Source organism: Dama dama, chromosome 9, assembly GCF_033118175.1.
Source record: "Dama dama isolate Ldn47 chromosome 9, ASM3311817v1, whole genome shotgun sequence".
In the NCBI taxonomy this organism is placed as follows: Eukaryota; Metazoa; Chordata; class Mammalia; order Artiodactyla; family Cervidae; genus Dama; species Dama dama.
Window position 1 is genome coordinate 46,611,403 of NC_083689.1, and position 65,824 is coordinate 46,677,226.

The following is a 65,824-nucleotide window of genomic DNA, read 5'->3' on the forward strand; positions in this document are numbered from 1 at the left end:
GTCCAACTCGCACATCCGTACATGACTACTGGAAAAACCATAGCTGTGATTATGCAGATCTTTGTCTCTGCTTTTTAATTCGAGGTCCAGTTTTGTCATGGCGGCGGGGCTCTTTTATTCTTCGGAGACAGAGTTCTGACCTCCGGACAGCAGACGGCGCGCGTCCTCTGTCGGGAAAGCGGAAGCGCCTGCGCGCGCAGGCCGGGGGCGGGGCATTGAGACCCCGTGATAACTGCGCTGGCGCAGAACGAAAGATCCTTTCTGAAGAACCGGCAAGATGGTGAGTGTTACATCCTCCTTGTATGTTCCGGGTTCATCCGGTGCCATCCGAGCTCTGGCCCGCAGCGGAGGCCGAGGTCAAGCCGCGAGGCTGCGGGCCTCTCCTGCAGGCCTCTGGAACCGCCGGATATGGGGGTGCGGGGCGGGCTTGCTGGTTGTCAGGATGACTCGGGGCAGGGAAGGCCTGTCTCTGCCCGTTTGTCTCAGCCGAGCCCACGTAGCCCGGTGCGTGCTCACGGGCTCCCATACCAGGAGCGCCGCGCGGTTTTCCGCGGGAGCCGCGGGCCTGTTGACCTTGCCGTGGGGACTGGGGGTGGATCTTGGGGCCCCGCTCACCCCCGGCCCGGCCCGCGCAGGCGGAAGTGGAACAGAAGAAGAAGCGGACCTTCCGCAAGTTCACCTACCGCGGCGTAGACCTCGACCAGCTGCTGGACATGTCCTAGTAAGTGGCGGCAGGACAGGGGGTTGGCGGCTTCAGGGGTCCCCATGGTGGGCTGGGGCTGCAGCCTGACCTGCGGCCGTGTACCGTGTGTAGGCGAGAGGGCGGGGCTGCGTGCGGATAAAAATGAGTCCTTGAGGATCGAACTGAACAGGTTTCCACGAGTCCCTTTTGGACGTCTTGGCGTCCACTCGGACATATAAAAGCCGCTCTAGCCCGCGAGCCTTACAAGATAGGCTAGCCGCGACTGGGATTTGGCACGTGGGCGGGATTTGGCGACCCTTGCTCTAAGGTTTGGCCAGAGCTGGAAACTTCTAGGCAGGGTGGGTGCGAAGCCCGAGCCCCGGATGGGAAGGGAAGCTTGTGACGCAGGGACGCCCTTTCTCCTAGAGGTGTGCGCGGTCTGGGGCGGAGGGGCCGGTTTCGTAGGGGGCACAACATAGGGTCCTCATCGGCCGGGGGCTTCTCAGGGTGGCCCCACGGCTGGGTTCTTGAGGCTAGCAGAACAGAGCATGTCGCGCGAGTTTGCAACTCGCCGAGTCACCTGTTTCCCGGCTCGGCTTCCTCGTTTGTAGATAGCGGAGCGGGGATTCTAAAACTGGAGGGCTTCTCCCGCGCAAACGTTCGAAGCGGGTGTTGTGGGCCCCGCCCGGCCGGGGCACGTTGCTCTCGCAGCTCCTCGTCAAGCAGGAGTGTTCCTGGTGGGCTCTGAGGCTGGGCCGGGGCTTAGACCGCCCGCTCTGTGCCCTCGCCCGCAGTGAGCAACTGATGCAGCTATACAGTGCGCGCCAGCGACGGCGGCTGAACCGCGGCCTGCGGAGGAAGCAGCACTCGCTGCTGAAGCGGCTGCGCAAGGCCAAGAAAGATGCGCCGCCCATGGAGAAGCCCGAGGTCGTGAAGACGCACCTGCGCGACATGATCATTCTGCCCGAGATGGTGGGCAGCATGGTGGGCGTCTACAACGGCAAGACCTTCAACCAGGTGGAAATCAAGGTGCGTGTGGGCTGCGCTGGGCCCGGGGGTGGGGCCCCGCCACCGACCCTCTGCTGACTATCCCGCACCCTTCCTCTGCAGCCTGAGATGATTGGCCACTACCTGGGCGAGTTCTCCATCACCTACAAGCCCGTGAAACACGGCCGGCCCGGTATCGGGGCTACCCATTCCTCCCGCTTCATCCCCCTCAAGTAACCTGCTGGCCAATAAAAGCAGAGATTTCTCTAGTCCTGAGTGCGACCTGTTTTTACTTCCCATGGGTGCTGTGACCCATCAAGGCTCCCAGGAATAGCGCTGGGCATGATCACAAAATCTGGAAGCTAAGGTGAAAAACGGCCCAGAGCCAGGCAGCATGTGACCTGAGCTTTCCTGGTGTAGACACAGCCAGTCTCAGATAGGTTGAGGCTAGGGATCAGGTGTACTGGGTTCTGTGACAAGTCCTGGGATGTCCAGGGATCTGTGCTGCCTTCCCTATGCTCCAGCCACTCCTGGACTGAAGGCAGCATTTCCCCTTCTGGAGCCCCTCTTCCCGAGTTCCTCCAGTGGGCCCACCTGTGGACAGTGACCTGACCTCCCTCCCCCATGCTCCAACTTCTCCCACCTTGCCCACAGTTCCTCAGTGCCCTGGGCACTCAACCATGCTGCCCATGTCTGTCCCTCTTCTTGACTTCCTTGCACTCCTGATCAGCTTCTAAAGATCTTCCAAAGTAACTCCAGGGCCCAGCCCGTGCATTGAGGCTTCCTGGGGTGTTGTGTGGGTGGGATCACCCCCATCTACCGTGTTCCCTAAAGTGTTCTTGTCAGGTGTTACTTCCTTCACGATGGCAAAGAAGACAGGTGCATTGGTGAATAGACAGGGTGGGTAACTGTCCAGGCAGCAGTGAGGCCCTAAGGGGTCTGTAACTGGCAGGATGAGGGAGAACATGGACAGGACTCCCATGTTCAAGCCAGAGCTGGTGGAAGGTGGACACAGCAGGGGTGTGTCCTGCAGATGTTGAGGTGGCCTTGAGACATCCAGGTCTGCTTGGGTTTGGTATGTGAGGGATGGCCAGAGTCTGGGTGTGGAGATGGAGCACAAAGGTGCCTCCCTCTCCCCTCAGTGGCCGCTGCTCTGCGCTCATTTATCTCAGTTTTAACATAATTTGTTCTTACTGTCTGGGGGTGCGGTTGGCACAGCACTGTGGGATCCTAGTTCCCCAACCAGGGATCTAACCTGCTCTCCCTGCAGTGGGAATGTATACTCAACCAGAGGACTGCCACGGAAGCGTCCATACTGTTAATATCCTGATCTGGAGTTTAGTTGAACAGAAAGCACGGGTCACTTAACAACCTATTGTGGAGAAGGCCGGAGATAGTGTGACAGCACTGAGACTAGTGTCTGCAGTTTGTCTAGTAGTGTCCCTGATTCACAGGGTGTTCCTATAACTAGGGAAAGGGGCAACCTGGAAGGAACAAGGCTGATAAAAGTAAGCAATGTCCAAATGCTGCAGGACCTCCAGTCCATGCCCCCATCCCACCCAAGCTCCCGTTGGCTGAGTGGGGACCAGTGGGCCTGACCTACACCTGGCAGGAGGGAAGGGTGAGGGGAACGAACACCTGGGTGGTGGTGGTGAAGAGCAGTGAGGGGCTGCCCGCTGGTTCATGGGGTAGAACACTCTGGACGGCCCCCTGCACCCAATCAGGCTTCAAAGGGACCAACTAGAAACTTGGGCCCATCATGTGAGGCTTGGGTGTCAGGTGAGATCACTAGCTGTCTGCTTCATGGACCTCTGTCAGCGATACAGCCTGGAAGATCTGGGCCATACAGGCCAAGTTCACTTCAGACCAGCAACTGCCTGCCTGGCCCCACGACTCGAGAGGGAGGGCAGGAGTGGGTGAGCATTTGCTGTACCCTCGATTGTCTGTTTTGGGGGTTTACATAATTCAGAAAAACACATGTGCTGAAGTAAGCATGTTTTTCACATTGAATTCAAAGCGTATATAGAGGGGTAAGTAAGTAAGTGTTAGTCATTTAGTTGTGCCCAACTCTTTGCAACCCCATGGACTGCAATCCACCAGACTCCTCTGTCCATGAGATTTTCCAGGCAAGGATACTGGAGTGGATTGCCATTTCCTTCTCCAGGGGCTCTTCCCAACCCAGGGATTGAACCTGGGTCACCTGCACTGCAGGCAGATTTTTTTTACTGACAGCTACAAGGGAAGCCCCATATAGAGGGGTACACCTCAGAGCAAATTTGCCCCTTTTTGGAGAGAAGTTTTTTGACCCTGAGCTTGAAAAGCTCTACAAGTGCAGTTCTGGAGCCTCCAGGCCCCTGCAGATGCAAAATGTGGGTACCAGGACTGTGAGCCCCTCCACCCTGCTGGGTAGAGAGGCCCTGGTAGAAGTGATGGGTGTGGTGTCGGGGTGGGCAAGCATTGCCATCTGGCTTTGTAAATAACCACGTATGATTAGGGGACAATGCAGATTAGTACCGCAAGGGGAACACCTTTTCCTACGCAGCCAGTGATGCGCGCAGCAGCAGCCAGGTGGCGCCCTATTCCGGGAGAACTGGAGGTCCAGGGGGCGGGGCAGGACTCGGATGGCCTCTCTCCGGTCCGCTGGCTCAGGCCAGGCCACGCTCCTGCTTTGTCCTGTCTCCTGAACGTATCCTATTGGTTCCGCCCCCCGTACCCCAACCCTGCGCGCCATCTGCACCATCTCAGAGGCAGTTCCGTCGCTCGACCCTCGGTTCCTTGTTGGTCAGAGTCCGCTGCCTTCAGAACCGCTTCCCCAGTGCCCCACTCCTACTACCCTGGCCGTCAACCTAAATGCATGTCATCCTCCTGGAACTTCCCCAGGTTCCAGAAGAATGCCTAGGGTCCGCCGTGGTCCATGAAGTCCCTCCTCCCCGCCGCTCCTCATCCTCTTCCGACTAGCTCCCCTCTCCCAGCCTTCCCGCGGGCTCCGCTCTCCGCCCGACGCCCTTCCTGCAGAATCCCAGCACCTGCTTAATGAGGCCAGCCCTCAGCATCCCGGCCACAGCAGCGCCCTCTACTTCCAGGAGTACAGTAGGACATATTGTTCTCTACTTCCCAAGACTTAGCAGAGCTCGCGATAACGTCCCCTCCACCACCCTCACCATCCTCCCTTCTCCACCATCTTTCCCCAACTCCCACTTATCCGGGACCCCCGCAGTCTCCTGCGTCTCCCAGCGCCACTCACGGCCGTTTTCCCTGAAGACACCAGAGGGCGCCTATGAGCAGCGGGCGGGGCGCGTCCCTGCTCTGACCACTGCCCTGGGGGCTTGCGCGGCCTCACCCGCCCCTCCCCCTCCTCTCCCTCACCTCCAGCTTCCTCTGTTCGTTCTGGTTGTTCCTCCTGCCCTTCACATCTCCATTCAAGTGCACTTTCCAGCAGCCCCTCAGCTCCCGGGCTCTTTCCTCCTCGGCACCCTCCTCTACCCAACATGTTGTCTTGCTGACTGTCGGCCCCTCTCCACCCGATGTCAGCTTCCCACAGACAGGGGTTTTCACTGTTTTGTTCCATGCACAGGGCCTAGCACACAGTAGGTGCTTAATAAGTATTTGGTAAATTACTGAAACCTTGTTTACTAGTGGTGTCGTCCCACCAGTTCCCCCACCCGCGCCCCGCCCCGGCCCGGCCCGTGCCCAGCGCCCAACTCAGAGCTCGCAGCCAGTGTTTGCTGAATGACTAATGAACCGAACGCGCCGCCCGGCCTCTGCGGGGACACCTTCCAAGCGAAGGGCGGCACCACCCCCATGCCTACGAGATCTCCATCCTCCGTGGGACCCCTCCTACCGCGGCACTTCCCAACACCAACTTCCTCCGCAGCTCCCGTGAGAGCCCCTCCCGGCCTCTAGGGTTCCCCAAGCCCGTCGGACCCCTGCCCCTCCCCCCTCCTCCGCTCACGCTGGTCCCGCCCCCACCTCCCTCTCTCCGGATCTCACACCACCCCTCCCAAGTCCTCAGCCCTCGAGACCCCAGCCGCCCTCGCGGGTCCTCCAGGCCTCCCCTCTTTAGCCCCCTCGGCTTTAGAAACCCCGCCTGCCTGGATGTGTGACCCTGCCCCGCCCCTTGCTCCGCGCAGGCGCAGACGCCCTGGTCCTCTCCTCCCACCCCACCCCCAGCAGTCTAGGGGCGGGGCGCGGGCTGGTGGAGGTGGCCACAGCTCCATGGGGCTCCTGGGGCTGCTGAGCCTGCTGCACTCGGCCTTCTTCCGGGACCAGGTAGGCCGCGGGGGTCCAGGTCTAGTGGGTGGGGTCTGGCCGTGGGTGCGGCTGGGGCGCGTAGAGCCGCAGCCGGGGATGCAGTGAGGACGGCGAGGACTGTGGTCCGTGGCATCATGAGGCGTCGGGGCACGCGCAGTGAATCTCCGCGAGTCTGGGGTCTTGCGCGATCGCTGTGGAGACCGTTGCCAGGGAAACCGCCTCAGGTCGTTCTCAGGGCTGGGAGCCGCTCCCCCGCGCCGCAGTCAACCTCCCCCCACTCCCGGGTTTGCGCAAGCGCGGTCACCTCGTGCCCAGCGTAAAGCCTCCAAGAAAGACTTCCTCCAGACCCCTCCTCATTGAGCGGACCAGGCAGGAGACTGGTGGGAGAGGAAGGCTGCGGCTGGGGCGCGCTGTGCTGAAGCTCGACAAGCACAGGCGGCTGGAGGGACGTGCCACGCCCTGCGCCTTTCCAGGCCTCAGTTTCCCCCTCTAGACGCCGAGCATATGACTAACATCGCCCATGCTGATGTTAATACTAATGTCCATCCCACCGGGGCCGAGAGCTTTGCTACCTCTGACATTCGAATCCTGGGGCTTTAACATCCCCTCCTTAGGAGGAAACTGAGGCTGGGGGATGCAGCGGGGAGCCCCCAAGGTCATGCCTAGAGTTGGGCTGGAGCCTGAGCGTGGAGCGGATACGCCAGCACATGACACAGCCAGGAGGCCGGCGGGAGCTATCCACGGTGCTGACGGGCAGCGCGCCCGGCCCCTCCACTCCCGGGAAACTGAGGCCCAGAACCGCTGTCAGGAGACCGGGATTCAGGGACGCGGCCTGGCCCGGCAGGCTCCACCCCTCTCCCACCTCCAGTGGCATTTTCTCCTCACCTGTCAGGGCCCTGTTCAGTCACCCAACCTGAGCCCATCTCTGTGGTCTCATGACCATCTGGTGTCTTCCTGTTCCCACGCGCCTATCATCCAGCTCTGAGTCGGGGGCCACTTCTGGTTCCGTCTCCAGCTCCTGACACAGCTGAGGCTCAGCGGGGGAGGGCAGAGAATCAAGGCGGCAGAGATGCTCGAGGTCAGGCTCAGAAGACCCAAGAGTGAACCTGACTGTGTGCCGGACCAAGTGCTGAGGTGGGGGTGGGGAGAAGACAGCCCTGTGCACTAGGGGGTGCAGATGATAGCAGGGATGGAGACTGGGAGGGGACCCCCCGCTAGACCTGGGCACTGCTTCTCAGCACCTCCCAAGACTGAGCCTGGGGTTCTGGGAGCCTCTGAGGGTTACGAAGGCTCTTGTGGTTCTAGAATTTCCAGTGATGCCACATTCTGGCTGTGTCTCAGAGATTTACAGGGTCAAGTCTTGGATGATGTCAGCGACATGATGTTCCAGAGGCTTGGGGACAGGGCATTTTGCCTTGGGGGTCTCAGCCCTCAATACTTCAGCCACCTGATGCAAAGAGCTGACTCACTGGAAAAGACCTTGATGCTTTGGAAATTTGAAGGCAAAATGAAAAGGGGGAGGCAGAGGATGAGATGGTTGGATGGCATCACTGACTCAATGGATATGAGTTTGAATAAACTCCAGGAGACAGTGAAGGACAGGGAAGTCTGGCGTGCTGCATGCAGTCCATGGGGTCGCAAAGAGACAGACATGACTTAGTAACTGAACAACAACAATCCAGCCCTCATGTGCTCTAGCCTTCCAGGTCAAAGACACACCCAGAGTGGTGAGAAATCTCACCCACTCTCGCCCAGGGAGGATCTAGTGGGACTCCTGCATGAATTTAGGCAACATGCTTCCTGCCCTGAGCCTCAGTTTGCCCCTGTGTATGAGGATAGGACTGGTCATTGGACCCTCCAAGTCCCTGCCAGCTCTAATGTTCTGGCTGAGGACACTGCCATCTGAAACTGGGTGGGGGAGCTAAGACTTCATCCCATGGGGGTGGGGGCAGTGATTCTCCAACCCACCTCCCAGTGAACCAAGTGGGAAACTGAAGTCAGAGAGAGATGTGCCCAAGGTTGTAGAGGGGAGTCAAGGTGGAGCTGAAGCTGAGGTCCTGGGCTCTGCCTTCTCCCCACCCCCACTCAGCCCCAGGACTCCTCCATGGGGACTGCCCCTGCTCTAAAGGCCTCATCATTTTCCTGATCCAACACTACCACCCTCTGTCATCTGTGGCCCCACCAGATGCCTGTATGCCTTGAGTGGGCTCTGATCTTTCCTGGCTCCAAGCATCAGACCTGCTGTTCCCTCAGCCTGGAAAGCTTTTCCCTTCCTTAATCCCATGCCCAATTCTGATTCATCCTGAAGGGGCCCAGCACCCATGTCCTCTTCTCAGTGCAGCCTCCCCAGCCTCTGGAAGGACTTCTGCCTGCTGCACCCCTCTTCTGAGCCCTGCAGGCTGGGGACACCAATGTCCAGCTCTAGAGGCTCTGGGACAGTCAAGGTCTGCATCCTCTCAGGGCCCTCAGCATTGTCATCCCAGGATGGGGCACACGGGGCCTCCTGCAACTCACCCAACAGGAAACAATGTGGTCCTTGTGGCCTTGGCTGCCCCTCCTGTCCTGGCCTTCCTCGCACCAGCCCTTGCAAGGGCTGCAGCCACCATCCCATTTTACAGAGAGAGAAATGGGAGGGTCTCCAGGTGAATGACTGTTTGCTCTGGTCCCCCAGCCAGGAGAAGATGGAGGCAGGTCTCGAAGCTGTGTTTTGTGGCCCTGGTGCCTCCTTCATACCTTTGGGCACCAGACAGCCTTAGCCGCAGCTACAGATTCAGCTTCTGGGTATTAAACCCTCAAGTGGCCTCCAGGGACTTATTGAGGATCTGATACAGCTGGGGATGGGTACTCTGGGGACCCCAGACCTACCCCTCCTCTGGCTTCCCTTATGCAAGGCTGAATTGTGGATTCCACCTGGGACAGAGTCAGAGAGATTCAGAGAAAGTCAGGGACAGAGGAATGTGGGGAGGGACATGGAGTCACGGAGGTGCTGACACACTCTGCTAAGGAAGCAGGGAGAAATACAGGGTCCCAGGTGCTCCCCAGCGTGCCTGCCCACCCTCCAACTCACCTCCCTATGCTAGTCAGGACCCTCGAGGCCCTCCAGCTGTGTCCCCAGTCCTGGCCTGCCCTGACCCATTGGAACAAGGCCAGGCTGGATCCGTGGGGAAGGGCTTCCTGCCCCACCGCCCCTGGGGCTGCCCTCCCTCCACCCTGAGATTCTGATGTAACACCCAGGACTGGATGCTTTACTCTCAGATTCTTCAGATTCAGCTACTGCAGGTTCTAAGAGGCCATTTCACCCCGAAATGGAGTAGAGGACAAGAGGTCATGATCATTGGGGCGCTCCCTTTCCTTAGGGGGGTTCACCCACACACATACACACCCTCCCTGAACCCTATCGAAGGCCCGACGCCCCGCAGCCAGAGGCGGTCTCCGCCCCGGGCCGCCATTGGCTGTTGCCATGGCACCAGCCCATCTTCCCGCGCCGCCATTGGCCGCCGCGCCTGCATCCATCCCGCATCTTCCCCCGCTCGCGGTGGTCTCGTCCAGCGCCCTGAGCGGCGGCGCCGCCTGGCGAGGCCCAGACCGGGCTTTGTCCGCCCCGGAGCCCCCTGTCAGAGCCGCCGAAATCCCGGAGCCCTGGAACCTGGGCCCCGTGGCCGCCCCAGCCCTAAAAGACTGGGAGCTTGGGCGGGGCCGGCGTAGCAGCGCGGAGGGAGGAAGACCCAAGCCCTCCGCACCGCACCGCAGCCAGCCCAACCCAATGAAATAAAGTAAGCGGGCGCCTTCCTTGGGTGGAGGGCAGGGAGGGCAGCCTCCGCCTCGCCAGGAGTCTCCATCCTTTTCTCTCTGCCTTGCCTGTAAATACACAATGTGGAGACTCCATTTCTTCAGGGTGGAGCCAGAGGAGAAACTGTGTCCCAGGGAGCTAGGCGTCTGCGTCTCTGCAGCTGGTCCCATGCAAACACCCACTCACAGGTTTCAACACCCAGGCCTCCCAGAGTCTGCGGGCTGGCCAATGTGCCTAGGGGGATGCTGCTGCCTCTCTCTGAGTGTCAGTTGAATCAGAGGAAATGCGGCCTCTCGCTGCTCATTCAGACAAACCCCTAGCTGTATGTGCTTTCCTGTTGGTGATGGAGATGTCTGATGCAGTCCCTCGAGGCAGCCTAGGATGAAGGGCAGGCAGGAGGGCTTCCAGGAGGAGGCTGCACTGTGAGGGATGGCAGGAGTCAGGAGAGGTGTTCTGGTCAGGAGAACTGCATGTGTCAAGGCCTGGGGTGGGGGGAAAAAGAGCTGCCAGGGGCAGTGACGTGGGGCCTCTGTGAAGGAGTCACAGCTTATGCTGAAGGCCCCAGGGAGCCCTGGAGGCATTGGCACAGGACAGAAATGGGGTCCAGCTTGTGATTTTCCAAGTTCCCTCTGACTGTGTGTGAAAAGTGGATCGTGGGAGGCCAGGAAGGGGCTGGCGAGGATGCCCTGAGAGGGTCCCCCCAGGGCAGAGCTTGGGGTGGGTGATGGGAGTGTGGGGTTAGAGACCCAGGTTGGAATGAGAGGGGGGAGCCCGGCAGGTAGCCCAGCTGCCAAGTTCAGCCTGATGGGGACATAGCAGTAACTACTGGGTGTGAGGGGAGTGAAAGGTCTGAAGTTCCACTGGGCCATTCCAGAAGAGCCCGTGAGGGCAGCCTTGGGAAGGGGCTGCAGACGGGTTCTGGGTTTGGGGAATGGGAGGGTTATGCCCAGGACTACTGCTCCCCCTGGGTGGGCACGTGTGGTGGCCTCCACCAGGACACAGGGCCCCCGCTGGACCCCAGGGGTCTCACCGAAACTCCAGTCCTTCCTGATGCCCAGCTGGGACTCCTGGCTGAGTCATAAGCAGGATCATTACTGTGGTGGGAGGGGAAGCTGTGGTCTTCAGGCACCAGTCTCCCCCACCTGACACGCTGTCTCACATAGGACTGTCTTGTCTGCCTGTCACTTGTGGTTTGCTCCAGCCATCCCACCTGGCCCTCTAGTCTCCCACAAGACAGGCCTGGCAGATTGAGTTCTCCCCATTTGTCAGATGTGCAAACTGAGGCTTGCAGAGAGGGCAGGGCTGGTATACCTCCAGCACTACCTGGACTTGTGAGCACTTGCAGGGCAGTGTCTGAGTTCCATGCATGCCTGGTGCATCCCCCACCCCCCGGCTCAGCTTCTCTTTCTGGGAACAATCTAATGGTGGTCGCTGAGACTCAGGACTGTGACAAGGTGTCAGATGACAGAGCCAGGCATGCAGTAGATCCTCCGAGTGATTAGAAAGGACTGACTCCATGTCCTGCCTGGGGCCAAGCCCCCGCACCCCTACTCCAGGCTCAGCTGTGCCCTTGGGATCCATAGGGTGAGTGGGGGGCTCCTTGGTGGGGGAGAGAGAGGAGAATGAGTGAAAAAGTGAATGAATGGATGCGGCCAGGTGGTGGAGGGGGAGGGGAGGAGGCAGGTGTGCCCCCCCCCCTGCTGTGGGCAGGGGTGGCTGACTGATTGACTTGGGAGGGGGCTCCTAGGGAGGAGGTGGCGGAGGAGATGAGCTGCCATTGGTGTGCCTCAGACAAAGGCGGAGGGAGGGGGCATGGGCTGATGGGAAGGGAACAAAGAGGGAAGGGGGGCTGGTGGTGGGATTGCACCGTCAGGAGGGCGAAGACGAGGGAGGAGGCACTGGCCAGCTGGATAGACGGAGGAGGTTGGGCCGAGTAAGGAAGGACAGCCAGACACACAAAGAAGCAAGCGGCGGTGGCCATGTGCTGGGGATGGGGCTGGAGGTCCTGGGGGCGACAGGGGCTAGCAGAGGGCTGACCAGAGGGGCACCGGGCCGAGCAGGTAGGTACTTTGGATCCAACCGCTGCTTGAATGGGTGTTGGGGCTGCAGGTGTCCAGGTTCCAGACCCCTAGGTGATCCTCGCGGCTCTGGGTCTGTCTGTCCAACTGTACAGTTGCCAGGGCTCCACCATCAGCTTGTCCACCACTTTCTTAGAACCTTCATGGCATTCTTATTGTCCATCATCTGGGCCAGCTGGCAGTCTGTCCACTCAGCCTCTGGGCACCTGTGCTTATTCAGGAGAGGGTCTTGGTTTATCATCTGTCTGTCTGTCTATCTCTGGCTGTGTGTCTAAGCCTGGTGGCATTGGGCTGGAGAGCCCACCTGCAAGTTTAAATTATCAGGTTGGGGACTACCTTGGTGGTCCAGGGGTTGAGACATAGCCTTGAATGCAGGGGGTGTGGGTTCAATCCCTGGTTGGGAAACTAAAGTCCCACATGTCATGGATTTGGCCAAAATTAATAATAATAATAAAATTAAATTGTCAGGCCATATGTCTGTCTAGCTGACTGTCCGTTTGTGTGTCCAGAAGCCCCCACAGTGAGGGCCAGCATCTGTCTGTGTGTCTTGTCTATTGGTCACTTTGGCTGTCTGTCTGAAAACCTGTCCAATGGCTCTGTCCCTCTGTCTCCTGTTGTCCCTGCCTGCCTGTGTCTGTCACCCCATCTGCCAGGTGGTCTGTCCCCCAGACTCCCTGGGCTAGCACCATTCTGCCTGCAACATCCAGCCACCCTGCCTGAGACCCACCCAGGGCTGGGTGGGAGGGCCAGAACCTAGGTCAGGGGCTGCCTCCTCCCCAGACCCTTGGATGATCCCTGTCTCCCACGGCCCCAGGCACTGCAGGAGCTGAAGATGACGAGCTCCGTGGCGCCCTATGAGCAGTTGGTGCGGCAGGTGGAGGCCTTGAAGGCCGAGAACAGTCACCTGAGGCAGGAGCTTCGGGATAATTCAAGTCACCTGTCCAAGCTGGAGACAGAGACGTCAGGAATGAAGGTGTGAGGGGGAGGCGAGGCGAGGCAGAGGACACAGCCTGTGGCACAGGGACAAACACAAGGGATGGGTGGGCAGGACGAGGGCATCTAACAGATGGCCAGACCCGGAGCTCCCAGGCATCACCGACCGCTATCTTTCCTGCCTCCATCTTCAGGCAGTCCTGCAGCATTTACAGGGCAAGCTGGAGCAGGAGGCCCGTGTGTTGGTGTCCTCCGGGCAGACTGAGGTGCTGGAACAGCTGAAAGGTGAGGCACTGACCTGGGACTTCCTCTGCATACTGCGGGGAGGGGAGGCAGGGAGAGGTGCTTATCTTCACCTCTCTCTCCATGCCCACTCAGCCCTGCAGATGGACATCACCAGCCTGTATAACCTCAAGTTCCAGCCCCCAGCTCTGGCCCCCGAACCCACTGCCCGGACCCCCGAGGGAAGCCCAGTGCATAGCTCTGGGCCCTCCAAAGAGAGCTTTGGGGAGCTGAGCCGGGCCACCATTCGGCTCCTGGAGGAACTGGACCGGGAACGGTGAGATGGGGGGATCTCTACCCACCTTGTGAGCCCTCCTGCCCCCACCCCACCCCACCCACTGCCCCCAGGGGGCTGGTACCTCAGCCCCCTTCCCTGGCCCAACTGACCTCAACTGGAGGACAAAGAGGAGGGGGGTGTTCCTGCTGAGGGGAAGACTCCTGGGAGACGTCCCCAGGGGTCCCGGACACACAGGCATTGCCAGGGACAGGGCTGTGTCCGGTGCCAGGGCTCAGAGTCAGGCCTGGAGCCAGGGGGACTCAAGGCAATCTTTGTGGAGAAAAGGCTGCTGCCCAAGAAACCTGGGCCTGAGGCCAGAAGAAGGCAGGGTCTGGGTGCCTAGCTCAGCTGGGTCGTGTAGGGTCAGGTAGAACAGCTCTGGAGCAGGCTGGAGTTAACTCTATGCTTTGCTGTCTGACCTCAAGCAGGAACCCTAGCCCCTGCCAGCCTCAGACTTCTGCCCTGTAGAATGGGAATGCCCTGTAGAATGGTGTCTCCGCACCAGACATGAAGAAGTCTGAGCCTCAAGTTTACCCTGTGTAGGCTAGAAAGCCATTATCCAGTATTGCAGAGGTGTTAACCTCTTCAGAGCCTCTCTCCGAGGATCACAGTTTACAAATGAGTTGCCTTTTTTACTTTCAATTAATTTCTGCACCCCATCCCCACCCCAGTCCCGGGAGTGCTATGGGCGCTGAGACTGCCACACTGCCTCTTAAACATGGCACCCAAGAAGTGTTCATTAAAATCAGGGTAGACAGCTCCCGGCCTGTGAGCCCGCGCCCACCGACCTGCCCTCCCCCAGGTGTTTCCTGTTGAATGAGATTGAGAAGGAGGAAAAGGAGAAGCTCTGGTATTACTCGCAGTTGCAAGGGCTATCTAAGCGCTTGGATGAACTCCCGCACGTGGAGACGGTGAGCTCCCCGGGCGGCCCAGGGGTCCACAGGGCCCCGCCTACGGCGGGGGGCGTGGAGCGGAGGTGGAGGCCCCTCCCCTTCCCGGGAGCCCCCTCACGGGGCCCGTCCGCCCCTCCCAGCAGTTCTCGATGCAGATGGATCTGATCCGGCAGCAGCTGGAATTCGAGGCTCAGCACATCCGCTCGCTGATGGAGGAGCGCTTCGGCACCTCGGACGAGATGGTGCAGCGGGCGCAGGTACGGCGCGGGCGGGCCAGTGCACCAGTGGGCGAATCAGAGCGCAGACCTTGTGGGAGGAGTCTGGGTTAGCGCGGGGTTATATACCTGTGGGCGAATCAGAGCGCAGAGGCTCCTGTGGGTGGGGCCTGTCGCAGGGGGCAAAGCCACAGCTAGAGCGGGTTTAGGCCGGACCCAGCACAGAGGGCAGAGTCCCCGGGCGATGGGGACGGAGCCGACAGTGCGAGGAACCGAGTCTGAACAAGACTTGGGCGTTGCCAGTCAAATTGCGGGACCAAGTCAGAAAGTTGAGTGTGTCTGGAGGGTAGCCAGGGGTCTAAGTTTTGGGCGGGTCAAGAGTCCGGGGTTAAGGGTTGGACCTTGGGTGGGGCCAGGAAGTGAGTGGAGTCAAGTAACTGGGTGTTTAGAGTGGGAGGGCCACATCGAGGAAGAAGCCCAGGGTCAGAGCCCAGGGGCTTTGACAGTGGGTGTGGCCGATTTGAGCTGAGGGCGGGGCCATATTGGGACGTGCGCGGAGTCGGGATTTCCACAGCGTGCATTTTCCCCCACTCAGATCCGTGCTTCCCGCCTGGAGCAGATCGACAAGGAACTGCTGTCCGCGCAGGACCGGGTGCAGCAGACTGAGCCCCAGGTACCAGGGCGGCGGAGCTAGGGCCCTAGTAGGTGATGACAGCCAAGACAGTAAGGGAACCCCCAGGGCCCTGCCCCCACTACGTTGTCATGGCAGCCTGAGAGCTTTGCATGGTGCCCCTGGGCGGAAACCACAGGCCTGGCGCTCTCCCACAGGCCTTGCTGGCAGTGAAGTCGATGCCCATGGACGAGGACGCCGAAAATGAGGTCCCCACGCACCCTGAGGATGGTGCCCCTCAGCCGGGCAACAGTAAGGTGAGGGGAGTCCAGGTCGGGGGATGCTCACAGGCGGGGTGGAGGGATGGCGGCAGCTTGGTTGGGATACACTGTGAAGTGGGTCCTGCACCCCTACTGCATTTGAAGGCCCTTCCTCCCCAGACCGCCATAAAGCTTATCCAGGTGTGGGATGGTCACCCTGAGTTGGAGTGCTTGGTGAGGCTGGGTTGTAGTCTGGAGCCTGGCGTTGGTGTGGCTACCTGTCCTATATATTTGGAGGGCATGCTAGCTTAGGAGTACCCGTGATGCCGGTGGGATGGGCCTTTGGCCCTCACGGACTGGGGGCGTCTCTGCAGTAGGGTGTATGTGTGTGTTCTCTGGGAGGATGCAGGGTGAGAGAGGGCTAGCATGATGGGACTCCCTTGTTTAGGGGGAGTCACCAGGGGCTGGGGGACTGTCCCTGGCTGGGGAGTGCAGGCTCCCCACCCTGACATCTCCTGCCCCTCGCAGGTGGAGGTGGTCTTCTGGCTCCTGTCCATGCTGGCAACGCGGGACCAGGAGGACACGGCGCGGACGCTGCTCGCCATGTCCAGCTCACCCGAAAGCTGCGTGGCCATGCGCCGCTCAGGCTGTCTGCCGCTGCTGCTGCAGATCCTGCATGGCACCGAGGCCGGGGCTGGGGGTCGCAACGGGACCCCCGGGGCTCCGGGAGCCAAGGATGCGCGCATGCGCGCCAATGCAGCGCTGCACAATATCGTCTTCTCTCAGCCCGACCAGGGGCTGGCACGCAAGGAGATGCGCGTGTTACACGTGCTGGAGCAGATCCGCGCCTACTGCGAGACCTGCTGGGACTGGCTGCAGGCCCGGGATGGCGGGCCTGAGGGCGGCGGTGCCGGTGCTGGTGAGTGCGCATCCTGGGCTCCCCGCGGGGCAGGGCAGGGCAGCACCCTGGGGTGTCAGGGGCCTCTGGCTTCTCCTGGGCACCTGCTTTGTGCCTGGCGCTGGCTGAGGTCTCATGGGAACCTGTGAAGATAGACTGGTGAAGGGACAACCACGAACAACCCAGGCCGCGGGGTAGATGTTCAAGAAACCATGGATTGTAGGCAACCCTCCAAACGTGAGTGCAGAGTTTGAGATTCCTAGCTTTTGTGGCTGATTGCAAAGTTAATTTCCGATGCTGAGCACCAGACTGGGTGAGGCAGGTCGCTCCTTGTTCACTTTAGAGGTTCTGTGAAGGAGGCCCCTCTACTCCGGGAGTGACTCCCACAAGCCCAGCGCACAGCACTTTGAAAAACTGGGGTTTTGGCAGGCCTGCAGAGTGCAGACCGTAGGGAGGGGCGGGGACGCACCAGGTAACATCTCCGGGAGTGGGAGGGCTCTGACCATGGTCCTTGTGCCTACAGCGCCGGTGCCCATCGAGCCGCAGATCTGTCAGGCCACCTGCGCCGTCATGAAGCTGTCCTTCGACGAGGAATATCGCCGTGCCATGAATGAGCTGGGTGAGTGTCCCTCATCAACCCTTGCCCCTGATCTGGTCCAAGGTCTCCAGGCCTCCTCCAGCGCAGGGCAGGCTCTGGGCCCTAGTGGTCCTGGGACTCAGGCAATGGGGGTAGGGCTGGGAAAGTCAGGAGCTGAGGTGAATCTAACCTACCAGTGGTCAGGGCAGGGTGACCCTGTGAAATTTTAGGTTTGGGAATATTACATCTTTTTCCTAACGAAGGTCCGTTGAAATGTTGGAAACAGAAATACCAAGGGCGCAAATTACATTCATCTGCTTCGTTTTACTCTAATACAAAATGAGGCACATACCTCTCACCTGGCAGGTGATCGGAGCACTCAGAAGTTCCCTAAGGTCTCACATGGTACGACAATGTGGGGTGAGGGGCGGGGTGGGGGGCATCTGGAGCAGTGGCCACTTTACAAGAGGGCACAGCTCTTGAGGCTTTCCTCTCTTGGCTGTTCCACAGACCCCTGGGGGTTACCAAGTCCCCTCCAGGAGGCCTGAAAGGTCACTTATTTGATGAAGTTAAGATATGATTTACCTTCTCCCCTCTTGTGGGCATGGTGTGTGAAGTGCAATTTAACAGGCACTGGTACTCTGAGGACCCTTGGGCTGTGCGTTCTGGGCTTATAAGATTTCTCCATTTTAATTTATAGTATGGTAAATATTTGTTATTGGAGTATAGTTGATTTATAATGTGTTGGTTTCAGGTGTAAATTGATTCAGTTATATATATTCTTTTTTAATTCTTTTCCATTATGGCTTATCACAGGATATTGAATATAGTTCTCTGTGCCATAGAGTAGGACCTTGTTGTGTATCCATCCTGCACATAATAGCTTACCTCTGCCAACCGCAGCCTCCCACTCCATCCTTCCCCTTTGGCAACCACAAGTCTGTTCTCTGTGTCTGTGAGTCTGTTTGGCAGATAGATTCATTTGTCATATTTTAGATTCCACATTAAGTAACATCATATGGCTTTTGTCTTTGTCTTTCACAGAAAATCTCTAGTTGCATCCATGTTGCTGCAAATGGCAATATTTTGTTCTTTTTTGTGGCTGAGTAATATTCCACTATATATATATAAATATATAGGCTCCTAGGAGTGGATTTTTAAGATTAAGAAGCAAAAAGGCTTTGGATACCCCCCTCAACTTTGAATTATGTATCTCAACATTTTTTTCATTCTGCTATGCACATTACACACACACAGGGTCCCTTTGGAAGCTTGTGGGTTTGTGTTGCTGAGCCCCTTCCCCAGGATGGCCCCCACTGGTGTGTTCATGAGCAAAAGCACTTCACAGTCCTGAGAAGGATCCCGTTGCTGAGCAAGGGGAAGGGCCGTGTGTGTCTGGGTTCCTGTACCTTTTGACCGTCACCGTCCACATTCGTGAGAACCCTGTGTCCTAGTGAACAGAGGGTTGTGTGTGGGGGCCATCAGCAATGGCTCCTGAGCATATGCCATCCGGTCCGTCCTGGGGACGTGGCAGGGCGCAGCCTCCCGCCCTGCCCTCAGTGATTCGCTGTCTAATGGTTTTGAGACTTCTTGTTTGGGAAGTTGGGGGGCTTCCCTGAGGAAGTGACTCTTCAACAGAAGGGGACGCAGGAAACTGGGTGGACAGTGGGGAAGAGCACCCGGGCAGAGGGAATAGCACATGCAAAGGCTCTGTAGTTGGACCACGTGTGACTGGAGACTGACAGTGGAAAGGAGGCAGGCACAGAGGCACAGGGCACCGAGGGGAAAGGCAAGCCTGCCAGCAGGCTATCTGGAGGAGGTGTCCTCAGAGTCGGGTTTCAAAAGTAGGCTTGAGGAGAGCAGACTGGGGGTGGAAGAGAAGGGAGGGTGTATAGCAGAGTGACCTGTGAGGCGGGATGGCTGGGGGCACCTGACCACCCTTGCGCTGCCGGGACCCCCACAGGTGGGCTGCAGGCAGTGGCGGAGTTACTGCAGGTTGACCATGAGATGCACAAGATGACCCGGGACCCTCTCAACCTGGCCCTGCGCCGATACGCCGGCATGACCCTCACCAACCTCACCTTCGGGGACGTCGCCAACAAGGTGCCTGGGTGGGCGGGTCGGCCTCACCAGGCCCAGAGTAGCGCTGAGCTGTGGGACAGGTGGGGAGACTGAGGCCCAGCTTCTCCCTCAACCAGGCCACTGTCCTCTTGGCCACTCTGCCCTGTGGGCTAGGGGGCCTCTGCGCTGTGGATGGAGGGCTGCGGGGGAGACCAGTGTTTGCACCTGCCTGAGCCTCAGGCTCATTTGGGCAATGAAGTGACTGCTCCCCTCCCTCCATGGTGGTGAAGATGGGGGTGGGGTTCAAGCTCCAGCACATTGCAAGTGCTTGGTTAACACTCGCCCCACCTGTCCCCCCCGACATGGCATGACTTCCCTGTGCCCACCACAGGCTGCACTGTGTGCCCGCCGGGGCTGCATGGAGGCCATTGTCGCCCAGCTGGCATCAGAGAGTGAGGAGCTGCACCAGGTATCAGGAGGCTGTGGGAACACTGGCGGGGGGGGGGGGGGAGGTGGAGGGCATCCCCTGCGCTTTGCTGTGTGCCAGCTGCTGCAGGCCTTTAGGGTGGGAGCCTGGCCCAGGCCCACCCTGCCTGCCCTGCCCCGCCCCCAGGTCGTGTCTAGCATCCTGCGCAACCTGTCCTGGAGGGCTGACATCAACAGCAAGAAGGTGCTGAGGGAGGTGGGCAGCATGACTGCCCTGATGCAGTGCGTCCTGCGAGCCACTAAGGTGGGTGTCGAGTGGGGCGGCTGGGAGGCGGGGCAGCCAGGGTGGGCAGGAGGCACTGGTGGCGAGTTCTCCACCTGGGGGGAAACCAAGTCAGACAACCCACTGCTTGGCAACAGGCCCACACCTGGGGCTCCCAACATTGCCGCTCAGAGAACCTGTCATAGCTGACTCCATTACTTGTTAGTTAAATTTGAAAACGCATCTGGGTATCTCACGTGGGTGCCTCTGGGGGAGAGGGCCTGGTGAGTGGGCTGTGTTGTCCCCACTACATTGTTGACCCCCTGCTGCTCCTGCCCTGCACCCAGGAGTCCACCCTGAAGAGCGTGCTTAGCGCCCTGTGGAACCTCTCGGCGCACAGCACGGAGAACAAGGCAGCCATCTGCCAGGTGGATGGTGCCCTGGGCTTCCTGGTGAGCACACTGACCTACAAGTGCCAGAGCAACTCGCTAGCCATCATCGAGAGCGGTGGCGGCATCCTGCGCAATGTGTCCAGCCTCATCGCCACCCGTGAGGACTACAGGTCAGCTGGGGGCGGGGAGAGGGGGTGGGAGGGGTCCCCGTTGGGAGGGGGGAAGGAGGTGTGGGGGAAGGGAGTGGGGAATGCTGGGGTCAGAGGAAGGAGATGTGGGGGGCACTGGGGCAGGGCTTGAGGAAAGAAGGGGGGGGAAGGAGGGGGGTGCTGGGGGGTGGAGGAAGGTGTAAGGGGTGCTGGAGCGCTGGGGGTAAAGAGGTGGGGGGAGGGAGTGGGGGCACTGGAGTGGGGCTGGCAGCTCCCCCTCTGCAGTAAACTCCCCCTCTGCAGTAAACTCCCCCGGGAGCCTTACCTTCTCCTGCCAATGAGTCATCTAGATGACCCCCTAGGTGCTATTTTTAGTATAAATATATCCCCAATACTACATGGGATATACTTGTACTACATCTTAAACTAGCTTTGTAAAAATAAACATAATATTCAAGTAATATTAATAATACTTGTTCTTTATTAAAATGTTATTCACTATGTAATAAGTAACTTACTAGGTAACATTAACAACAAGCTTCAATACTTCAACAACAATACTTCACTATGTGAACAGACATAACTTTTAAAAGTATATCCCAAACTCTGCATGTGATATACTTGTACTAAATTTTAAATTAACTCAGTAAAAAATACATAATTTTCTAAATAACATTAATAATACTTGCTCTTTATTAAAATATTCATTAATATTAAGTAAAACAATACCTATTCTTCATTAACATATTTATTTCCTACTATAACATTGCATACTTATATTGAATTTTAAATGAATTTATTAAAATAAAAATGCACCACTTTCTAAATAATAGTAATAAAAACTTGTTCTTTATTAATTTCACTTATTAATATTACTAATAAGTAATGCTTCTGATATATGAAAGTATATAACTTTTAAAAAGTATACATCTAAGTATATCCCAAATATTGCATGGGATATACCTGTGCTGAAGATTTTATCAGTTAAAACATTAAGAAACAATACTTAGATTTCTGTTTCCTTTTAATACTATCTTTGTGTGTGTGTGCTTAGTCACTTAATTTTGTCTGACTATCTGAGACCCCATGGACAGGGGAGCCTGGTGGGCTACAGTCCATGGGCTTCTCTGTCCATGGGATTTCCCAGGTAAGAATACTGGAGGGCATTGCCATTTCTTTGTCCAGGGTCTCAATCCAGAGGTTGAATCCACCTCTCCCATATTGGCAGGTGGATTCTTTACCACTAGCGCCACCTGGGAAGCCCCCAATACTATTTTCAGTATATCCTAAATATTACATGGGATAAGTGTAAGCATTAGCTGCTCAGTTGTGTCCGACTTTTTGCGACCCCATGCAGTATAGACCTCCAGGCTCCTCTGTCATGGAGTTTTCCAGGCAAGAATACTGGAGTGGGTTGCCATTCACGTCTCTAATTACATGGGATATACTGGTGCTAATGACCTTACCCCAGTAGAGAATTCCCTGGCGTGCAGTGATTAGGGCTGTGCTTTCATTACCGAGGTCCTGGGTTCAGTCATCCCTGGTGGGGGAAATAAGATCTCACAAGTCATGGAGTGGACAGAAAAAAAAAAAAAGTCTTATCAAGCAAAATAAAACATTTTATCTACTACTAATGCTAATAATAAATAGTACTTGGTATCTTTAGAAACAAACAGAAATCTCTAGTATAGGTATATAAAGAGATATACTACACACTACATGTAAAATAACAAGAACCTACTGTATAGCACAGCGAATTCTACTATAGTTACGTAGATGCGAAAAGAATCCGAGAAAGAATGTATAAAGGTATAACAGAACCACTTTGCTGTACGTCTAAAACTAACAACATTGTAAGTCAACTATACTCCATTATAGAATAAAAATTTTTTTAAATGAGTTAACTAAATTTGACTTTACATGAGTATTAATAACGAATTAATAGTACTGTTTAATAGTTTGATATTAATAAAAGCTTTGGCACAAGTACATCCCACCCAATGTTTGGGATACACTTACACTAAGAATTTAGCTCTGTTTTTGAAATTCGAAGTTACCTGGGCATCTTCTGTTTGGATTTGCCCCATCCTGCCGGGGAGGGTGGTGGGCGGTGTCCAGGTTGGGCGGGGCCTGACGCGCTCCGCCCCGCTTCCCGCAGGCAGGTGCTGCGCGACCACAACTGCCTGCAGACGCTGCTGCAGCACCTGACGTCGCACAGCCTGACCATAGTGAGCAATGCGTGCGGCACGCTCTGGAACCTGTCGGCCCGCAGCCCCCGCGACCAAGAGCTGCTGTGGGACCTGGGCGCCGTGGGTATGCTGCGGAACCTGGTGCACTCGAAGCACAAGATGATCGCCATGGGCAGCGCCGCCGCGCTGCGCAACCTGCTGGCTCACCGGCCTGCCAAGTACCAGCCGGCGGCCACCGCGATCTCCCCGGGCTCCTGCGCGCCCAGCCTGTACGTGCGCAAGCAGCGCGCGCTAGAGGCCGAGCTGGACACACGACACCTGGCGCAGGCGCTTGACCACCTGGAGAAGCAGGGCCTGCCGGAGGCCGAGGCCATCTCCAAGAAGCCCCTCCCGCCCCTGCGCCACCTGGACGGCCTGGCCCAGGACTACGCCTCTGACTCGGGCTGCTTTGACGACGACGATGCGCCCTCCCTGGCCGCTGCCGCCACTGCCGCAGAGCCCGCCAGCCCCGCAGTGCTCTCCCTCTTCCTGGGCAGCCCCTTCCTGCAGGGCCAGGCGCTGGCCCGAGCCCCGCCCACCCGCCGAGGAGGCCTGGAGGTGGAGAAGGAGGCCTGTGGGGAGGCAGCCGTGGCAGCTAGGGCCAAGGCCAAGCTGGCGCTGGCGGTGGCTCGCATCGACAGGCTGGTGGAGGATATCTCGGCCCTGCACACCTCCTCTGACGACAGCTTCAGCCTCAGCTCCGGGGACCCTGGGCAGGAGGCCCCGCGAGAAGGCCGTGCCCAATCCTGTTCACCTTGCAGGGGACCTGAGGGGGTGCGGCGGGAAGCGGGCGGCAGCCGGGCTCACCCACTGCTGCGGCTCAAGGCAGCCCACGCCAGCCTTTCCAATGACAGTCTCAATAGCGGTAGCACCAGTGATGGGCACTGTCCTCGTGAGCACTCACGGCCCTGCTCACTGGCTGCTCTGGCTGAGCACCGAGAGGGGCCCCCACGTGGCCAGGCGAGGCCCAGCCGGCTTGACCTCAACCTGCCCGGCGGCCAGGCTGAGCCTGAGGCCCGGGATGCCAAGGCCACAGACGCCCACGTGCGTACCATCAAGTTGTCGCCCACCTACCAGCACGTGCCGCTGCTGGAGGGTGCCACCAGGGTGGGTGCAGGGTCCCTGGCCCCCGGGGCCCGGAAACAGGCCTGGCTGTCCACAGAGGGCCTGAGCAGTGTGCCTGAGAAGCTAGCGGTCGAGAAAGCACCCCTCTGCCTGTCCCGCTGCAGCTCGCTGTCCTCGCTGTCCTCAGCTGGCCGCCCGGGGCCTAGCGAGGCTGGGGACCTAGACGAGAGTGACTCTTCCCTGGAGGGGCTGGAGGAGGCTGGCCCTGGTGAGGCAGAGCTGGATGGGGCCTGGAGGGGCCCGGGGGCCACCTCCCTGCCCATGGCCATCCCGGCACCCCAGAGGGGTCGGGGCCTGGGGGTGGAGGATGCCACACCGTCCAGCTCCTCTGAGAACTGCATACAGGAGACACCGCTGGTACTGAGCCGCTGCAGCTCAGTCAGTTCACTGGGCAGCTTCGAGAGCCCGTCCATTGCCAGCTCCATCCCCAGTGACCCGTGCAGCGGACTGGGCAGCGGCACGGTCAGCCCCAGTGAGCTGCCTGATAGCCCCGGGCAAACCATGCCACCGAGCCGCAGCAAGACACCGCCGCTGGCCCCAGCACCACCAGGCGAGCGGGAGGCCACCCAGTTCAGCCTGCAGTGGGAGAGTTACGTGAAGCGCTTCCTGGACATCGCCGACTGCCGGGAGCGCTGCCGGCTGCCCTCCGAGCTGGACGCAGGCAGCGTGCGTTTCACCGTGGAGAAGCCCGACGAGAACTTCTCGTGTGCCTCCAGCCTCAGCGCACTGGCCCTGCATGAGCTCTATGTGCAGAAGGACGTGGAGCTGCGGCTGCTGCCCCCTGCGTGCCCAGAGCGCAGCAGTGGAGGAGGCGGAGGCCCGGGGCACCGCCGACGGGACGAAGCCAGTGGCTGTCTGGAAGGGCCGGTGTCCACTGATCAGGAGCTGGAGCTGCTGCGTGAGTGCCTGGGTGGGTCCGTGCCTGCCCGGCTCCGCAAGGTGGCCTCGGCACTGGTGCCTGGTCGCCGCGCGCTGCCTGTGCCGGTCTACATGCTGGTGCCTGCCCCGGCCCATGAGGACGACTCCTGCACTGACTCGGCCGAGGGCACTCCAGTCAACTTCTCCAGCGCCGCCTCCCTCAGTGATGAGACCCTGCAGGGACCCCCCAAGGATGGTGGGCGTTTGGATGGGCAGAAGCCCGCGGGTTGTGCCGCCCCCACCAGGCAGCCTGCTGGGCAGCGGCACAGGGTGGGGAGCATGGGCCGGAGCACAGAGCAGCCCCGGGGGGCTGGCAGGAGCCGGGCAGGGCTGGAGCTGCCCCTCCGCCGGCCCCCAAGCACCTGCAGGGACGGCCTGCGGGACAGCTCCCGCCCAGGCCGGGAGCATGGGGATGGGGCTCTGCAGTCTCTATGCCTCACAACGCCCACTGAGGAGGCTGTGTACTGTTTCTGTGGCAATGACTCAGATGAGGAGACGGCCACAGCGGTCACAGCAGCACCCCCACGGCGGGCATCCGCGATCCCCCGGGCGGTGAAGAGGGAGTGCCCAGCTGGTGCCAGGAAGGAGGTGCAGGCTGTGCCCAAGGCTGCACCCAAGGCGGCACCGCCTGCCCGGGCCCAGCCCAGCCTCATTGCAGATGAGACACCACCATGCTACTCCCTGAGCTCCTCCGCCAGCTCCCTCAGCGAACCTGAGCCCTCCGAGTGCATGGTCAGCCGGCCCCGGGTCCACAAGCCAGGGCTCACCAAGGACCTGGGCCCCGGGGGCAGGAAGGATGGCACCCCCAGCCCGCGGGCCGAGGCAGAGCTGCTCCGGCGCTGCATCGGCTCAGCCTTGCCCAGGCGCCAGCCCCAGGTGTCTGGCCCAAGGCGCCGCCCACCCGGAGAGGCCCAGCCAAATGAGCGTGCAGCAGAAGGGCCCCGGGAGCGCAGTGAGGAGGCGGCCAGCTCAGACCATGCCTCAGACCTGGATAGCATCGAGTGGCGTGCCATCCAGGAGGGCGCCAACTCTGTTGCCACATGGCTGCACCAGGCCGCAGCGGCGGCTGCCCACGAGGCCTCCTCAGAGTCTGATTCCGTTCTGTCCTTTGCAACAGGGCAGTCGGTGGGTTCCACCCTGCAGCCCACCCTGCATAGGAAGGGGCGTCAGCCAAGGGCAGAGGGCCAGCCAAGTGGTGCCCTGCGGCCAGAGAAACCAGAAGGGGCCCTCACCCAGCGCAGCAGCAGGCCGGAGAAGCTGCGTGGCACTCAGAAGGCCCCGAATGGGGTGCCGGCGGTGCTCCGGGGACATACAGTGATCTACATGCCCAGTCCGGCCACCCGGGCACAGTCCAGAGGTGCCCCTGGTTCCCGCATTGCGGCAAGAAGGATGGGAGCCCCCAGCCCCGTGCAGCCGGCGGCCCCCACCAAAGCCCCCAGCACAGGGCAGCAGCGGTCTCGGAGCCTGCACCGGCCTGGCAAGATCTCAGAGCTGGCAACGCTCAGTCCCCCGCAGAGAAGTGCCACACCACCAGCCCGCCTTGCCAAGACCCCGTCGTCAAGTTCCTCTCAGACCTCACCGGCCTCCCAGCCTCTGCCCAGGAGGTCACCCCCTGCTGCCCAGCCTGTAGGGGCCCTGCCCGGCCCCAAGGCCTCCCCAGTGCCCAAGACTCCAGCAAGGGCCCTGCTGGCCAAGCAGCACAAGACGCAGAAGTCACCCGTGAGGATCCCCTTCATGCAGAGGCCCGCCAGGCGGGGGCCGCCGCCCTTGGCTAGGGCAGCCCCGGAGCCAGGCCCTAGGGGCCGGGTGGGCGCAGAAAGGGGCCCTGCAGCCCGAGGGGGCCGCCTGGGCCTGGTGCGCGTGGCCTCCGCCCGCTCTAGCGGCAGCGAATCCTCCGAGCGCTCGGGTTTCCGGCGGCAACTGACCTTTATCAAGGAGTCGCCGGGTCTGCTGCGCCGCCGACGCTCGGAACTGTCAGCACCCGAGGCCACCAACCCGACCACCCAGGCTGCCTCGCCCTGCCGCGGCCGGCCGGCACTACCCGCTGTCTTCCTCTGCTCCTCGCGCTGCGATGAGCTGCGGGCAGGCTCCCAGCAGGCCCCGGCCGCCCAGCGGGCCCCTGCGGCCCGGCCCCGCCCCAGCGAGCGGCAGCCTCGGCGCACCAGCTCCGAGAGCCCGTCCCGCCTGCCCGTCCGCACGCCGGCCACTGGGCCCGAGACGGTCAAGCGCTATGCCTCCCTACCCCACATCAGCGTGGTCCGCAGACCGGATGCCACCAGCCCCGAACCTGCAGCGGACGCCACCCGCCGCAGCAGCGCAGGGGAGGCCGGGCCGCTGCCCAGGGTGGCCGCGCCGGGCACCACGTGGCGCCGCATCCGGGACGAGGACGTCCCGCACATCCTGCGGAGCACGCTGCCCGCCCGCGCACTGCCGCTGCTGGGCTCCCCGCCAGAGAACGGCCCGGCCGGCCCGCCGCAGCGCAAGACCAGCGACGCCGTGGTCCAGACTGAGGACTTCGCGGCCGCGAAGACCAACTCCAGCACGTCCCCAAGCATGGAGAGCAGGGCGCCCCCCCAGGCCACGGCCGGCGGCCCCACCTTCCTTCTTGGCAGCGACGTGGACGGGCCGCCCGCCAAGGCGCCCGCCCCCACCCCCTTCGTCCCCGCCAGCCGGCACGGCTCCCCCAGCCGCTCCGCCCGCGTCCCCCCCTTCAACTACGTGCCCAGCCCCATGGTGGCGGCCACCGCTGACTCCGCCGTGGAGAAGGCCCCCACCCCCGTCCCCACCAGCCTCCTGGAATAGTGGCCAGTACTGGACTTCCAGAACATCCTCTCCTGGCCCAGGACCGTCTGGCTGCCCCGAGGGTGGTCCCAGGACCCGCCTGCCACCACCCCCCCAGGGCCCCGCCCTCCGAGCCTCACCCCTGCCCACACGGGCCTCGCACTCACGCGTAGACGCTTGCTTTTGAGCCAAGGAAGCTTCTGGAGGAAAGTAAGCTGCGGGCTGGAGCGCGCGTCACCGCAAGGGGGCGCCCACGAGGCGCCCGCGCGGAGACCACCCTCCTGGCTCGGGCCGTCCTCAACGGTGCCCTTCTGGGTTCCTGGCCCTGCCGGGCCCGGCGTTAGCACCACACTTGCTCCCTTCCCCTCTGGGGAACGCATGGGGGTAGGGAGGGAATGACAGTGCCCGCCGAGGTGGGGACGGGGCTGAGAGGGTGGCGGCTGCAGGAGCCTGCCAGGCGGGGGGAGGGGGTGGGGCGGAGGCGGCTGCGCATGCGCAGGAGAAAGCCTGTAATTACGGGCAGGGCCGGGTAATTGGTTAACTACGACTTAGCTGGTTTGTTTCCCGTCTCAGCCTCAGCTGGGGGCGTGCGGGAGGGGCGTGTCTGCGCCCGGCAGAAAGGCCACCCCAACCCCAGACAGACACGCGCAGGGAGCCTGGAGCACCCCGAAACTGGTCGGGGCCGTTGGGGACACAGGGCGTCCCCGCAGTACTCGTAAGGAACCAGGAGAGGCAGGCGTGCCGGGAGGGTCGTGGCTGAGGAGACCGAGAAACGGAGGGGAGGCCGGGGCCTACCCACCGCCCAGTAGCCAGGCTTGGACCGCACTCTGCGGGAAGTGCTCCCCGCGGGCGCTTGCCCGATCCCAGGCCTTTGCCTTTCACCCTGAGTCTCCTTTTCCTTGGATCTGCGGGCTCCGTGGGGCGTGGCATCCTCCCGGGGGCCAGCACACCTGCCCGAACAGCCAACCTCCTTTCCCTGAGGAGCCCGGCTGTGGGCGAGAGCCGGGAGCTGCTCTCAGCCGCCCTATGGATCTGCAGTCACACCGCCCTGCCGAGCTGCTCTGGGGGCCGGGGACAGTGTGCCGGGGACAGTGTGCCGGTTGCTATCCCTTCTCTGGGAGGAGCTGGGCAGAGCCAGGTGGAGAAGAGGTGCTGAAGGAGCCCTGCCTCTGCCCCCCTCGGACGCCGTGCTGCCGCTCCTTAAGACACACACGCTGCGACATCGAGTCCCGCAGGCCAGGGGCTCGGCTTGAGGGCCAGGGGCAGAAGCAGGACTCAGGAAGGGCTGCACCACGTACTACTCCTGCGGAGAGCGGTGGGGACTGAGCAGGCGCTAGAACAGCCACTGCTGACCCTGAGGCCCCTCTCCAAGACGGATAAGACACTGCTCTGCAAACGGCTGCTCCCATCCTGTCAGTAGCCAGGAGGGGAGGGGGGAGTGGCCTTCTGAGCTCCTTCTCAAATGGGGGGGAGGGGCTGCAGAATGCTGCACCCCATCATCATAGGCGAGCCACCCCTGGAAATGGAATGCTGCCAGCTTGCCAAGCTGTGGGGGCCTGGAGTGGAAGCCCCCGTACTGAGTCCCAGGCTGTGCTCTGGCAGCTGCATGCCTGCTTCCCCACGTGGGCGGTGGGGAGAATTCCCAGAGCTACCTCTGGGTTGAGTATGTCGGCTGCCATGACTGATGGCAGAGGACCGTCCAGGCTGGCTGCCCCTAGCCATTCTCTCCACAGGCAGGGGCAGGGCCCGAGCCATCCCATCCTGTCCAGCGCTCACCCTGCCACCTTGATCCATCACAGCAGCGGTCCACGCAGCCGTTGGGCTGGTGGGAGCCCGAGGCCCTGATTAGAGTGGCTTCCTGGAGGAGGCAGTGCTGGCCATTGCTGGACAATCAGCCTGAGGCCAGAGCTTGGAGGAACAAAGTCCGAGGACCCCAAACACTCCTGTGAAGCCCTGACCCAAGAGACATAGGGCACCCAGACCAGACCTCAGCCCAGAGCAGATGGACACCGCGAGCTGGGTACTGACTTTGGGGCACTACCTCACCATGCTGCCGCAGCCTGAGCCTGGTTGTCTTGGCTTGTCCCCCTCCCTGCGTCTCCATCCCAGGTGCCACAGGACACCTGTAAATACGTACAGCCCCCACCCATAAAGCCATCACCTGGCGGAAAGAGGCCGCAGAGCCAGGCGTCTCACTGCACCTTTAATAAACAGCTGTTGAATCGCGCTCCAACTGCCTGCGCCTTAGTCTCCAGAGGGGTGAAGCAGGGTGGGGGTCAGGAGGGGGCTCTGCAGGCCTTCCATCCGGGTCCATGTGCTGCCTGCACAGCCTCACTCCCCACAACCAAGTGTACTCGAGGTTGACACAGGGTTTGTTGTGTGCAAGAGTGCCCTCCCTTGGATGAGGAGGCTGCTCGGTGTCCACTGCTGCTACTGGGGCTGCATCCACACTCTCTCAACACCTGGGCCCCCAAGTTTCCAGTTTTAGAGTCTCTAGGCGTGAAGAAGACACGTTTTCCTCCTGGGATATGCGAGGTCTCCCTCGTCTGCTGTGCGGGGTCCCAGCGCCGCCCTGAGCTTTTGGGACCCTGGAAAGGAGGGGCCCATGGGGGGACTGTCGTCGGAGGCGCTCAGTGGGCTCACCACCTCCCACTGGTCTGCTGCTCTGGTCTTCACGGGACTGGTTTTTTAGGGTGAAAGCCCTTTTCACGGTCCTCACCTGGCCCACCGCCCACCTATCTGCGGGGGAAGGTGGAAAGAGGAAGGGCACTGGGTGAAAGCCGGGGCGGAGACTGACTACCACGTCCTCTCACAGTATCCCCATGTGACTGAATCCCACAGGTGACAGACAGATAAGAGCCTGCCCTGGGGGAGCACCCAGGTCCAAGATGGGGAGCCAGGGGCCCCGAGAGGTGGCACTCACCCTGAGAGCTACTGCTCCTCACACAACCACAGCCACTATGGGCTCGAGAGGACACTGAACACCCCCACACTCTCCTGGAACCTCTGGGCCCCCCTCAATTCACAGGGGGATGGCAGAACCAGAGGGGTGGGTCCCACCAGCTCAGTCTGATTGGTCAGTGAAGCAGGGTCGCCAGAGGAAGGGAAGGGAGGATGGATTGACGGTCCTGGGCCCCGGGCCTTGAAGGAAGTCCAGTCTGGGCTCCTCAGGGCAAGAGGCCTGTGCACAACCTGGATCCCATCCTCAGGGAGGGGGTCTATGTCCAGTGAGGCCCCACACCGACTGGGCAGGCTGTGTCCCCTGGGGTCTCTGGGTGCCAGGGCATACCTAGGAAGCAGAACAGAGAGCCAGAAATCTTCTGGGACCCAGGGGCCAGGTGTCAGGTGAGGTGTGCCAGGCCAGATGCTGAGTGGAGGACCTGAGGTTCTGGTGGGCCGGGTTACCCCAAGGAGGCGGCTGCTGTGCCGGGCAGAGCCACTTGGCCCACCTGGCTGATGTCCCGCTCCAGCTCCTCGCCTGCCTGCTGCAGGTCTGCACGCTTCTGCTCCAACTGGGCACCCGCCTGCTGCAGCCGCTGGTTCATGGCCACATAGATCCGGCTCTGGAGGTAGAGTTGCTCTTGCTGGGCCTCGGCGTCCTCGGCCCTCCCAGAGGGGCCCAAGGTGTCTATGGATAGGATATGGCAGCATCACTGCCCGTTAACCAGAGGACTCAGTTTACCCTCCAGAGAAAACAATGGACTAGAGGGGACAGGTCACAGGAAAGGCTGGACTCCACTGACCCACAGTCCCTCCAAGGGGTGGGTCCTGGCTCCTGGAAAGGGCTCTGACCCTGATCACAGAGCACAATGGCTCTCACCAGCACTCTGAGCACTCAGGGAGATGGGAAGAGGCCAGGACGCACACTTCCCAGTGACCACACTTCCTAAAGGGTACAGGAGAGGGGGGGAGTCAGGACAGAAAAGGCACAGGCTCCAGGGTCACATGGACACACATCAAGGTCCTCCTTGCTCTGCCTGGTCCCCTTGTCCACAAACTGGCCAGAACCTCTGCATTTGATTCAGGTCACTTTACCACCTGCCTAACACCAAGGTGGGAAAGGCCAGACAGTGCAGGTGCACACAGAGGCGGACACAGGCCAGCAGGGGAAGTCCCCTGCTCCATGAATGGCCCCAGCACTGGCCACGCCTCATGGCCCCAACCTCCAAGTGCTGGGGACCTAGGCCTGTGATCCTTAAGCTGGGGCTCAAGCAGCCGCCAAAGACCCAGCTGTGGGCTGTGGATAAATAGGTGCTGTGGTTCCTCAGGCGGCCCCATCCAACACAACGTTCCAGGCGACAGAAATGTCCCCAGCTGAGCCCCCCAGCACAGCAGCAACAACAAGGATCTCCTGAGCCTGTAAAATGTGGTCATGTGCAGCAAAGAATAGAATTTTTACTGTTACTTAATTTAAAAACAAATTGTCCCACAGCCACATGTAAGTCATTGAAGTTAGAACCCTCTCTCATACCCTACACAAAAATAAACCCAGAATGGCTTAAAGGCCTAAATATAAGACATGACACCATAAAACTCCTAGAGGAGACCACAGGCATAACATTCTGTGACATAGACCTTACCTATGTTTTTTTAGGTCAGTCTCCCAAGGCAACAGAAATAGAAGCAAAAACAAATAAATAGGACCTAATCAAACTCATAAGCTTTTGCCCAACAAAGGAAACCAGCAGCCTATAGACTGGGAGAAAATAATTGCAAATGATGTGACTGACAAGGGCTTGATTTCCAAAACATACAAACAGCTCATACAACTCAATATCAATAAACAAAACAACCCAGTTGAAAAATGGGCCAAAGACCTACATAGACATTTCTCCAGAGAAGACATACAAATGGTCAAGAATCACATGAAAAAATGCTCAGCATTGCTAACTATTGGAGAAAGGCAAATCAAAACCACAATGAGGTACCACCTCCTACAGGTCAGTATGGCCATCATTAAAAACTGTACATTAAAAACTGGACTTCCCTGGTAGTCCACTGGCTAAAATGCCATGCTCCTAATGCAGGGGGTTGAGGTTCAAACCCTGGTCAGGGAACTAGATCCCACATGCTGCAACTAAGAGTTCGCATGACACAACAAAGACCTGGCACAGTCAAATAAATAAATATTAAAAAAAAAAACAAACCCAAAACTCTACAAATAACAAATGCTGGGGAGGGTGGAGAGAACAGTAAACACACCTACACTGTTGGTGGGAATATAAGCTACTGCAGCCACCATGAAAACAGCACAGAAGTTCCTCAAAAAAACTGAAAACAGAGGTACCATATGATTCAGCAATCCCACTCCTGTGCAAATAAATCCAGATGAAACCATAATTCAAAAGAACATGCACCCCAATGTTCACTGAAGCACTAGTTACAACAGCCAAGACATGGAAGCAAGCTAAATGTCCACTGACAGATAAATGGATAAAGAGAAATAAAAAGGGTACCGTAAGAAAAAAGGATATGGTGTATATACACACAATGGATTACTACTCAGCAGTGAAAAAGCACAAAAATATTGTCACTTGCAGCAACATGGATGCAACTAGAGATTACCATACTAAATGAAGGAAGTCAGAAAGAGAAATACTGTATGATGTCCCTTATTTGTGGAATCTAAAATATAATGCAAATGAACTTATCTATGAAACAGAAACAGGCTCAGACATAGAGAAAAGACTTGTGGTTGCCAAAGGGGAGGGACAGCAAGGAAATCAACCCTGAATATTCACTGGAAGGACTGATGCTGAATCTCCAAACTTTGGCCACCTGATGCAAAGAGCCGACTCACTGGAAAAGAGCCTGATGCTGGGAAAGATTTTGTGCAAGAGGAGAAAGGGGCAACAGAGGATCAGATGGTTGGATGGCATTAGCAACTCAATGGACATGAGTTTCAGCAAACTCTGGGAGATGGTGAAGGACAGGGAAGCCTGGCCTGCTGCAGTCCATGAGGTCACAAAGAGTTGGACACGACTGAGCGGCTGAACAACAAACACAAAGGGGAAGGGGGATAGTGGAAAGAATGATTGAGTTTTGGATAACCATACGCAAACTATTATATACAGGATGGATAAACAAGGTCCTACTGTATAGCACACGATTTTCAATATCCTGTGATAAACTATAATGGAAAAGAATGAGTATGTGTAACTGAGTAACTCTGCTATAAAACAGAAATTAACATTGTAAACCAACTATAATTTAAAGAAAACAAAAAGACACAAAGACGAACCCCCCAAAAAAGTCCCAATGTGTTTCTCACCTTCTGACATTCCACAAGCCTTATACTGATCCTCTCTACTCACTAGAATGGCCTGAGGACAGGCACTTTCATCTTTTTTTTTCCCTTTTCTTGGCTGTGCCACGTGGTATGTAGGATCTTAGTTCCCCGACCAGGGATTGAACCCATGCCCCCTGCAGTGGAATTGCAGAGTCCTAAGCGCTGGACAGACAGGGAAATCCCAAGGACTTTGAACGTTCAGATATCACCTCACCACCTCAATGATTAGAATAGAACTTGGCCCATAACAGGTTCTCAATAAGGTTGAACGAATAAACGAACCTCATAGAGAACACAGTATTCAGACCCTGCAGTCACTGTTTTCCGTTTATCTTCTGAACAAGGGGTGGACACTCTTTCTCTGCAAAAGGCCAGACCTAAGTATTTTGGGCACTGTAGGGCCAGACAGTCTCTGTCCTGACAACTTAACTCTGCCAATGCGTCTCAAAAGCAGCCAGGTGCTTCCCTTTTTGCTGGGGTCTCGGGACCGCCCCTCCCCTGCACGACCTGGGCACCCCTACCTTCCCGAGCCAGTGCGGTGAAGACGGGGTCCTCGGCGGGCGCCCCCCGCACGTCCTCCAGGATCTGCTCTACCGTGGGGGGCGCCGGGCGGGTGGGCAGCACCACGCGCTTCTTGGCCTTGGAGCCCATCCCTGCAGGCTGGAAAAAAGAGCGTTGACCTCGCAGTTCCTGCCACCCAGCAAACTCCTACACACGCTCCGGAGCCCCGCTCCCGGCGAAGCCGGTACTGCCTCGTTCCTCCCAAGGCGGAACAGCACGCTTTCTGGGGCTTCAGTGTCCGGCTCCACTCAAGACAAGTTTCCAGGAGAGACTCCACCTGGTCGCGGTACTCAGCCGCCACAGCAGCCGAGAGGGCACTTCCGCTTCCGGTCGGCCTGCGGGCCCGCCCTGTAGGCACGTGAGGCGCACTTCCGGCCTCCTCGGGTTCCCGCCCGCCGCGAAGCCATCCCCTCGCCTTCCCCCCCGCTTTAAAGGGGCCACGCCCGAGAGAGTTTCGGTACCACTGGACCAGAATGGGTGGGGCATCCTTGATAACTCAGTTGGTAAAGAATCCACCTGCAATGCAGGAGACCACCAGAATTGCAAGAGACTCGGGTTTGATCCTTGGGTCAGGAAGATCACCTGGAGAAGGAAATGGCAACCCACTCCAGTATTCTTGCCTGGGATATCCCATGGACAGAGGAGTTTGGCGGGCTACTGTCCTTGGGGTCGCAAAGAGTTGGAGACGACTTAATGACTAAACCACCACTACCACCACCTACCAGTGGTTAGGATTCCTTGTTCTCTCTACTGAGGGTTTGGATTCAGTCCAAGGTGGGAGAACTAAGATCCTACATCCCATAAGCTGCTCTGATGAAATTTTAAAAAAAAAAAAAAAAAAAGCAATTTACATAATTTACAAGTAGTAGTATTAGTAGTATTAGTCACTCAGTCATGTCAGACTCTGCGGTCCCATGGACTGTAGCCCACCAGGCTCCTGTGTCCACGGAATTCTCCAGGCAAGGATACTAGAGTGGGTTGCCATTTCCTATTCAAGGGGATCTTTCGGACCCAGGGATTGAACCAGGGTCTCCCTCATTGCGACCAAATTCTTTACCATCTGAGCCACCAGGGAAGCCTGCAATACCATAAAGTCTACCTCTTTAAAGTGTACAAGTCAGTGTTTTGGGAATATATAGACTGCCGGGGTCCAGCCTCAGCAGGATCCAGGGGGTACCCTCAGGATGAATGGCGTCGGCAAGAGAGAGAGAGAGAGAAAGAGAGAAGACACATGAGACCAGCCTTGATAGGGCCAAGTCTGCGAGGGAGAGAGAGAGAAAGAGAGAGAGAGTGACTACAGAGTCTGGCAATCTTTTATTTTTTACCGTGGCTTTTATACCCTAAGTTAGTACATTTCTAAGGGGAAGATAGTTTAACATTATGTCAGCTTGTCCTTCACAAAACCAGGGTGTTTTCTGTATACTTCTTTGTTTATGAGGGTCTTGTACATTATCTTCTGGCCTTGGGGCCTATTAACATTTTATGCAGGTCAGGTGAATGTAAACCTATTTTCTGTTTCTATGGTGACCTTAACTGAAAGGTAGCAGTCTCACAGGGCAACAGTACAGAGTAGAAGTATAACCTTGTTAACACAAAAATTAATCCTTCTGCAGAAGTGGTCAGTTGCGTTTATCTGAGAAGTTTACCCCACACAGACTCTGCAGCTTCGGTGAGGCAGCCTCTGCCTAGCACTCCTGGCTGACAATTAGCAACTGTCTCATTGGTACCACACTAGGGCTAAGCTCTTATTTTTCTAGATCTATAACTATACTAACAATGGTTTCCATAACACAACCTTAGCACATTAAGAGCAAAAACACAGCAAGCAAAAAATACCAAGGGCATAAACGCATTTGCCAAACAAACTAAAACTAAAATACCAGCAAAGGAGTTTAAATTAAAACACTCCTTTCATCCTGGATAATCTCATAAAATACCACCACCTGGGAAACTTATTGATTAAAGTTCTAAATTTATTCTTATTTGGGAAGAGATTGGGGAAGGCCTTCTGCCTGTGTCACAGAAATTAGGGAGTAGTCTATTGAAGCAAGCATCAGAAAGACAGATATCATCTTTAAGGTGAGTGCCGGGGGCAGCTTTTCGAAATCCCTGAAAATCTGATCTGCCTTGCCTGTCAGGTTTTCTCCCTCATGACCTTGTCATGGGTAGGGTCTCGTGTGTTGGCTCCCGGCAATAGACAGTGGACGTTTCACATCAGCGGGATCACACACCCTGTGTTCTTTTATCTCCTGCTTCTCTCACTGAGCATCGTGTTCTTAAAGTTCATCTGCAGTTGTCCGGAGTGTCAGTGCCCCTCTCCTTTTCATGGCTGAGTGATGCTCCCGGGTGTGGAGGGACCACCCTGCATTTATTCATTCACCCACGTTAGTGGACATTCAGGTTGCTTCCACATTTTGGCTGCTGTGAATCATACTGCTGTGAACATCCTGGCATAGTTGTTTGTGTGAATGTATCTTTAGTTTTCTTGGGCATTTGCCTAGGAGTGGAATCACTGGGTCCTTCAGTAACTCCATGTTTGTCTGTAGAACTGTTTCCCAAAGTGGCTGCCCCAAACTGGCATGATTTGGGCACTTACCGTATGTCAGGCCAGAAAACTACTTCTTTGGATCCTCAAGAGTATTTGGTGAGGCAGGTGCCAGGTTTAATGCTGTTGCACAGGTGTGGTCACTGAGGCTCTGAGAGGGAGGCCAGATGGCTCTGGACTCACAGTCTGGAGCTAACTCTGGAAGCAGGGGCTGAGCTGGGTGGGACTCTAGGGGTGTGGCTGGGACTTTAGAGGTGAGGGCAGCTGGCTGCTGCTCCTGCTTACAGTGGGTCCAGCTGCAGCCCTTGACCTCATTCCCATTACTTTCCAGCTTGAGGCTGCCCAACCTGAGCCTGGTGGCTCAGCAGGTGCCCAGGGTCCCTGGAGAGGAGTGTCTCTGGGGCTCCTGCAACAAACCAGGACTGCCTCCATGGAGTTCAAATGAAGCCTGTGGTCAAGGCACAACCAGCCTCCACTTCCTTGTGGAAATTGCCTCTCAGCTCTGAAAATCAGAAGGAACGAGGAAAGTGTCCCCACCCCATAGATGTGTGTGAGGACAGAGGAAGGACTCTCAATAGCTCCATCCATGCCCTCCCTACCCCAACCCCACCCTCCCTGCACTTTGGGATCCTCTTCAGTTCCAGAGAGGTGGAGAACCCACTTTCCAGATGGGGAAGTGGAGGCCTGAGGGAGTAAGAGCATTGTATCTCCAGTTCATCATTCCCTCAGCCTCCCAAGGACCTCAGAAAAACAGAAAAGTGCAATTATTGGAAGCCGGTAGACAGGCCGTGTGGGTAGATCTGCAATTGTCATTTGCGGATCACACTCCTGTTAGTTCTCAGCCTTAAAGAGAAACTCATGCATAAGGATGGAAAAGGTGGGACTTCCCTGGTGGTCCAGTGGTTAAGAGTCCGCTTTGCAGTGCAGGGGACACAGGTTCAACCCCTGGTCCGGGAAGATCCCACATGCCATGGAGCAACTAACCCCATGCGCCACAACTACTGAAGCCTGAGCACCTAGAGCCTGTGCTCCACAGCAAGAAAAGCCACCACAATGAGAAGCCCATGCACTGCAACTAGAGAAAGCCTGTGTGCAGCAATGAAGACCCAGTGCAGCCAAAATTAAATTAAAAAAGGAAAAAGGATGGGAGAGCAGTAAGAGCAGGCCAGGACACTTCCAGGGCTCTCAAGGCTTTGCCACAGCTATCATTCAGGAGCCCACCAGCCCCCACCCCCCAGGGCATGGGCTCTGGACTCCACTGACCCAGACCCCTTCTCCAGGGACAGACATGGAGTGTATGGGACACCCCCCGCCCCCAGCAATCACACCGTGGGGAAGAGAGTGGTACCCCAAGGACCCCACAGACTTGCACCTTCTATTCAACCTTTATTTGCAAATTCTGCGCAGAGGAGGAGGTGCCCGAGAGGAGACTCTGGACAGTGTCGTCTGCTCTGTCTCTCCCTCCCTCCAGACTCTTGGGACAGGGAAGGGATATCGGCCTCCCGCCTGGTTCCCCACCTCCCCACCCACACCACCCAAACTATGCAATGAGACTTCTCTCTCTCTCTCTCTGACCTTGACTTGCCAAGTCCAGGGTGCAGGATCCCACGTGGCCACCCCTGGCCTGTGCCTCCGAGGCTGCCAAGGCCTTCCCGGGGCAGGTTCCTATGGGGCGCCAGTCTGGACAGTAGGATGGGGGTGCCCACCAGGGCTTGAGCAGAGGTGCATGCTGGCTGTCCTTGTCAGCCGGTTCTGGGTTCCAGCCTGCTGCGGGGTCTGGAGTGGTGACTGGAGTGGTCCCCTGTCCTAGGGGGTCCCATCCATGGCAGCAGGCAGCCCATGAGCAGAACATGGCAGAGGAGGGGGCTCCCAAATGCCATGGCCAGCAGGGACAGCACCACAGCCTGGGCTGGGCCATGGTGGCAGGGGCGGGCAGTTGCCATGGACTGGGAATGGCCCTCAGGGGGGTAGGGTCCCGAGCAAGAGCCCTGCTGCTCGTCCAGCATGGACTGCGGAGGGCAGGCAGTGCAGTCCAGCGGGGAGCTGCCTCGGCAGGTGTAACAGGACGAGTGGCAGCTGGAGCAGACCTGCATGGCAGGCGCAGCTGAGCGCCCGGGTCCCGCGGTCACCGCCTGCTGGGTGTGGTTGAAGTATCTTGGCGGGCAGTAGGCGAGGCAAAGGTGGCCCAGGATGTAGGCGGGGCTGTGGCACTCTGCATGAGGGACAGACACGTCCATGGGGCTGTGAGGCTGAGACCTGCCACCCCAGCCTGCCCGCCCCTTCACCCCAGGCTGCACACGCACACTGCCCCTGCTGCCACCTCCCGGCAAATGGGCCATGCCGCGCCGGGCACTCACCCTGGCACAGCCCCTCTGTGTCCCTCTGCACGCACGCGTTGCTGGTCACCTGGGGGCCAGAGGGCCGCGCCGTCATGTCCTCAGCCGTCCCATAGAGCAGCAGCGTGTAGCGGTACAGCGTCCCTGGGCAGGGGTTGTAGTGGGCATGGGGAGGAGGGGGAGAGGCTGTCGGCAGCCTGGTCCTGCCATTACGGGCCCCCCACCCTGCCACCCACACCCCATCCTGGAACCCTGGACACAGACAGTGCAGAGTTGTTCAGTACCCTCTGTGGGCTCAGAACCAGACACCTGCTGTGTGCTGGTAAGTGAGCACCTACTTCGTGCCAGTCCTGCCTGCTCAGTCTCTCCCAGGAGACCAGTGGGAGCCCTGTGAGGTAGGGGGGCAGCTAAAGAGGCCACGGGCTCCAGTCTGCAAGGTGGGTAGGGGTGGAGCCCCAGCCAGCACCCGGCTGGACCTCACCTGTGTTGAAATAGTAGCCCTTGTTCTCCAGGCCCAGGATCCACAAGCCCCGTGGGTCTTCGTCCCAGAAGTGGGTGGACATGAAGATCCAGTTGTTGTAGCCTTGACTGCTGACGTCAAAGGGCCTGGGACAGACAGGTGAGGGGGGGTTCATAACCAGAGTCCTGACCGGCACGGCCAATGTGGACAGGGCTGGGGTCCAGCTTGCCTGACCCCGGGGTGCTCAGGCTCCTCCACATGGGGGCACCCAGAAAGGAGGGAGAGTTTGCACCTAGGGCCAGCCTCTGCCTCTGCACCTGATGGCCACAAGGGTGGAGCGGGTGCCCATGGGGCTGGTGAGGGAGATCTCCAGGTCCCCACGGCGGCTGTAGGACAGGGACAGCTGCACCTGCACGTGCTCCAGCGAACGGATGGAGTTGGCGTCGCCGGCGCAGGCCGACACATTCTTCCTCACGCGCATGACTGGCAGGATGGGGCTGGGGGCCAGGGCCTCTCCTGCTGGCCTGCTGGTGGGGGGCCAGGCAGAGTTTGGGCTCAGATCCTGAAGCCTACCCTCCCTCTCCTTGTTCAGACGGGCACGCCTCCCTGTGTCCACTCCCCAGGTAGCAACGGGAGGTGTAGGGAGAAGGCAGGTACAGAAGCAGGTGGAGGAGGGCTGGGGGAGGTGGCAGGTGGGGGGAGGGAGAGATAGGTGAGATGGCAGGAGGGAGAACAGCTGTGGGGAGGTAGGCACAAAGGCTGAGGATGCAGGCGTCCTGCGGGCAGAGGGGCGCGCTCACGTGCGGGTATGCACGATATGAATGACACATTTCTTCTGGGGCTGCGTAGGCAGCCAAGAGCGAGCCATGCCCACCAGCAGCGCAGCGTCCAGCAGCCCGTAGCCATAGTGGTGGCTCACTGCAGGGGGAGGGGCCGGCGGTCATGGCCCTGTGAGTGAGGTGGCCCCATCCCCCCAACCCCCCACCCCCGTTGGGCCCTGCCGCACCTCGGCGCCCAGCGCCGTTGGTCCTCCAGTCCTCCGCCTGCAGCTGCGCGGGCCTGGACGCTCGGACCACCAAATGCTGCATGTCCCTCCACGTCAAGAGTGGGCTGCGAGTGGGCGAGGGTGGGTGAGCCAGGGCCACGCTGTGGGGCACGGGCAGCTGGCGGGACCCCACCGTCACCTACTTGGCCTCCAGAGCCAGAGCGATCATGCCCGCTGCCAGTGGGGCAGAGGCCGAGGTCCCCGTGTGCTTGTCCGTGCACTGATGGTGCAGGTCTGTGGTGACCTGGGGGGCACAGACAAGGGCTTGAGACCAGTGCCCGTAGAAACCCCACCCTGCTTCAAAAGTCCCAAGGGCTTCAATAAAGAGGCGCCGCAGAGCACAACAGCAGGCCTGGGGCACTGAGGAGGGCCGCCTGGGAGACAGGAGGGCGCATGAAGGGGTGCCAACCCATGGTCTGGGACCCCACTCTGTGTCCGGTGCCAACAGGGCAGCCCTGGGAGGAGGCCAGGCAGGGAACAGGAGGGAAGGCGAGAGACAGGCGTCTGGGTGGGGCAGGCAGAGGCAGGAGGCCTTGGGAGTCTGGCCGTGGGAGGGTGCAGGGGGCGGGGGAGCTCACGATCTGAGGGTCCGTGGCGACGCCACTGCTGTAGGTGGTGGTGAGTGTGGAGGCGCAGGCCTCGCTGTACCAGGGCACATGGCCTTGCTGGGTGGTGCTGCCCACCGAGAGCGTGTGGATGCTGTTGGTGTAGCCGTCGCAGTTACAGTTGTCGTAGTGCAGGCCTCCATTGCCTGACGCCCAGATGAAGAGGGTGCCCAGCCCGCCTCGGCCCTGCAGGAAGGGACCAGCACAGAGGCGGGAGTTGGGGTGGGGCGGGAGCCTTGTGTGTAGGCCCCGGGCCCACCATGCCTTGTACCCACTCACCTTGGTCACGCCACGCCTGAAGGCTTCTCGGGTGAGGATGCCTGGGCCGTCCACCGTGCGGCCGTCGTCCTCGGGGCCCCAGCTGGCGCTGTAGATGTGGATGTGCTGTGGCTGCAGGCTCAGTGACTGGGCCTCGATCACGTCGGTGATGGTGCCATCCAGCATGCGCACACCTGCATGGGCGGCAGCTGCGGCCTCGCTGGACACCCTGCCTGTGCCCCATGTTCTCCCCGCCTGGGGGTGAAGGTGTCGACGACGGGGGGGTGCTCAGTTCTCCTCCACCCTGGGCCTGGCACCCTGGCACCACTGCTCAACAGCAAGGGCGTGAGGCCAGGAGGCTCCCCACCCCCCAGCCTGAGTACCTCCGATGCGGGTGTTGTAGGCGACGCCCGCACCACAGAACCTGTTATTTGCCATCGCCGCCACTTCCCCGGCACAGCGGGTCCCATGCCTGGCACCAGGGCAGAGACAGGAGCCCATCACATCCCCCTGGCTCCTCGTAGGGAACCAGGGTCTGCCCCCACACCCCTGGGAATGCCAGGCTTACCGGTTCTCATCGCTGGGTGTGTATCGAGGTTGGGGGTCTGGGTCATAGTCATTGAAGTCATAGCTGGCCAGGGGATCCTGGGGGAAGGGTGTGGAGACATGAGGGGGCTCCCACCAGCCGGAAGACATGAGGCAGCCCCCACCCCAGCCCTGCAGGCTCACATAGTTGGCCCAGAGGTCTGGGTGATCTTTCTCGATGCCGTCATCCAGGACGGAGACCACGACGCCCTGGCCCGACAGCCCCTGGCTCCAGACCTGCAGGATGTTCAGGTCTGACTGCATCTCATTGTTCTGTGCAAGGTGGGGTCAGGGTCAGGAGGGCTCTGACATGGCCAGGCCCCACTGCCCGGCCCGGCCAGCTCACCATGTACCACTGCTTGGAGAACCAGGGGTCCGTGGGCACCACCAGGGAGCGTTTCACCCGCCTCTGCAGTGTCTGCTGTTGGAACCACTGCACCTGGTGGTGGGTGGGGGGCAGAGGAGACCACACTGTGGGAGGGACTGGACCTATGAGCAGCCCGCCCTATTCCCAGCTTCCTGTCCTCACACCAGGATGCTTCAGAGGGCCCTGCCTCTTAGCCCTTCTGCAGATTCCTGGCCAAGAGGCCAAAATCTGCTTCCAGGGTTTGGGCAGGCCTCTTCCTGGGTCTGCTGGGGTGGGGGGAAGAGGTGTGTGGGGGCTGAGGGTTAGGAGGTTGTATGTCTGGGCTGTCACCTCCTTGTCCCATGGGGACCCATGTGATATAGGATGGAGCCAGGGACCCTGTGTTTGCTGGGGCTGCTCTAGGAGGTTCCCGTGTGCCTGAGGCTCTGCCTTGGGAGGACGCTGAAATCCTCAGAGCACCCATCCCCAAGGGACCCCCACACATGTGGTAGCTGCTGCCCAGGGCCACTGTGGCTCACTCTGCCTTTGTCCACATTCTAGAATCCCTCTCCCCAAGACACGTCCATCTCCCCTTGCAGCATCCATTTCTCTCAACCACACTCTTCCGGGTGCAGGACACACCTGTATGGCCATACCCACCTCCTGCCTGGTCCTCTAGCTGCCCTGTCCCCACCACCTCTCTGCAACTCACTCTAGGCATGCTGCAGCATCACTGTCTATGAACCTTCCTGCCCCACTCTCTCTGAGGCCCGAGAGGCCCCCTGCCTGTCTGGCCCCCACCAGCCTTCCTCTGCTGCAACCACAGTGGCTGCTGCACCCAGGGCCTTTGCACATGCCCTTTTGCCTGCCTCGGGCCACTCTTCCTCAGGCCTTTACCCTTACCCCCCTTTTCCTTGTTCTACTCCCACCCCCTGCCCAAACTAGCTCATGTTCCCCCTCCCACCCCTATCTCAGCAATCAGGTCCATCTTCTGCCCATTTGCTCAGCTCCAGACATGGAAGCTGCCCCTGAATTTTTCTCTGCCCCCCACACCCAACCCATCAGCCAGATCTGGCCTCTATCAAGACCACATCTCCAACCAGCCTCTTCTCTTGGTAACAGTGCTCCTGGTGGGTTTCAGATTGACTCTTGCGAGTCAGCCCCCCAGGCCATCCTCTTTATACCTGGGGACCTTGATGTTTCTGGGTGAGATACAGGAGAGAAGGGGGATGACAAGAAACGCTGACAGGGCACCAGGCCATGGGGTGAGTGCTGCACTCACACATGATCTGTTGCTCTCCACAGATCTTCCCCATCTGGCTCCCGACTGTTGACTAGGGAGCCAAATCCATACCAAGACTCAGAGAGAGCTGGTGACTTGCCCAAGGTCACACAGCCACTCATTACAATTATAAGAATAATAGGAGGTGGCGGAAACCTTTGAGGGAAGGCCAGGCTCACCTTAGGGTCTTTCTTTAGGCGCAGGCGGTGGCCCCAGTGCGGGGTCAGGGACTGCTGGACCACGCCCCGGTGCCGCAGATGGAAATACTGCCCGTCAGGGAAAATCTGGGAATGAAGGGGAGCATGGCTGAGACCTGGTTCCCCTGATGGAGCTCTTCTCAGGCTGGGGCCAGTCCCTTTCTTACATCTTCCCCCAACCAGGTGGCCTCTCGGGGTCCCAGAATCTGAAGTTAGACAAAGTAGGGGTGAGCTGGGGGTCTTTGATATATGGGGAACGAGGGGGCCCCTCCCATCTGCAGAGATCTGGGGTCGTCCCCTTCTTACATCTTCCCGCCTCCTCCCGTCAATCTGGGTCCCGCCCACCTGCCCAAAGTTGACGAAGCCGAATTTACGCGCCAGGCGATCGACCTCCTGGTAACCCTGGGACACCCGCACTGCCCAGCTGCTGACATAGATGGGGGCCCGGGCCGAGGCCCACCCCACAGCCATGGGGCCAACGAGCGCCAGGCCCAGGGCCAAGGTCAGGTGCAGACAGAGCGCAGTACGGGCGGGCCGCATGGCGGCGGGGGCGGGGCCGGGGCGGGGCCTCAAAAAGCCCCTCCTCCTGGCCAAACCGCCGAGACGGCCCAAGCGCCCGCCCCGCCCCCGGCGCCATAGCAACCCCTGAAAAGCTTCAACTCCCAAGGAGCCTTGTGGCTCCCCCAATGGAAGGGCGCAAAGCTCTAATAGAAGTGTGGGGGAGACACATGCCCAGACCGGTCTTCTGTAGACTCAAACCCTCTGGAGCTTCAGTCTCCTCGTTTGTACAATGACCCGCAATTCTTTTGACCTAGAGGAGCGAGTTCATTGTTGCTATAATTGACTCCGCCCCATATTGGCCCCGCCGACTTCATATACACCCCTACCCCTAGAATAAGCCTTACCTCCTTCCTAATCCAACCAGAATTGCGCTTTTGAATAAACCCCGCCTCCTACATTTAGCCCAATGTTCTTGGCCTCCAAAATCACTGCAGATGGTGACTGCAGCCATGAAATTAAAAGACGCTTCCTCCTTGGAAGAAAAGCTATGACCAACCTAGAGAGCATATTAAAAAGCAGAGACATTACTTTGCTCACAAAGGTCCATCTAGTCAAAGCTATGGTTTTTCCAGTAGTCATGTGTGGATGTGAGAGTTGGACTATAAAGAAAGCTGAGCGCCAAAGAATTACGCTTTTGAACTGCAGTATTAGAGAAGACTCCTGAGAGTCCCTTGGACTTCAAGATCAAACCAGGCAGTCCTAAAGGAAATCAGACCTGAGTATTCTTTGAAAGGACTGATGCTGAAGCTGAAACTCCAGTACTTTGGCAACCTGATGCAAAGAACTGACTCGCTGGAAAAGACCCTGATGCTGGAAAAGATTGAAGGCAGGAGAAGGGGATGACAGAGGATGAGATGGTTGGATGGCATCACCGACTCGATGGACATGAGTTTGAGTAAGCTCCGGGATTTGGTGATGGACAGGGAGGCCTGGCGTGCTGAAGTCCATGGGGTCGCAAAGTCGAACACGACTGAGCGACTGAACTGAACTGAAGCACCGCTTTTCCGATTCCCTCCCTCCTCCTTTATGTTCAGCCCCACTTCCTCTGTTTTCCCTAATAAACATCTTCTTGTTTCTCCAATCAGCTTTGAACTTTCTCCAGCCCCGCCCACCAGCTCCACCTCCAGCACTCTTCTCTCCGCCCCCAGCTCCACCCACAACCGCTCAGCCAATAATCCCCCAGCCATGACCCCGCCCCTCCAATCAGCTACGTCCCCCTCCCGCTCAGCCAATCGGTGCCCTCAGTCACCGCGCCCCGCCCCCTTCCTCCAAAGTCGCGGCTGCGGCTGCCGCGGCCCTCCAGAGGGCAATGCGGCGGAGGAGACGGGGCAGGCCCCACCTCCTTTGTCCGCCCTGCCCTCCCATTGGCCAGAGCGGAGGGCAGGAGGCGGAAACCAGCCCGGGGGCGGAGACCCGCCCGGGAGTTGAGCGGTGCGGCTCGCGCCGAAGGAAGGCGGCGCGCAAGCAGTCTAGCCGGTGCACGGGGAGACGGTCAAGTTCAAGCTGCCAGTCCCGGGCGCCCAAGTGCCATGGACGGCCTGCGCCAGCGCTTCGAGCGCTTTCTGGAACAGAGGAACTTGGCCACCGAAGCGCTAGGGGCGCTCGAAGCCAAGACAGGTGTCGACAAGCGGTACTTGGCCACGGGTGAGCCGTCGTGGGCAGCGCTTGGGGCTGCCGCCCCATTTCGCCGACAGGCATAGTGAGGCCCTGGGCTCTCGGGGCCTCGGACCTCTCCCTTTCGGCCGCCCCGGCTGCGGGTTCCAACTCAGGCGGCGGGGCGCTCCCACAGTCCAGCGAGGAGACCGAGATCCTGGGGAGGGGTCGTGGACCAGGACCTTGGTTCTGGCCGCAGTCTCTTCTCGCCCCCGCCGTGAGACCTCAGTCGAGGACCAACCCCCTCTTGGCCCTGCAGCCGTCCTTTGCCCCCTCCTCCCTCCTGGCTCTGGGTGCCCTCCAGGAAGAAGTCCGGTTTTTCCGGTTGTTCTTCTGGTCCTGGGGGAGGAGAGGGCAGGTAGATAGCAATGCCCTGCTAGTCTCGCCACCCTCTTCCCAGATGGACTCCAGCCTGGAAGCAAGTGTAGGGAGCTTCCCGTTTTCCCAGGGGATGCTCCAGACCAGGAAGGGAAGGGTCACTCCCACCCCCCCTCCCGAGGTTTTCCTGCTAGAATCACCCCACCCCAAGCTCAACCCCTTGGTCTGCCCTCTCACTCTGCCCCCCTGAGCTGGATTGTTTGACTGCTGCGGTTGGCTTGCAGAAACGTTGGCTGGAGCCCGTGGATAGGAAGTCCAGTCACCCCTAATTGTCACTTCCATTCCAGTCCCTCCTCTGCCTTTCCTCCTCAGTGACCTTGGGTGGCTCCTGCCATTCTCTGAAACTGTCCAGTAAGTGCCCTTTAAGTGCCTCCCCTCTTTTTTGGTGCTTCAGACCCAACCCCCTTCTGCCACCTCTTCTGAGAAGCCCGCCTAGAATGAGTCTCAGGACAGTTAGTTTGGACACTTGGGGGGTGACTCTGGGTGAGGACATGCCATGTTTTTTTAAGCACCTGTGTACAGATCCCGAGAGTCCACTTTCCTCCCGTTTCCCACCAGCTGGGGGATTGTCATGCCAGGCAGCCCAAGGAAGGATCCAAACCTGTCCCTCCAGGTTGCTGGTGCCCAACCCGGGTCAGCCCGGGACCTCCCCTGGGAGCAAGCCCTTTATCCCCTGCCTGGCTTTCCACATCCCTGTCACCAGTGGGTGGGGAATTTAGGTCATAGAGCACTGGGGAGGGGCCCGTTGAGAGAGGCCTGCTGAGGAGACTGGGGGTCACAGGGCAGAAAAACGGCCCAGAGCAGCAGGGGCTGCATGGGAGGCTGCCCCTGCAATCCGCCCTGTCTAGAGCACCCCACTCCACCCCATCTGCTGCTGATCTCGGGGACCACCCCCGCCGATGCCCCAGGTCATCCTCCTGCTGCTGAGGCTGCAGAAATCCGGATTGAGGGAAGGGAGGCCCTACGAGAGCTACTGCTCCCCAAGTAGCAATCTCCAGGGAAGGGGTGCCACTCCCCCACCCCTGTTCCCAGATGTAGAAACCCTCAGGCCCCACTTGCCTGAGATCCTCTAAACTCTCCTCCCCTCCCAGCTACCAGAGGAGGAAACCCAGAGGAAGCAGTGAGCAGGCTGCCTAGAGCCAGCCATATATTCCCCCATTCCTCTCCTGATGCCAGACCCCAGGGATAAAGGCTAACACAGGTGGGGGGGGGGGGAGGGGGGAAGGGAACTCTGCCCTCTGGTCCACTGGTGGCCTCTGTTTCTCTCTGCAGATAACAGCCTGGAGGTGGGGGAGGGATTGTAAGTGCTCCCAGAAGTCAGAGGCTCCCCAAGTGACCTAGTGTGAGCCTGACCCCCGCCGTACCCTGCCCCCCCCCACCCGCTTCTGTTTCACCTGGCTGTTGAATGAGATAGAACAGGGGGAGGATAGAGCCCTGCATACAAGAAGAGCTTAATAAATGTAACGGCGACCATTCTGATTTCAGAGTGGCTAACACTCGTGGCTCCCCCCCTCCACCACCACAATGTCCTCTGAACCCTCATTGCTGAGAGTGTGTTTGGGCTACCATAGGGCTCACTGTGTAGGGAGGGGTCCCCTCTTTTGTCTTATTTAGTTACCCCCACACCAACCCTCAGAGACTGGGCCACTACTGCCCCACTGACAGATGAGGAAACTGAGGTTCCAAGCAAAGAGACGCTCACTAGGGGTCTCATAGTGGGTGAGAGTTCTCCGTCTGAGGGACTCTCAATATGACCTTTTGCATCCTGCCACGAAGACAAGGGCCCCCCAGGGACACTGGACAGTATCTGGGACATCTGGTGGTCATGACTCTGGGTGTTCCTGCCATCAAGCAGGGGAGAGGGCAAGGATGCTGCTCCCTGCCCCACAGTGCCCAAGATCCCGCAAGAGTCAGCAGTAGCAAGGGGAAGAGACCCTTGACTAAGATCAAAGTTACAAATTCTGTTGCCTTTCTCCATTCTCCAGGAATCAAGTATTAACAACAGAATGGCCTCACTTTCAGGTTCTTCTCCCATTGTTGTTTTTGTTTAGTTGCTTAGTTGTGTCTTGGTCTTTGTGACCCCATGGACTGTAGCCCACCATGCTGCTCTGTCCATGGGATTTCCCAGGCAAGAATAGTGGAGTGGGTTCCTATTGACACAGGGATCAAACCCATGTCTCTTACATATGCATTGTCAGGCGGGTTCTTTATCACCGGCGCCACCTGGGAAACCTCTTCTCCCACTGAAAGTACAGTGTTAGTCACTTAGTCCTGTCTAACTCTTTGCAACCCCATGGACCGTAACCCACCAGGCTCCTCTATCCATAGAATTCCTTGGTGATTCAGAGGGTAAAGAATCTGTCTTCTCCCATGACTTCTATTCAAATTCTAGCCCCTTCAGCTCAGTGACTCCTGTAGGACCTGGAGTGAGATGGTTATAATTGTAGAGATCCCATATTCATTCAATAAACACTGGGCAGGTACTTGGTACAGACCAATCCTGAGGTGCCCACCTGCCCTGGGTGATCTGGCAGTCCTGTGGGGGAGATGGACATATTAGGGCACTACAGACACAAGAGTCAGGGTTCAGAGCCATGATGGGGGTGCCCAGGTGCTACAGGGGCTGCCGAGGCTTCTGGGAGGCTTGATGGTGCAGGATGCGTGGGCCAGGCCCAGGGGACGCTGGGGTCCGGGCTCAGCAGGCAAAGCCCACGCCTACCACCTTCTGTCTGCAGGAGCCGCCACTCTGCTAAGCCTGTATCTTCTGTTCGGGTACGGGGCTCCTCTGCTGTGCAGTCTCATCGGCTTTGCATACCCCGCATATGCTTCGTGAGTGCCTGCTGGGGCAGGGCCGGGGGTGCCGGGCACTCTCTGGGCAGCCTCTGACCCTGCCATGCCTCTCCCAGGATCAAAGCTATCGAGAGCCCAAACAAAGAGGACGACACTGTGTGGCTCACATACTGGGTGGTGTACGGCCTGTTCGGGCTAGCCGAATTCTTCAGCGATCTACTCCTGTCCTGGTTCCCTTTCTACTACGCGGGCAAGGTTGGCACCACCCGGGAAACACCACTCCATCCTGGGGGCGGGAACCCAAAGGGGTGTCTGATGGGGGAGGCCAGGCCCATCCCTAAGGGTCTCTGATGGGGGAGGCCAGGCCCATCTCTAAGGGTGTCTGATGGGGGAGGCCAGGCCTATTCCTAGGGGTGTCTGATGGAGGAGGCCCAGAGTGACTCATGACCTCTGCCTGTAGTGCGCCTTCCTGTTGTTCTGCATGGCTCCCGGCCCCTGGAACGGGGCTCATATGCTGTACCATCGCATCATACGTCCTCTGTTTCTAAAGCATCACGAGGCCGTGGACAGCATCGTGAGCGACATCAGCGGGCGGGCCCTGGACGTGGCAGCCGGAATGACGAAGGACGGTGCGTGCCTGCAGGGCGAGTGGTGTCCGTATACCTGGTCTCTGTCTCCCAGCTTCCCCAGCCCCACTTACCTTCACTCCAGCCTCCTGTCCTCCTGATTCTGTCTGGCCTCCGTCTGGCATCCCTGCTGCCTCTGACGGGCACTCCTCCTCCCCGTCTCACTGTCCACCTCTCTCTCCCACGCTCTCGGGAACCAGTCCTGCAGGCCTTGGCCCGCAGCCGGGCTCTCATCACCCCGGCAGCCACAGCAGCGGGCCCCTCACTGCCCTCGGAGTCGACTGTACGTAAGCACCCATCCCTGGAAGGGGGCTCCTAGACGGGTGTGAGCGCACATGCGTGTGTGTGAATGCCTGCACCTGCTTCTATCCCAGCCAGGGCTGGCTGCCGGTCCCTCAAGTGGGCCCCATGCCGGTCCTCAGTGGCCTGCGCCCAGGTGTTACTGGCCGAGCATGGCCCTCCGGCCCTTGGCACAGGCAGACCCTCCTCACTTACCCCTTGCGTGCTCTCTCCACAACAGGGAAAGTAAGCATGACCCGGCTTCAGAAGGCCGAGTAAAACCCCCAGCTAGCCTGAATGCGGACGCACTGGACCGTGAAACAGATGATGCGCCACAGCACAGGTCGTCTGCGGATTCCTCCGCCAACTCACCAGCCGAGCCCACCACCAGCCCCTCGTTCCCCACCAAGCCCGCCCTCAGGAGTTCTACCAGCCTGGGCCAGGCCCAGGCTCAGGCCGCAGCTGCCACCACGGCCACCGGCACGCAGCCGCCTGGCAAGCACTGGGGTGGTCTCCGATCTCAAGCCAACTCTTCCAGCCAGACCCAGGCCCCCGGGCAGCAGCGCGCCCGGCCCTCCACCACTTCCTCAGGCCCTTCCCAGGGGCCCTCAGGCTCCACACCTCGGCCCAGCACCACCTCCAGCCAGGGCCCCGCCCTTTGGCAGTCTCCCAGTGGCACCACCACCCCCACGCAGCCCCCCAACGAGATCCCCAACGGGCCAGATGCCTCCGCCCCCGAGTCCAGCAGACGGCACCAGAAACGGCCCACGACAAAGGCCACCAGCAGCACCTCGGTGCCAGAGCTCCCCGCTTCCGGCCAGCCTGAGTCCTCCCCAGAGTACAGCTCAGAGTCCACCACTGAGGTCACCTACAGCTGGCCTGACTACAGACACAGGCTCCGCTGCCTGCAGCACTGCTGGCGGATGAAGCACCTGGCCTGCTAAGGAGGGCTCAGTAAAGCTCTCTGGATCAGCCCAGCCTCGTCTCCCCTGTCTGTCCTCTGGCTCTGGGGAGGGGCTTCCTGGGGGCGGGTGCTGGGCCAGCCCCACTTTAGAAGACCAAGGCTCAGAATGGAGGTCTCACCAAGTGGCTGAGATGGACTCTGAGCCCATATCCTTAAGCTTTCTCTCCCCTCCTTCAGGAGCTCTCAGGCCTGTTCACCACAATCTCCTCCTTGTTTGGCCACACCAGGCAGCATGGGGGATCTTTGTTCCCTGACCAGGAATTGAACCCGTGCTCCCTGCAGTGGAAGCCAAGGAAGTCCCCTTCTTTGAAAACTCTTCCAGAGGAGCCAGCTAAAAGCAACAGTCCCACCTCACAAGAATCTGAGTTCAAGCTCTTTATTTGGGAGGGAACCCAGGAGGAGCCTATAGAAAGAGATCGAAGTGGGAGAAGAAAAAGGCCGAGAAGGTGGGGGTGGCTAAACCTAGCACACCTGCTGGCACCTGGCGCTCTGTCCCCTGTCGAAAGCATACCTGAGATTTTTCCTGCCCAGGAGCCAAGAGAGCTGGGCAGGATCCACCACCCTGCTGGTCACTGGGGAAGTAGTGGCCATTCACTCCAGCCAGCGCCCCCTGCAGGCACCTCTGGGGCAGGGCCAGGCTTGCAGTTGTTCAGTGGCTAGTGAAGTGAAAACGGCTCAGTCATGTCCACCTCTTTGTGACCCCCATGGACTGTCGCCTGCCAGGCTTCTCTGCCCATGGAATTCTCTAGGCCAGTATACTGAAGTGGGTAGCTGTTCCCTTCTCCAGGGGATCTTCCCAATCCAGGGATTGAACCCAGGCCTCCCACACTGCAGGCGATTCTTTACCATCTGAGCCACCAGGGAAGCCCTGTTCAGTGACTAAGTTGTGTCCAACTCTTTGTGACCCCCATAGACTGCAGCATACCAGGCTTCCCTGTCCTTCACCATCTCCTGGAGTTTGCTCAAACTCATGTCCATTGAGTCAGTGATGCTGTCTAATCATCTCTTGCTCTGACGCCCCCTTCTCCTCCTGCCTTCAATCTTTCCCAGCATCAGGATCTTTTCCATGAGTCAGCTCTTTGCATCAGGTAGCCAAAATATTGGAGCTTCAGCATCAGTTCTTCCAATGAATATTCAGGGTTGATTTCCTTTAGAAATGACTGGTTGGATCTCCCTGCCGTCCAAGGGGCTCTCAAGAGTCTTCTCCAGCACCACAATTGTGAAAGCATCCGTTTTTTGGTGCTCAACCTTCTTTATCGTCCAACTCTCACATCCGTACATGACTACTAGGAAAACCATAGCTTTGACTGTATAGACCTTTGCCAGAAGAGTGATGTCTACTTTTTAATATACTGTCTAGGTTTATCATGGCTTTCCTTCCAAAGAGCAAGCATCTTTTAATATCATGGCTGCAGCCACTGTCCACAGTGATTTTGGAGCTCAAGAAAATAAAATTTGTCAGTGATTCCACTTTTTCCTCTTCTATTTGCCATGAAGTGATGGGACCAGATGCCACCAGGCAACCTTTAGCAGAGAGGCCGGGAGGCTGGCTGTGGACGTCTGCCTGGCCTCCTAGGAAGTTGGGGGGTGGGAGCTGGGTAAGCAGGGACAGGACCCTCTACAACCTGCCTTTGGTTTCCTCTGTGAGGCCAGCGCCACCCTGATCATAAAAACAGGCAGAGACAGGTCAGGTAAGGAAGGTGATGTGCCTGTCGTGTGGATATAGGTGCAAACACATCTGAGCAAAAAGTAGCAAATCCAATCCAACCAGAGAGAAAGCCAGGACACCCTCCTTCTCCCACTTGTTAAAGTTCACATCCCTGGAAGCACAGCCTGAGTCGGAAGGTAGGGGGTGAGGGGAGCTGAGTGAGGCAGTGGTCTCAGGGGAGCCCCTGGAGCAGTTATTGCCTCCTTCTCATGAAAACTGTCTGTGATGGGCAAGCCACCACCAACTGGGGACAGACTGGGCCTATAAGGAGGGAGAGGGATGATGTGTCCTGGGATTGCAGGGGGCTTCCCTGGTGATCTCCCACAAGGCGGCTGCAGCCACAGATGGAAGGACCATGGTGTCCCTCACAGTCTGCCCCCCACCAGAGCTCTGCACACCCCTGATTCTGGTCAGTCACACTTCTGGTGCAAGAGGAGTGTTAGGAGGAGAAACCAGGGGCCCCAGGAGGGCGGTGGCTCCACGGCCAGCTCAGTGGTTCCCAACAGGGGATGTTCCTGTCCCGGAGCCACTGAGCCATGTCCGGAGATATTTGTTTGGCCATGCTACAAGGCTTGTGGGATCTCAGTTCCGCGGCCAGGGATGAAACCTGTCCCCTTGGCAGTAGATTTGTCTTTGGATGACAGCAAGTATCTCCCTGGAGATGCCCTCAAGGTTACAGCCCCCTTCTTGGGAGTGGGCTGGAGTCAGTGACCGACAGCTGTAGGGGCACAAAACATGGGCCCCTGGGCTCCTGTGGGGTTGATTCAAGGTGGGGTACCTGCTTCAGGGGCTCCCCTGAGACCACCACATCGCTCAGCTTCCCCCGCTCCCCACCTTCTGACTCAGGCTGTGCTTCCAAGGACCTGAATTTTGAATGGCTGGGAGAGGGAGGGTGTTCTGTTTTTCTCTAACCAATACACCGCCAAGGAAGTTCCCTGCAATCCCAGGACACATTATCCCTCTTCCCTCTTGTCGGCCCAGTCTGCCTCCAGCTGGTGGGAGCTTCTCCACCACAGTTTTCACAAAAAGGAGGCAGTTCTGCACAGCCCCCAACCGGGCAGCCCTGAGTCCTCATCCTTGAGAATTCCAGCAAGGCAGGAGGAGGAGGCACGGCGTGAGAGCTACCAGTGAGCAGTGGGTCCAGTTCATTCAATCAACCTCTCAGCAAATGTTGAACACCTACTGTATGCCTGGCCTTGCTCCAGGAGCCAAAGGTAGAATAACGACCCAGAGAAACTAAAACCCCTGCTCCTGAGAATTTGGGGAGGTCTCAGTTGACAGGATAAATGCATAACAGGTCAGAAAGAGTATCATGGGAGAATATACAGCGAGGAGCTACAGGGCTGGGGGCAGGAGCTGGAAGCATTGGAAAAATGCCTCTCTGTGGCAGTGATTTTATGTGTGTGTTGGGGGGGCCATGCAATGTGTCATGTGGGAGCTTAGTTCCCCGACCAGGGATTGAACCTGTGCCCCCTACAGTGGAAGCGCAGAGTCTTAGCCACTGGACTATGAGAGAAGTCCCTGGAAGTGACTTTTGAGTAGAGACATGAAGAAAGTGAGGGCACAAGTTTTGTGAACATGGGGGCAGGAGTGGGTCAGGCATGGGGGATGTGCAAAGGCCCTGAGGCAGGACCATGCTTGGTGGGTTAGAGAGAGAGCAGAGAGACCCATGTGCCTGGAACCACGAGAGCCAGGGCAAGACAGGAGGTGGGTCTGGGGGTTGGGCCATGCAGGTCCCTGGAAGGTGTGGTGAGGACTTTGGCTTTTACTAGAGGGTGTTGGATTTGTTGGGAGGAAGGGATGAAGGCTAATTATTAATGAACCCCCACCCTACTGAGAAGTCCATGTTGGCTCTAGGGATGCGGATCTTATTATCTGCTTATCACTGGCCCAGGTGTTTGAGTTGGCGGTGTGACCTGGGTCTGGGGCAGGAGACGGGGCCTTGGCTCGCTCTGCACCTGGCCTTGCCCTGCCCCCCATGCCCCTTGAAGTTTGTCTCTGGGCCTTGCCTCTGCCACCACCCCATCAGCTCATCTGGGAGTACAGGTGAGCGGATACACACCTGTCTCCCAGGTGGAAGCACTGACATTTATTTAGCTCTTCAGACTTGTTTTTAATTTAAATGTATGGAAAAGTGTAACCAGCAACTTTTGCTGGGGGCAAATAACACAGCAGGACAGGCCCCACCCAGTCACTTCCCACCCAGGGAGACCCCACCCTGCCGCGGTCCCCACTGTCATTGATGGTCACTTGCATCATGTCCATGATATCTTCTATCCCCTCCTGTCTGACTCAGACTCGCCCTGCTGCCGCGGGAGTGACCTGGGTGTCACTCTTTGTCATTGGAGAGCATGTCATTTTGTGGAAAGGCCAGAGAATGATCTGGTCCCCTGATGACAGGCATTAAAGTTGTTTCCAGTCAGGGCTATTGTGACGACAGCTGCTCAGAACATTCTAGAAGCAGCCTTTGGTGAGTGGCGCTATCGACTCTCTTATCTGTCAGAGACTGCAGGGTGTGGGGTGGAGCTTCTGAGTCTCAGGGGCTGCTGCCACCAGTTACCACCAGTGAGGCAGCTTGGGACAACCAGAATTCTCCCTTTCACCATCTGGAGGCTGGAAGTCCAAGATCAAGGTGTCACTGGCCTGTGCTCCCTCTGGATGCCCCAGCGGAGGGTCCTTCCTCCCTCCTCCAGCTTCTGGGAGTCCCCAGACATCCCTGGTCTTGTGGCCACCTCCCTTGGATCTCTGCCACTGTCTTCACACGGGTATCTTCTCTTTCTGTGCCTCCTCAAGGCGATTGGTCATTGGATTTAGGGTTCACCCAGGTACTCCTTTGAGACCCTCAATTACATCGCAAAGACCCTTTCCCCAAAGGTCCTGTTCACAGATTCTAGAGGGTAGGACACGAACATGATAATTCAACCTTGTACACGAGCATTACTTCAACTGTAGCAGAAACAGCCAAACTCTTTTCTCAGGTGGTCACACCATCCTAACCCCCATGCCCTCAACTAATGTGGGTGTGAGACAGTTCGGGGGTTGGGGGCAGCCCTTCAGCTGGATGTGTGTCCTCCTGTGGGCCAGCCAGATGGTACAGGGTCAGTGAGAGAGAAGTGCAGCCAACAAGAGGGGTGATCTCTGCAGAGAATTCAAAACAGTAAGAAAAGCATCATACCCCCTTCCCCACAGCTGGCATGCTGCAAGATTGCTGAATACAATCTTTTTTTTGGGGGGGGGGGCGGGGAGGATGAATTAGCTGTTGTGATTACTACAGTTTTATTAACAGGAACACAAGTTCCAAACTTGCCTGTTTTCATTCTTCTTTGTGTGCTCAGTCGTGTCCAACTCTTTGTGGCCCCCTGGACTGTAGCCCACCAGGCTCCTCTGCCCATGGAATTTTTCAGGCAAGAATACTGGGGTGCGGTGCCATTTCCTTTTCCAGGGGATCTTCCCAACCCAGGGATAGAACCTGCATCTCTTATGTCTCCTGCACTTGCAGCTGCCTTCTTTACCATTAGCACCACCTGGGAAGCTCCATAATAGCTCCTTATTTGTCTCAAATCTGCTAGATGAAGTCCAGATAGCTCCAATATTAGCCTCAAAATATTACTAGGAAGTTTAAGTCCCAAGAACTTAGCTTTAAGTGACACAGAACCAAAGACCAAGGAGTTGTTATTGTTTAGTTATTAAGTCATGTCTGACTTTCCATGACCCCACACACTGTAGCCTGCCCAGCTCCTCTGTCCCTCAGATTTCCCAGGCAAGAATACTGGAGTGGGTTATCATTTCCTTCTCCAGTTTTCACCCTTTATCCTTTAATAAACATTGCCTCCTGTGGGAAGTCCATTTGAAGAATTCCCAGCACAGGAGGCTTGAGTGGACTCAGTTGTGCATGCCTCCCTGGAGAGGGAGTTTCCGTCTGTAAGCACCTGCGGTCCCTCCGGGCAGCGATCCAGTCACTAACCCAAGTGGACACAGTCAATAATAAACCCGAGGATGGTAAAGACTCAAAGAAACAGATCTTGAGTCACTCATTTCCTTTGTTGCATGTAACCACCTGGCCTTTTTATTCATGTTTAAAAGGACAGAGTCAAAGCGGTGTGGAACTTTTGCTGGGCAAGCGCTAATGCTAGTTTCGACCAAAGTTGCTGATTCGAGTATCTTTTAAATTGCAATGTGTTCTCTCTTTAAATGGCTCCATCGATCCCTGGTTACATGGTCATTTCCGGAAACAATGTTGCCGCCTGAAAGAGTGGCTTCGGGAAGTCGCGGCTGGTGGGGTCACAAGCCATGCTGTCTGCTAGTGAACCCTGCACTGGCATCTTTCTCCCCCCACCCCCAAACCACCCCAGGGCAGGCGCCTCGCCCTGGTCGACCGGTCCAGCTAGCTGGGGAGTAGATGGCAGCGCTAACCCGCAGAGCTCCGGGGAGGAGGAAGCCAGAGACTCAACTTCCCCGATCCATCCCCGCACTGCAATGAGGCAGAGGGGCCCATCTGGGCCTTTCGGGGACCCTTGGGGACTGCAGGTAACACCCGGAGCGCTGAATCCCTTCTTCCCCATCCTGCCTCCAGGGGGCGCGCGGGCACCACGCCTCCCTCCAGAGCTGCGACCCGCCTGGCCTCGCGGGGTTGGGGGGTGGGCGGTCCTGAGATCCTCCGGCTTCATCACTTTTTGCAGAATGAACAGGCCTGGGCTGCCCCAGGAGCTGCTGGTCCCAGGCGTACAGTAGGCGCTCAATAAATAGTCTTTGGAGGAACGCACGAGTGAACCGAAGGGGTAGGGCAAGAGTCCCAAAGGGTGTGGTTCCCATGGTCAGGGCTGAGTGGGGCTGAAAGGGTATGCACAGGTGGGGAAACTGAGACCCAGAGAGCTGCAGGGCTTGACCGGAGGTCACCCACAAGGTCAAGGGTTGAGTCCACTGAGACCTGCATGTCCTGCACCCCTTGCACACTCCCACCATCCTGCGCCCCAGAGGAAAACAACCACAGACGGTACAGATGAGCAGATTGTCTCATATGATGGCATGAGCCACCCCACTCAGGGTGGGGAGGCAGAAGGAGAGGTTTTGCTGGTGCCCCGCAGACACTTCCAATCCACATGACCTAGGCCTACCCTCCTGGCTCTAGAGTCTATGAGGAGACCACATCCAGAACACATGAGGACAGGGCACAGGCTGAAGGTGGGGCACTGACCTGCCTACTCTGCTGGAGGGGTCCCCCCCCCCCGAATTGGCCTGAGAGGTATGTGTGGCCCCAAGGGGCATGGGGACAGGATTGGGACCTAAGAAACCCCCCCACCTTCCCTTATCATCTATTTCCTGTCATCACCGTCCTCCCAGGACCTCCCTCAATCATGCTGGAGGGAGTTGGGGGCTGGAGCAGGAGGAGGAGGGGCAAAGTGCACATGATCACATGTGCACACGGGGGTTGGAGGGGGGGCAGTGAGCATGATTGTGGATCTGACTACCAGCGCATTCCAAAGTGTCTGCGGCCAAGTGTGTGTAACTGGGCTTGTTTTTTTATTTTTTAAAAAAACAGCTCTTGTAAAAATTAAATAGGAATAAAAAAGGGGGTGAACAGGAGGGTTGCCTGAAGGAAAGCCCACCCCACCCTCAAATTGCTGAAGCTGTTAAGATTATCTGTGAACTTCCTGGTAGCAAGGGCAAAAGGGGAAATTAGTATGTTACAGTGCCTGGGTAGGCATGTTTTCTGGGGGTCATGCCTGTTTGTGACAGTGTCTCTGAAAATATGAGAGTGCGTGTGTAAGTAGCAGCCTGAAAGGAGAGAGTGTCGGGGGTTAAACAGTGATGAACTTCCTGGTAGGCAGGACAAGAGGGAAAACCATTACCACATTTCTTTAGGCATGTTTTCCTGGGACCAGGCTTGTGTGTGACAATGTCTCTGAGCACATGAGTGTGAAGCAAGGGGAATAAAAGCAGACACAAAGTCTCTGGGTGTAGAACAACTATGCGTTTCCTGGCAGCCAAGGTGAGAGACGAAACCAGAATTAAAAGTCTGTTCATTGAGTCCTCACCAGTGTGGACCTGCTGGTGACAGTGGCTCTGAAGGTAGGGGTATCTGAGTGTGATGATGGGAGTCATAGAGCTGCAGGTGGAAGACAAACAGTTCCTATCTCCCTGGAAGCTATGGAAAGAGGAGACATATGCTGACTTAGACTAGTCACCCATGTGTGGCCAAGGTCTGGTCTGGCGTCTCAGAGAGGGCAGTGCCGTGCAGCCAGGCGCACGCGACTGTCCTCGGCGGGGCTCCAGAGCCGGGCATAGCCAGCATGGGGGAGAAGCAGCCGGTCCTGGGTGCCATCAGGGCTAATGAGGCGCCGGGCAGCCAGCAGGTAGTCCCGATGGAGGGCCAGCGGGGGGCAAGGGCAGCGGCTTGGAGCCCACACGTACTCCAGGGCCCTCAGTGGGGAGCGGTTCTTGTAGATGAGCTGCACGCGCACCTCATAGCGGGTCTCCTGGGCCTGGCGGACGCGGCCCAGCACCCGGGCCTGGAACACTGTGGGTGGGACCATGCTGAGCCCTGCTGGACAGGGCCTGGGTCCCAACCATGTACCCATTGCAAAATGACAGAACTGAGGGTCAGGTGGGGCAATGGAGGTTCTTGGGGACTGTGGTCAGCTGTGGCCTGGGGTCAAGGTCAGCTTAGGGAACAATGAGGGGTCAGGAGTCAGATTAGGGCAAAGGATCAGATCAGGGAGTCAAATTAGGGTCAGAACGGGTCAAGTTGTAGTCAGGTCAAGGAGTGAAGGGTAAGGTTGGACCAGGGTTAGAGGTCAGCAAGACAGGGGTCAAGTTCAGGTCAATTGGGGGCCAGGTGAGGGATGGGGTCAGGGACCTCTCACCGAAGTCACTGCCGCAATAGTGGAGCAACCGGTGGGCACGACCGCGGGTGTCCGGGCAGGGTGGACAGGGCTCTGCAGGGGCAGTGCGGTCAGGGGTGCGGGCCTTGCCCTGCTGGCCCCCCACCCAGGCTGTCCCCAGCTCACCTGGAGTGGGGATCGGGGTCCGTGGAGGGATGACAGTGGGGGACTCAAGGGGCTGAGGGTCTACCTCCCGAGGCTGAGGCTGCCGCGGGGACCAGCCCAAGACCTGAGCCTGCGCCTGGAAGGGGCCATAGCGCTCCCGAGGGAGCCAGAACTCGAATTCAATGCCTGGGTTGGGCTCCTGCAGGAGGACCTGAGGCGGGGGCGGGGGCGGGGCGGGGAGAGTGTTACACACTAGGGAACTGCACTAGGACCTGATGGCCGGCCACTCCCCCCACGCACACTCTACCCTGCCTCCTCCCTCTGACCGGTAGTCCCCAGCCTTCCCCCTCTGACCCCTGCTCCCCCCCAGATTCTTTGACCCCATCCCCAACGCCCAGCCGCCCTCTCAGGCCCACCCCCACCTGCAGGAGCAGGTCTTCGGAGGTGGGCCCGGCGGCGCGCAATGTCTCCTCCCGCCCTGTGGCGCGGGTGTAGATCACGCGGGTGCCCGCTGCCTCGTAGGTCCCGGCCGGGCTGACCGCCCAGTTCCCGTTGAGCACGTAGCGCCCGTCGCCCCCCATCAGCGCTGCAAGAGAAGGGTCAGCCCGGGCTCCCTAGAAATGACCTTGCCCACCTCCCCGACCCTGCCATCTCCCTCCCCGCGGGATTCGGGCGGCCAGCGCGGCGCCTCCTCCCTCTGACCCTGCGATACCCAGGTGGTTCCGGCTCCGGTGGGCGGCGCGGATGTGTCTGGCGCCCTCGGGGATCAGGGTCACGTTCCAGTACCCAGCGAAGGCACCTGGGCGGGAGGGAAGGAAGGTGTTGGGGAGCAGCTAGGGTGTATTTGAAGGATGGTTTGAGGGTTAAGTGAGATGCTGCGGTAAGGAGATTAGCCAAGGCCCTGGTCCTCCGAAGACCAGTACTAACCGATGGGTTGGAGTTAGGATTATTACCACCGTTTACGTGCGGCAGCAAAAGAGTTAAACCCATGTCTGTTCAGGGAAGGGCGGAATAATCTGGTAAAGACCAATCAGAATGATGGGGGGGGGGGTGGGCCGGAGACTGTCCAATCAGCGCGGCATATTAAGGACAAAAAGGGCTCTGGGAGAACTCGAGGACGGGGCAGGCGGTCACCGGCGTCGCGGAACACGCGTTGTACGAAGAGGCACGAGTCGTTGGCGCCGCCGCAGCGGCCGCAGCGGTCTTCGCGGGCGTCGGAGCCCAGCAAACCGTCACAGCCGGCACTCTAAAGGGGTGGGGTGGACACGCGCGCCGTCAGACGGTCCCCGCTCGCCTAGGCCATCGAAGGGGCGGGACCCTGGAAGAAGGCTGAATCAAGAACTAAAAGGATGGAGCCTTGAGGGCAGGTCCTCGTGGGAGGAGGCTGGGGATGGAGTCTAGTGATAGATGGGGCAGGGGAGGGCCTGGACTTGATACGGGGCGGGGCCTAGGGAAGAGGGCAGGACCAGGTTTGGAGGCGTGGTATGGAGGGAAGAGGCGGTGTGGAATTTGGGGGCGGGGCCTTGTTGGAAATGGGCGGGGTGGGGCGGGGCCTGGAATCCTCACGAGGCAGCGGCCAGCCACGCAGAGTCCCTGGGCGCCCGGACTGCAGGGGGTACCGTCCAGCACGCGACCGAAGCTGTGATAGAAGTCGTGCCCCACGGCTAGGCAGTTGAGGTCGCACTGGTTGGGTGCTGGGGATGCGAGAAGTCGGCGGGCATGTGGGGGGATTTATATTTGGATTCCAGCTCCCTCCTTGCCAGTCTTCCCCAGGCAGCCATCCCCTTGGGCATATGAGGCTCAGAGACTCAGCCAAAGCCACAAATGGAGGCTGAGGCAGAGCACGGACTGGACCTTAGGCATTCTGCTTCCTGCTCCCTGGGATTGTCCCAGACTCGTATTCTGGGCCAGAATGTATTCATTCGTTCGTTCATTCATTCATTCATGTTAAGTCCTAGTACTAGGGACCCATTATTAACGTCATCTGGAGAAGGAAATGGCAACCCATTCCAGTATTCTTGCCTGGAAAATTCCATGGACAGAGGAACCTGGCTGGCGGGCTACAGTCCATGGGGCTGCAAAGAGTCAGACACGACTGAGCATGCACACACAATATCAACGTCATTACCTATTCTTCACTCATTCTTTAATATATTCATTCCACAAACAGTCATCAAGCACATTTCCCAGACAATGTTCTAGGCTCTGGGTAGAGTGGTGGGCAGAACTCATTCAGCACTTGGACCCTGCACCCAGCAGGTGCTCAATAAAAAGTATTTACTCAGTGCTGAGCCCTGCATATCCTGAGTATGTTGCTGTCCCTCCCTGGGACTCTGTTTCCCCCTCTGCCTGGCAGCGGAGCACAATGGATAGTCTGATCACACCCACAGGCTCACAGCCCCGATCCCTGCTCCCTCACCCCACCCCCGCTCAAACTCCCTCCATCTCCCAACTTCCTGAGGCTGGCTGGCAGACCCTGCCTGGAATGGAGCCTAAGCTGGCCCTGGCGGGCCTCTGTGGGGGTGAGATCATGGCAAGTTTCCTCCAATTCTTAGGGTGAAGGGAAAAAAAAAACCCATGAGGTTGACGGTTGGAACTTTCTCCATTCCAGGATTTTCTTATCTGTGTCTACCCCCACCATGGCGTCTGAAGCTGCCTGTTTCCCTTAAATCTGGAGGCGCGCTGCCCTGGGCACACAGTTATATAACTCGCTATTTTCAGCTCAACAACATTTCCTGCTACTGGTATAAGTTTGAGAACTCTTGGCCTCTAGATACAGCTCCCAGTAAATCTTCAGCTTGGTGTTCAACCCTGTGCAGAATAGACCCTTCCTCCTTCTGCCCCTGCTTCACAACTCCCACATGCTTTCTCGGCTTCACTTCACCAACTCCTACATATCCTGCAAAGCCCCAGTGCTAATGCCCCCTTCTTGCAACCCTCCAAGTTCCTCTTCCTTTTTAGAAGCTAACTCTTTCTGGCCAGTTTTGAGTTGTTCCCTCTGGACTAGCAGGAGGCTGGGCTACTCACCACCATAGAAGGGCACCCATTGGTAGGTCTTCTGGGTGCCTAGGATGGGGTGGCCATTGTAGAGGGCACATTGGAGGTCTCGAAATGGCATGGCCCCTGGGGGACAGTCCTGGGGACAAAGATGGGTGCAGCAGAGGCTGGGACAGCCCCTAGAGCACCTGGTATGGTGGTAAGCATATTTGGGGGCTTGAGCAGGGAAGCAGGAGGGCTTCGGGGAGAACCGAGTTTAAGAGATGGGGTGGGTAGTACATACAGGCTGCTGGCAGAGGCGGTACTCATGGGTGTCCCCCCAGCACAGTTCTTCCCTTGGAAACCTATGAGGAGCAAGGGGGCCAGACTGTTGTCAGCACCTCCGGGAACCCCCTTCCCCAAAACCAGCCTGCCCATCAGTCTACCCTCCCCAACCCCACCCACATTCCAGCTGGATCAGTGGGATTAAAAGTCACAGCATGTGTGGGCAGGCCAAGGGTGCGGCCAGGGGCTGGGCTGGGCTGGCAGGAGAGGAGGGGCAAGGACCCCCCTCCCATTCCACTGGGCAGCCTCCTCACCGGATACATCTCCGGCTGCGCACTGAGAGCCCTCGCCCGCAAGAGCTGGAACAGCGACTCCAGGAACCCCATGGCGTCCACTCACCTGGACCCTACTTGGGGAGAGAGAGTCACAGTCAGCCTGGACGGGAGGCTGGCTAATCCCATGCGGCAGCCTCGTCCCCATCCCTGCTGCCCCAGGGCCTATGTCCCCTTTTACCTGAGCGTTGCCCCCCAAACCACAATTCAGGAAGGTCCACAGCAGAAGCAAGAGGTTCCAGAGGGAGCGGGGTCTGGGGGGGCAGAGGGTGCATGGAAGTGGGGGTGCCAGCAGGCCAGGGGTTGAACCCCAGCTCTACCCCGACTGTCTGATTTCAGACAGTAACTCAACCTCTCTGAGCTTCCCTTCTCATCTCTGAAAAATGAAGTCATAATAGAGCCCACCTAATAGAAAAGTTTTGAGGGCTCCGTCAGATTAGGTGAGAAAAATGGGAGGCACAGAGCCTGGTATGGAGAAGGAAAACATAAAAATTATTATTATTGGTTGTTTATTGTCATGATGCACACAGTAGGTGCTTATTTGGTGTCTCATCATGGAAAGAATCATTCATTTCAGGGATGTGCACGGGTCTCTCTAGGGTCCTAGGTCCTTCCCCACTCTCCCCACCATCTTTGCACTTACCTTCTGGTATAGCCGGGGGCCAGATGCTCCTCTTTCTCTGGCCTCAGTTTCCCCATCTGTGTAATGGGGACCAGCTCGGTTCTGTCCAGTATTCTATGAGACCTTGCAGAGGGTGTGGCTGGTGGGAGCTGGAGCTGGTGCCCGGCAGAGGCACCCCCTCACAGGCAGGCCCCCAGCCTCCAGGGCTCCCTCAGCTCCCAGATGTGAGACAGCAGGGAGCTCCTGGATGGGGTAAGGGGCAGGGAGGGGTGACCTGGCCCTGGTCCAGTGGGTGCCTCATGGCCTCATGTGCGGAGGGTGTGGGATGGAGCCCCCGAGCCGCCTGCAAGAGGGAAAGGGGCGGCCAGTAAGGATGATGGAGGGAAGAGGGAGGCAGCTGCGTGGGGGTAGGGGAGGGGGTGGCAGAGAGACTTTGCCTCCTTGGGCCTCAGTTTCCTTATTTGTCAGAGAAGGATGGAGTCATTTGTCATCCCCACCCTCCACATGACCACAGTACTAGATGAGGAAGGGGATGGAAGCAGCCACCTAGTGAGTCCTTTCTCGGGCCAGGGCCATGGCACCCGGCAGCCAGCAGTGCCCAGAGGACACACAGGACGTTGGAGGCCTGCAGCCTGGAGGTCCTGGCGCTGGGTGGGGCAGGCCAGCCCACTAGACCACCCTGAGCTCATTTCCCTGGTTATCCAGTTCTCCTGGCTCAGAAACACTGAGGAACTGGGCGGGGGGGCAACCCCGGGGTGGGACCCCGTCTGATCAGAGCCCTGTGACTCGCTGCATCTCTAAACCCCAGCCCTGGCTGGCTTAGGCAGCAGGAAAAAGTCCGGGCTGGGGAGCAGAGGGAGGGGGAGGGGGCTGGCCCTTCTGACAACTGCTTCCCACTTAGCACTGGCTTGTTGCGGTGGGGGGGTCTAGGTGATGGAACATGAGGGGCCAGAAGGACCACCGTTCCCACTCTCCAGGGTTCCCTACCCGAGGAGTCGCACGGTGGGTACAATCTCAGGGCGTCCACGCCTCCGGGCCTCAGTTTCCCCAGGAGGAAGTGGCTTCCTCCCACCCTATGGATGGCTGCCTCATCCCCCAACCCCAGCTTTGGGTGGGGGAGAAGACGCTGGCCGCGATAGTGGGGGGATAGAAAGAGGGACTTACCAGCTACGCAGAGCCCAGGCGGCTCGTCCTGGCTCCCCGGGCGGCCCCTGGGCGAGCGGAAGCGGCGGGGCCCGCGAGGAGGGGCGGGGGGAGCCCGGCGCGGCCCCTCCCACCCGGCCTCCCAGGGCGCGCCCCGGCCGGGGTCCGGAGGGGCTGCGGCGCCGTGCGCCCCCGCGCGGCCGTTGCGCGCCCGGGCACCGATCTGCGGCAGGGGACTGCCCTGCACGAGCGGTGCCCCCCTCTCCCCCCCGGGGCTGCGGCCTGGTGTCCGACCGTCCGCGTCCCGGTGACCTTGGGAAGCCCAGGGCGGGGGAGCCACGCGGGGACTGACCCCCACCTCGGGGCTGCTATTCCGGGCGCCGCGCTCAGGGCCCGGGAATGTGCGCACACCGAGGGCGCCCTGCTGCGGCTCCTGGAGGGCGCTGCCCTCTCTCCACCGACGCCCAGATCGCGTCGCCCCTAAGGTTCCTTTTCGCGGCCACTACCCCTCCCCAAATCCCTTTCCCTACCCCTCCCTGAAGGTCACTCAGGGTTGCGGTTGCGGGGTTCCCGCCCCTGGTCCCGACCACCCCCAGCGTAGGGCCCCAGAGCACTGGGGAGAAGCTCGGCCCCAGGGGCCGGGCGTGGGGGGCGGAGAGCCCCTTCCCAGCCTGGCGCATTCCCGGGCGCTGCTGTCACCAGAGGACGCGCCCCACCCTGCCTCCCGCCCTCCTTGCACGGCCCGGGGAGGCGAGCCGTGGCTTCGATGCTAGCCCTGGTCGAGGAGGTCCCCCTCTCATTTGGCTGCGGACCCGCCCTCCTCGACCTCAGGTTCCCCAGCCAGGCAATGGGGCCCGCGGGGACCTGTCTCTACAGCGATACTTTGTGCGGACCGGCAAGGACAGGGTTACCCCAGGGTTCCCCACCATCCCAACCC

At 58.6% G+C, this 65,824-nt stretch overlaps 6 protein-coding genes across 16 annotated transcripts; 3 read left to right on the forward strand and 3 right to left on the reverse strand.

Moving 5' to 3' along the window:
• Positions 1 to 578: 578 nt before the first annotated feature.
• Positions 579 to 1,938, forward strand: RPS15 (ribosomal protein S15; the record flags this gene model as incomplete). Its single annotated transcript, XM_061151238.1, has 3 exons — positions 579 to 721; positions 1,477 to 1,711; positions 1,793 to 1,938. Coding segments are annotated over 3 exons (492 nt in total), but the record flags the coding sequence as incomplete, so codon positions are not given.
• Positions 1,939 to 11,252: 9,314 nt separating this feature from the next.
• APC2 (APC regulator of WNT signaling pathway 2) lies at positions 11,253 to 29,126 on the forward strand. Of its 2 annotated transcripts, XM_061151240.1 has the most exons (15): positions 11,253 to 11,294; positions 12,603 to 12,761; positions 12,916 to 13,006; positions 13,100 to 13,280; positions 14,083 to 14,191; positions 14,314 to 14,430; positions 14,984 to 15,061; positions 15,217 to 15,315; positions 15,787 to 16,177; positions 16,680 to 16,775; positions 18,697 to 18,836; positions 19,186 to 19,263; positions 19,408 to 19,524; positions 19,830 to 20,044; positions 22,182 to 29,126. In XM_061151240.1, the coding sequence occupies exons 2-15, from the start codon at positions 12,621 to 12,623 to the stop codon at positions 27,094 to 27,096; spliced, it is 6,768 nt and encodes a 2,255-aa protein (XP_061007223.1). In that variant the 5' UTR covers positions 11,253 to 11,294; positions 12,603 to 12,620; the 3' UTR covers positions 27,097 to 29,126. The 2 variants fall into 2 exon arrangements, with proteins under 2 accessions (XP_061007223.1, XP_061007222.1); XM_061151239.1 differs by lacking the exon at positions 11,253 to 11,294 and having other exon boundaries at positions 12,621 to 12,761; positions 14,317 to 14,430.
• Positions 29,127 to 29,265: 139 nt separating this feature from the next.
• Positions 29,266 to 34,257, reverse strand: C9H19orf25 (chromosome 9 C19orf25 homolog). Of its 4 annotated transcripts, none has more exons than XM_061151241.1 (3): positions 33,886 to 34,257; positions 30,525 to 30,703; positions 29,266 to 29,663 (listed from the first exon to the last, which is right to left on the reverse strand). In XM_061151241.1, exons 1-3 carry the CDS (start codon positions 34,013 to 34,015, stop codon positions 29,352 to 29,354), a joined length of 621 nt encoding a protein of 206 aa, XP_061007224.1. In that variant the 5' UTR covers positions 34,016 to 34,257; the 3' UTR covers positions 29,266 to 29,351. The 4 variants fall into 4 exon arrangements, 3 of the variants coding, with proteins under 3 accessions (XP_061007224.1, XP_061007225.1, XP_061007227.1); XM_061151242.1 differs by having other exon boundaries at positions 29,522 to 30,364; XR_009694150.1 differs by having other exon boundaries at positions 29,528 to 29,663; positions 30,365 to 30,703.
• Positions 34,258 to 37,896: 3,639 nt separating this feature from the next.
• Positions 37,897 to 44,127, reverse strand: PCSK4 (proprotein convertase subtilisin/kexin type 4). 6 transcript variants are annotated; one of them, XM_061149402.1, is made up of 15 exons: positions 43,959 to 44,127; positions 43,567 to 43,671; positions 42,106 to 42,198; positions 41,904 to 42,032; positions 41,743 to 41,819; positions 41,558 to 41,646; positions 41,196 to 41,368; positions 40,890 to 41,102; positions 40,455 to 40,555; positions 40,273 to 40,376; positions 40,067 to 40,184; positions 39,584 to 39,793; positions 39,288 to 39,412; positions 38,828 to 38,950; positions 37,897 to 38,682 (listed from the first exon to the last, which is right to left on the reverse strand). In XM_061149402.1, the coding sequence occupies exons 1-15, from the start codon at positions 44,016 to 44,018 to the stop codon at positions 38,213 to 38,215; spliced, it is 2,190 nt and encodes a 729-aa protein (XP_061005385.1). In that variant the 5' UTR covers positions 44,019 to 44,127; the 3' UTR covers positions 37,897 to 38,212. The 6 variants fall into 6 exon arrangements, with proteins under 6 accessions (XP_061005385.1, XP_061005383.1, XP_061005382.1 ...); XM_061149400.1 differs by having other exon boundaries at positions 43,930 to 44,127; XM_061149399.1 differs by having other exon boundaries at positions 41,904 to 41,996; positions 43,891 to 44,127.
• Positions 44,128 to 45,558: 1,431 nt separating this feature from the next.
• Positions 45,559 to 50,293, forward strand: REEP6 (receptor accessory protein 6). 2 transcript variants are annotated; one of them, XM_061151245.1, is made up of 5 exons: positions 45,559 to 45,789; positions 48,912 to 49,005; positions 49,083 to 49,221; positions 49,427 to 49,595; positions 50,113 to 50,293. In XM_061151245.1, exons 1-5 carry the CDS (start codon positions 45,675 to 45,677, stop codon positions 50,148 to 50,150), a joined length of 555 nt encoding a protein of 184 aa, XP_061007228.1. In that variant the 5' UTR covers positions 45,559 to 45,674; the 3' UTR covers positions 50,151 to 50,293. The 2 variants fall into 2 exon arrangements, with proteins under 2 accessions (XP_061007228.1, XP_061007229.1); XM_061151246.1 differs by lacking the exon at positions 50,113 to 50,293 and adding an exon at positions 49,793 to 49,926.
• A 7,747-nt stretch (positions 50,294 to 58,040) lies between these two features.
• Positions 58,041 to 64,962, reverse strand: ADAMTSL5 (ADAMTS like 5). Its single transcript, XM_061151247.1, has 13 exons — positions 64,909 to 64,962; positions 63,766 to 64,087; positions 63,304 to 63,376; positions 63,105 to 63,196; positions 62,810 to 62,870; positions 62,557 to 62,665; positions 61,096 to 61,223; positions 60,664 to 60,775; positions 60,242 to 60,328; positions 59,952 to 60,115; positions 59,551 to 59,740; positions 59,407 to 59,478; positions 58,041 to 59,060 (listed from the first exon to the last, which is right to left on the reverse strand). Exons 2-13 carry the CDS (start codon positions 63,819 to 63,821, stop codon positions 58,759 to 58,761), a joined length of 1,446 nt encoding a protein of 481 aa, XP_061007230.1. The 5' UTR covers positions 63,822 to 64,087; positions 64,909 to 64,962; the 3' UTR covers positions 58,041 to 58,758.
• Positions 64,963 to 65,824: the final 862 nt, after the last annotated feature.

What these genes read in the sequence shown, in the direction of transcription:
- APC2 (XM_061151240.1), top strand. Translation starts at nt 12,621, where the DNA reads ATGACGAGCTCCGTGGCGCCCTATGAGCAGTTGGTGCGGCAGGTGGAG. An exon ending in CTCAGCCGGGCAACAGTAAG is followed by an intron (nt 15,316 to 15,786) that starts GTGAGGGGAGTC and finishes TGCCCCTCGCAG; the next exon opens with GTGGAGGTGGTCTTCTGGCT. An exon ending in GCGTCCTGCGAGCCACTAAG is followed by an intron (nt 19,525 to 19,829) that starts GTGGGTGTCGAG and finishes CCCTGCACCCAG; the next exon opens with GAGTCCACCCTGAAGAGCGT.
- C9H19orf25 (XM_061151241.1), bottom strand. Translation starts at nt 34,015, where the DNA reads ATGGGCTCCAAGGCCAAGAAGCGCGTGGTGCTGCCCACCCGCCCGGCG. An exon ending in CACCGCACTGGCTCGGGAAG is followed by an intron (nt 30,704 to 33,885) that starts GTAGGGGTGCCC and finishes TCCTATCCATAG; the next exon opens with ACACCTTGGGCCCCTCTGGG. An exon ending in TGGAGCGGGACATCAGCCAG is followed by an intron (nt 29,664 to 30,524) that starts GTGGGCCAAGTG and finishes CCTCCTTTCCAG; the next exon opens with GGTCCCAAAAGCTCAGGGCG.
- PCSK4 (XM_061149397.1), bottom strand. Translation starts at nt 44,124, where the DNA reads ATGCGGCCCGCCCGTACTGCGCTCTGTCTGCACCTGACCTTGGCCCTG. An exon ending in TCGCCACGGACCCTCAGATC is followed by an intron (nt 40,556 to 40,889) that starts GTGAGCTCCCCC and finishes TGTGCCCCCCAG; the next exon opens with GTCACCACAGACCTGCACCA. An exon ending in CACAGAGGGGCTGTGCCAGG is followed by an intron (nt 38,683 to 38,827) that starts GTGAGTGCCCGG and finishes TCCCTCATGCAG; the next exon opens with AGTGCCACAGCCCCGCCTAC.
- REEP6 (XM_061151246.1), top strand. Translation starts at nt 45,675, where the DNA reads ATGGACGGCCTGCGCCAGCGCTTCGAGCGCTTTCTGGAACAGAGGAAC. An exon ending in GCATACCCCGCATATGCTTC is followed by an intron (nt 49,006 to 49,082) that starts GTGAGTGCCTGC and finishes TGCCTCTCCCAG; the next exon opens with GATCAAAGCTATCGAGAGCC. An exon ending in CTTTCTACTACGCGGGCAAG is followed by an intron (nt 49,222 to 49,426) that starts GTTGGCACCACC and finishes CTCTGCCTGTAG; the next exon opens with TGCGCCTTCCTGTTGTTCTG.
- ADAMTSL5 (XM_061151247.1), bottom strand. Translation starts at nt 63,821, where the DNA reads ATGGGGAAACTGAGGCCAGAGAAAGAGGAGCATCTGGCCCCCGGCTAT. An exon ending in ACCGCCTCTGCCAGCAGCCT is followed by an intron (nt 62,666 to 62,809) that starts GTATGTACTACC and finishes CTTTGTCCCCAG; the next exon opens with GACTGTCCCCCAGGGGCCAT. An exon ending in ATGGGTGCCCTTCTATGGTG is followed by an intron (nt 61,224 to 62,556) that starts GTGAGTAGCCCA and finishes TCGCATCCCCAG; the next exon opens with CACCCAACCAGTGCGACCTC.